Here is a 72,089-nt window from a genome sequence, read left to right as displayed (position 1 = left end):
GGAGAGGCAGGCCCCCTGTGGGGAGCCCCATGCTGGACTCAATCCCAGGACCCAGGATCACACCCTCAGCCAAAGGCAGACGTTCAACTGCTCAACCTCCGAGCCACTCAGGCGCTCCAAGGTTTTTTTTTTTAAACAGACATAACCTCAGGCCTGGCCCCAGGGGGACTGAACCAGAATCTGCATTTGAATATCTGAAGGAATGGATTTGAGAGTATAGTAATAAAATAATTTAATTTAATTTAATTTTAAAAACCACCATCCATTCACCTGTATCAGTTCGTTTAATCCTCAGAACACCCTGATATTTTACCTCTTTTTTACAGGTAAAGAAATTGTGGCTCAGAGCAGTTAAAGTTTTGCCCAAGACCACACAGTTCTCTTGGTCTTTTGACATTTGGGCCCCCATTGGTTAGATTTCAACATTATTGCCTTTTCCCACTCCATACCTAAAGTCCAGTTCAGAGAGTAGAAAAGGAAAATCTAGTAGCAGGCCACATTGGGAGACATGGGAAGTAAGTGTTCAAGCCATTATCCAAACCTCTGGCAGCAGTAACGATGCCCAGTAGGCCCGGAACCACAGGCAGGAACCCATTTCTCAAGGCCACGGTGGGGATTGGCATGAACAAGCCCACACCCCTGTTCTGAGGGTCTAGAGCATTGAGCAGGGTCCCCAGGGTCGGTCTCATCCCACCCCGCAAGAGGACAAAGGCAGAAGCCAAGTAACTAGTACCGCACCCAACTCAGCAGGCAGCTGGCAAACCAAGGTCTGGGGACTACATGCCAGAGCATCAAACCTAAATCCTTAGGGCCTTCTTGCTTAAGCAAGAAGGCCCTAAGGAAGGAAGGCCCAGAAGGAAGGAAGAGGTGAGTAATAGCAGCGGTGGGGAGAAGCTCCCGGGGTGGAGCTGGCAGGTCGGGGAGACCCGAGAAGATGCTGGTCAAAGTCACTGCCTTGCAGAGAAGGGGGGGTGAGAAGTTCAAAAAGTCAAAGACAGCTACGGGGCCTCGGCTGCACTGTGGAGAATGGCCCCAGTGTCTGCCCTCACAGGCCACGGAAGCTCGGGCAGGCTCTGCAAAAGGTGAACCCAAAGTCCAGTGGGAGCATCTCCTCCACCCCCACACCAAAATTCTCCACAGAGCCCCACACCTTCCCAACACCTCCAGAGGCCCAGTCTCAGGAAGCGAGGCCCCCCACGCATGTCTGTTTGTTATTGAGAGAGGCTAGAGAAAAACTTTTCTTCATTTCTGCTAACCATCCAGAAAGCAAAAGAGAAATGGTACAAAGCCACACGACAGCCATTTGGCAAAGCTTGTCAGAACTGCCTTTCTATTTTCTCAGTTTTGCAAGCTCCGGGGGTCCACTGAGACTTCCACAATCAAGCAAGGATCCCTTTTCTTCAAGTTTTGCAAGGCTTCCTTACAAATGCCAGGAAACATGACTCGGCAGGGCCAACAAGGCTGTTTTTCAAGGTCTGGACTGCAACAGCCCGCAGGCTCGCCTTCCCATCCTGTGTGTCCTTCACTTTGTTACCAAATCCAGCTTCTGAAACCAGCACTTTTGCCCCGTTGACCCCTTGCTTGCCGAAGGACTTGTACCACTGGTGGGAAGCCAAGCCTGGATTCACACCCGTCTGGAGCAAGCCCACTTCACCCAGGAACACTTGGCACTTATCCAGAGTAGAATTCAGTCCGCCCCGGCTTCTTGGTGACATCAAGCTCTTCTACTGCAACTGCACACCAACAACGCTCTCTTGGACAAGCCAGATCGACAGAAGGGGGGAAACCAAGCCAAGGCCAAAGTCACTGCAGCAGATCCATGAACTGGGTGGCCTCTGCTCAGATGTGGGTGTCACATGGGGCTCTGAGCTTAGGGGGAGTGCCATGCTGGTAAATGTTCAACATCTGGCTCTCCAAGGGAGAAAATGTCTGCATATATATACCTACCTAGTTTATTTTATTTTATTTTATTTTATTTATTCATGAGAGACACAGAGAGGGGGCAGAGACATAGGCAGAGGGAGAAGCAGGCTCCCTGGGGGGAACCTGATGTGGGACTCAATCCCAGGATCCCAGAATCATGACCTGAGCCAAAGGCAGACACTCAACCACTGAGCCACCCAGGTGTCCCCCTACCTAGGTTTATTATAAACTTTCCTGCTATACAAATACGTTCCACAGAACCAATTGATTCTCTCAGAGGCTTCCACTGATTTGCGACGTTCATATCCAAAATAAGCCTATGGTGGGAACTGACAAATAAGTGTAGTTCTGACATGAATGTGGGCTGATATTTTTATTTACATAAACAAGTAAGAGGAAAACAAAATGCCAAATATAAGTCAGAACTTCACCCGGTGATCTGTGATAAGAGGAACTTCTCTGCAGAATCAGATCATAGATTTCAAATACTAGGATATTTTCTCAATATTTTGGTGCCATCACAACGTAATAGTTACACACAGGTGCACTTTAATCTGTATTTTTAACATTATCTCCATCTTTTTTTCTTTTTTTAAGTGATCTCTACACCCAATGTGGAGCTCGAACTCACAATCTCAAGATCATCAGTAGCATGCTCCTCCGACTGAGCCAGCCAGGCGCCCCTCCATCACTTTCTTCAATCTGGGCCAAGGATCAACAAACTTTTGCTCTAACAGGCCAGATAATAAACATCGTCAGCTCTGCCCTGGCGGTGTGAAAGCAACCATGGACAACCTGTAAACAGATGGGCACAGCTGTGTTCCAGTGACACTTGTACAAAAACAGGCGGAGGCCCAGATCTGGGCCACAGGTGGCCGCTTGCCAACCCCTTGTCTGCACCATCCGTGAAACAATGAATCAAGCCCTAATTTGTGGTCTTTCTTTGAATATCAGCCCACCGTGGCTGACTTCAAGCTCTCCATGTGAAGTCAAAGAACAAGCACGAAGGACAGGATGTGCAGTAGAATACCCTCACACACCCCTTCACTGGGGCTGCCGTCGCAAAATATGGCTAATTGGTGCATAAACAATGAACATTTCTTTCTCACAGCACTGGAGGCTGAAGTCCCAGATCAAGGTGTGGGCAGGGTTCCTTCCTTCCCAGTGCTGTGAGGGAGACTGCCTTCCATGCCTCTGTCCTAACTTCCAGGAGTCTGCTGGCAGTCGTGGCATTCCCAGGCTTCCGAAGCACTGCCTCATCTCTGTCTTCATGTTCGTGTGGTGTTCTCCCTGCATGTATACCTGTGTCCAAATTCTCCCTTTTTTAAGGACACCAGGTGTATTGGATGAGGGGCCCACCTTAATGCCTTCATCTTCACTAACTACATCTCCAACAACCCCATTTCCATATAAAGTCACATTCTGAGCCTGGAGATTCGAACTTCCAACATAGGAGTTTGGGGTGGGAGGAGGACACAATTCCACCCATGAGACTGCCACACAGCTGCAATAATTGTAAATAACCTCCAGAGCATAAATAATAGGAAAATGTAGCAAATGCCAGGGAAGTGATGAGTTTTGAATATTGATTATTGTTGTTTTAATATAATTTGCTTAATTGTAAATTCATGTAAGACTTATTTAATTTAAATACTAATATATGTATTTAACACCTGGCTGGCAAAATTCCTCCAAATCTGTCAGTTGACTATCTTAAGCCAATACAAATTGGCTTTGGCACACCATCATTGTGGTGGGTGTATGCAATGAACAGGACCTCCAGAGAAGTTATGTCTCCCTCAGGGCCTAGAATAAGAAAAATCAGCCCATAGGCTCTTGGCCCCCATTCTGATTTCCTTCCCCCAGAAGGGCCCCATGTGACACAGTGTCGATCTCACTTTCCACACCCTACCCACCCTCTCTGGTTACCCCAACCTCATTACTGGGCCAAACCTAACCGCTCTGCTCCCCAGAGAAGGTAATGAGTTCTTTCTGTGCTAAGGGCATATGTGACTTCACATCAAGACCCATGCTTATTTATTATATTCTGGTGTTCCCTCCAAAGCCAAATAGCATCCTTATATCTACCAGTAGCTTCTCCAACCAAGCCCAGTCCACAAGGATCTTTCCCGTTGCTGAATTCCTATAGAATCTGCTTGCGTATGACATCACATTATACAGTTGGTTGATTTCTATATGGATCTTTTGTTTCTCTATTTAATTTATAAAACGTTTTGGAAAGAGAAACTGTATTCTTTGCTGTCTCTCTCAGTCTTGGCCCAAGGCTAGCTAGATAACAAGGAATTAATAAATGCTTGTCACTTACATAGAGAACAGCAAACAGTCATCAAAAAGCAATTTTGTCTTAGGCCCAGGTTGGAAAGAACCAGGCCCTGGTTCAGGGAAAGACAGAAATGAAACTCAAGTTATCAATCATTTCTACTCATGAGCTTTAACAGACTTTGTAAAGGAAAGAACTGCCTAGACCAAGGGAAGGCCTCAGTGAGTGTACCTTCTTGTTGTCTCTTGACTCTTCCTCATGGGGCAAGGCCCAAAGGGGAGGCAATGGCCAATAGCCCATAACGGATAACAGATCTCCTGAGTATTAGTTCAGCTAATCCTGTCCATCGTACCTATATACCACGAATTCTCAGAGGCTTACTGAAATACAGTTATTTATTTTTTTCTTACACAAACCCTAATGGTGGGAAACAGAGGAGTCAGAACACAGTGAACATTGTGAACACAGAGGAGGGAGGCTCTGCCATCTTGGACCTGTGGTCCCCATGCTCTGGCCCTGGGAGTTGACATAAGCTGGCATCCCCAGGGAAAGAATGCACATATAAGATCACTCAGGAAAGTGTGGGAATAAGTTCTGGAAGTAGATTCATCACTCCTGCCCACATTCTATTGACCAGAACTCAGTTGGTTGGTCTGATGGGCTGGGAAAGTAGCAATTCTACTATGGAATGGGAACACAAACCACTGAAGAACCGGTGCAAAATTTCCCATAAAAATGAGTCTGCCCAGGGCCTCCCACAACCCCTAAAAAAGAGAGACCAAAATGGAGGCTTAATCAACTCTGATGGATAGAATTTGGCTTAGATGTCCCAGAAGGGGGGGGTTAAATCCTACCAAAGTTGGAAACCATCCATGGAAATAGCTCTGAGCCAGGAAAAGTCTAATTTAGCTGAAAAGTATCATTTAATAAATAAAAATAGACTTGATATCTCAAATTCCTTTCAGCCCTGGGAAAGACCATACCCCACTTCCATGCAGCGGAGCCCCAGTCATTAGCTTTGCTCAAGTGAAGTGGCAAGGGCCCTAAAAGATCTCAGCATCATGTGATCTTTTACCCTTCAAATGGTTCTCAACTACATCGAGCCAGGAGCCAACAACCACCCTGTGGTTGACAGCAGTATATAGGTTGTCCTAGGCTGTTCTAAAAATTCATACTGCAGACCCAGAAACACCAAAGCCTATAGGTATTTTAACAGCATCTCAAGCTTCAGCATCCCCAAAAGGGAACTTGATACCCAGGTTTGACTTTCTAGGCTGGGATAGAAATTTGACTCACTGTTTACAAATAGTCTGGAAATATACTGGAAGGAGCCATCATCTGACTTCTAAACATTTACCACTGAGAGTCACCAGGAATGCCACACTTTCAAATTATTTCTTCTTCATGAGCCATGAAACCAGAATTAGAAAAACAGCTAAAATGGGATAGACACCTCAATAGAATAAGTTCCTCCAAAATTGCCAAGCAAGAAGATCATGGAGCAGAACTCAGATATTTAAAATAAAGGGAGAGGGGGCACCTGGCTGGCTCCATCAGTAGAGCATGCGACTCTTGATCTCAAGGTTGTGAGTCTGGGCCCCAGGTTGGGTGTAGAGAGTACTTAAAAATAAAATCTTTTTAAAAAGAGAGAGGAGAGAGATAATAAAATACTAAAAACAGCATCCACATGTAGAAAGAAGCAGAGCTGAATTAAGAAAACTGTGCCATGTTCCTTGGAGGAAACAGAAATAAAAATAAATACCCTCACACCCCCTCAAAAAAACGTATACAATGTTAAGAATATTGATCTTGAAATATTTTAACCCTGAGGTTTAGAAACTTGAATATATTTGAGCTCATTTCACATTAGAAGGGGAGAAGGAAAGAAATAGAATGAGGTCCATAAGCTTTAAAGATATACTTATTTATCTGAGAGACAGCATGAAAGTCAGTGAAGTGTGGGGAAGGCGCAGAGAGAGAATCTAAAGCAGAGTCCCCATTGAGCTCAGAGTCCAACTCAGTGGTCGATCTCACAACCCAAGAGATCGTGATCTGAACCGAAATCACAGGTCAGACGCTTAACTGATTGAGCCATCCAGATGCCCCGAGGTCCCTAAGCTTTATAGGAAAAAGATACCAATTTTAAAGCTGTTGTATTTTCCAAAAGAAGAAATGGAATGCCCACAACTGGTCAGAAGCAGACAGATCATCCAGGCCCTTGGGAAAGCAGAGATGAGACATTTATCAGTTGAACAGCACACTGCAGCCTTTTGGGAAACCAGTAGGTAGGTGACAAATGGCCTCCCCCTCTAACATACTCTTTTTTTCTTCCCAGCCAAAATGCCAAAAACAAAACATATGCTTTGGGTGTCTGAAAAAGACAATGAAATATACGGCATCCAACCACAGCTTTAGACATAAGAAGCTCTCCAAATAAAACCTAAGGGGGAAAAACCCAAGTCAAACAACTTAAAGTTCAGCCTATGCTTAAAAAATAAGACCAAATAGAAATAAAACTGCAAATTCTACATGCACGTGTGGGACATTTTACATTGTGAGAGGCAGGCTATAATGGACATTGCAAATGCCATTAGCTGCAGAGCCGTCAGCAGGCTCTGCCGGAGGATATCCGTGTGGCCACACCCCACAGTATTTCTGGGATGTTCCGCTGGTGGGACCTCTGATGGGACATTGCATCTTTGACTGGACTAATGATGAATACGCATTTCCTTCACAGAATAGAGAAGTTTAAAAAAGAGGTTTCTGTTCCTTGCCTTATGACAAAATAGTTTCTATATTTATGGAAGGAGACAAAGTATGCGCCTGTGGTCTTTACACTGGGTGGCCTCCAATAACCTGTGCCTTCGGATATTTACGACCTTGTGTAGATTCCTTCTACATCGGCTCTGGGCTCAGCCATGTGACTTGCCGTGACCAGTGAAAACTGGCAGGGATGACACAAGCAAAGGCTTATCTTTTTGGAAGGGATGCTTGTCCTTGGAAGTCTGGGTCACCATATGAGGAAGTCCATCTATCCTACTGGCGAGCCCAGCTGAAGAGATCAATGCCTTAAAGCACCCAGCTCATCCAGTCATCCCAGCAGAGGCACCAGGCATGTGAATGAAAAAGCCATCTTGGATGATCCAGAGCAAGCAGACAACCCATGGAACAGAGTAACTGCCCAGATAAGCTCAATCCAGATCACAGAATTATGAAAAATCATAATTTGTCATTGTTTGAAGCTACTGTGTTTGGCGTCATATATAATGCGGCAATAGACAACCAGAACAGCTTCATGTGAGAGGAATTGTAGTCAAGTGCTCATAACCTTGAGGATCGGGTAGGCTTAGTCAAATCTTAAAACCACCATCTACTAGGCATGTGATTTGGGGTGATGTCTTCGACCTCTCTTCATTTTTTGGTGAGAAAGTGGGTCCCTGTTGGTTGCTCCCCCACCTGAGCATCCAGGCTTTTCCCTGCCCGGAAGCCAATTCCACCATTGCTCTAGAGGTGGGCCAAATGACTCAGAAAAGCCAATGAGTGTGCTTTATCATCTAAGCACAACAAAATGGGTCAGGGCTAAGGATTGTGACCTAATCTAGTCCAGTCAGAATGAATCTCAGGACTTCAGCTGACAACATGAATAACCTTTCTTGTCCTGGAAGCTAACCTGAGAATGAAACCAACACACACAGCAGGAAATATCCAACAAAAGGAATCCGAGAAAAAAGGAACGTGAACTAGATCAAAATGCTCCTGAAGCTAGGACCTACCTCAAGCACTTAAAGTAATGTGAGCCAACAAATTGTCTTTACTGTTTAAATTAGCTCAGGCTAGGATTTGTTACTTGCAACCAAAGCACCTTGGCTGAAATAGTGGACACCTAGTGCTTTTTCTACCATGCACCTCTTTCTGCTGAAAATACTGCTCCCCTTCCGTGGAGAAACTGTTTCTCTCCCCTCTCCATCCCCCTGCCCCAAAATACATAGTTCTAAAGGAGGCTGCCATAGGGAAGAGTAAGGCCCAATCAGACCAATCAAAGCCTTTCCTTAATTTGGAGGATTGAAGAAGAGAGATGTTCCCCTTCTGGTCATGAAACTGAGCTGCCAGGAGCCACCTGCAGCCTCCTTTAAGCTTTTGATGAGAACCTTCTGAGACCACAAAACCCTACTGAGACATGAGAGGAGAGTCCTGGAACATCCCAGACCCGGACTCCAGATGATCCTGAGACCAACCTTCAACTAACTGACTCTGTGAACCATGAATCCCCCCACCCTTCATCCCTGCATCCTGGAATGAGGTGTGCTTCTTTCACTACTTTGACCAGGACTCCTGGCTCTGTCTTCCTAAGCTGAAACAATCCCTCAGAAGCTCCCAGAGACAAGTCACAAAACTCTCTAGGCCTCTGTGTGCTGAAATAAGGGGCTGCCTTCTGCGCCCAAAGCCCTCCTACTCTGCAAGAAGCTTTTGTGGTCTCTAGTGCCAATGAAAATAGTACCCACATGGCCTCCACATAACTTTTCATGTAACTTTCTCTTTCTCATTACCATATCCCATTTCTTTAGCACATGAATATTGATTTGTAAAGTTAACAATGGCCATTCGGTGTGCTCATAACAATATCCACAGCTTCCACTTACTGGGTGCCTACTTGGTACCAGGTCAGGGGTTTCATTGCTTCCAGTCCTCAGAAGCCACACCTAACAGACTTCTCCAGATGGTGACTATAAAGGAAGGTGCATTTACAGTCAATGCCTCACATTTTAGTACTCCAGGACCTTTTTGTACTGAGAATCCTCTGTTGTGAGTCCTAAGGCAATTATCATAAGAATTTCTGTCTAGTTCCACCAGTAAATTATTCTCAACCCTCCCCTTTCCTGTGTCTTTCTAGGAGTCCTCAAAAGAGGGAGAGGCCGCAACCTGGAAACTATGCCCAATGCCCATCAAAAAGAGAATGGGGCAGCCCCGGTGGCGCAGCGGTTTAGCGCCGCCTGCAGCCCAAGGTATGATCCTGGAGACCCAGGATCGAGTCCCACATCCGGCTCCTTGCATGGAAACTGCTTCTTCCTCTGCCTGTGTCTCTGTCTCTCTCTCTCTCTCTCTGTGTCTCTCATGAATAAATAAATAAAATCTTAAAAAAAAAACACACAAGAGAATGGATGGAAATGTTGTGGTATATTTTCTCAATGGAATAGTAAGCTATAACAAGGGGGAATGAACCTACATTGTATCCCTGTCACTATGAAGAGCATAGACATAAAGTCGTGCAGAAGAATAAAGCCGTGAAAGAAAATGCAAGGATGATTCCACTTATATAAAGATCAAAATCAATATGATCCAGGAATCCCATTCTGAGTATAAATGGAATCACTATATTAAAGAGATATCTGCACTCCCATGTTTCTTGCAGCATTATTCACAACATCAAGACATGGGAACAAACCAACTATCCATTGATAGATGGGTGGATGTAGAAAAACATGAGAGATACAGACCATGGAATAGTATTCAGCCATAAAAGAGAAAGAAATCGAAAGAAAAAGAAAGAAAAGAAAGAAGAAAGAAAGAAAGAAAGAGAGAAAGAAAGAAAGAAAGAAAGAAAGAAAGAAAGAAAGAAAGGAAAAGAAAGAAAAAAAAGGAAGGAAGGAAGGAAGGAAGGAAGGAAGGAAGGAAGATGGAAGGAAGGAAGGAAGAAAAAGAAAAGAAAGAAAGAAAGAAAGAAAGAAAGAAAGAAAGAAAGAAAGAAAGAAAGAAAAGAAAGAAAGAAAGAAAAGAAAGAAAAAGAAAGGAAGGAAGGAAGGATGGATGGATGGAAGGAAGCAAGAAAAAGAAAAGAAAGAAAGGAAGAAAGAAAGAAAGAAAGAAAGAAAGAAAGAAAGAAAGAAAGAAAAAAGAAAGGAAGGAAGGATGGAAGGAAGGAAGAAAAAGAAGAAAGAAAGAAGGAAAGAAAGAAAGAAAGAAAGAAAGAAAGAAAGAAAGAAAGAAAAAAGAAAGAAAGAAAGAAAGAAAGAAAGAAAGAAAGAAAGAAAGAAAGAAAGAAAGAAAAAGAAATCCTGCTGTGTGCAACAACACAGATGAACCTTCGAGGTGTGGTACTAAGTGTGATGAGTCAGGCAGAGAAAGACAAATACTGCATGATCTCACTTGTGTGTGGAACCTAAAAAAGCCAAACTCAAAGAAACAGAGTAGAATGGTGGTTGCCAGGGGCAAGAGCATGGAGGAAATGAGTGGATGTTGATCAAAGGATACGATCTTCCTGTCATGAAAGGAGTAAGTTCTGGGGATCTGCTGTACAGCACGGTGACTATGGTCAATAATACAGTATTGCATACTTGACCTTTGTCATGAGAAGAGATATCAGACGTTCTCACCATAACAACAAAATAGCGCTTATGTGAGGTGAAGGGTGTGTTAACTAACCTTAACCTTACTGTGGTAATCACCTCACAATATATACATGTGTCAAATCATCACTTTGTACACTTTAAATGCACACAATGTTATATGCACTTGTATCTCAATAAAGCTGGAGGGAGGAAAGAGCCCATTAAAGTGAGGAATCAAAAATAAATAAATAAATAAAAATAAAGTGAGGAATCAGTCAGGGTGCCTGAGTGGCTGGTTGATGAGCCAACCCTTGATCTCAGCTCGGATTGTGAGTTCAAGCCTCATGTTGAGCTCCATGCTGGCTATGGAGCCTACTTAAAAAAAAAAAAAAAAAAAAAGGTGAGGAATCATTCAAAATGATACACACATCAACATTTTACATTAAAACTTTAAAATGTACATACATCCACCAATAATTTGTTGTGGGACTATGGCCTTGTTTTATCTTTTTAAATGCAGATCCACTCTTTGATGTTCTACGTTTTTTGCTTTTTTCTTTGCTTCAACCGTAACCATAATGCAATATCTGTGATTTCCAATTTGGGCTTCTTCAAAGCCAAACAAAAGTTTGAAGATATTTGCAAAGCAATCTTAGTGTAGTATCCCTTGAGGTTTTTATTCTTTACCGCAATCTTTTCTGCTTGTCCCACCTACACCTATTTTGACAGCAATTTCTAACCAACTGTCTATATCTAGTCTTTACCCAGAACTCAGCTTAAACTTCATAAGAAACATCTCTGTGTTTTCTCACACTTATCAGTTTATAAAATTTTTAACTCAATAAAGCAATTTAGAATATTGCGGAGAAAAAAGATCGAAATCAAGAAAATGAACTGAAGGCTTTAGAAGTCAGGATGGCAGCGTCCCCAAGGAAGGATGGCAGGCAGGAAGAGGCAAAAGCAGCACTTCTGGATGCTGGTTATGTTTGGATTCTTGATCCCAGTCATAAGCTGAGATCGGCTTATGAATGTTCCTTGAACTCGACACCTGGCTTGAGCACGTTGTGTTCCTTTCATAGACTCCAATATAGAAGTCCTAAGAGGCGGTTAAGAGAAGGTGCTGTCTGGACTGGGGGTCTCACCTGCCAGCATCATGAGTTCGTTTCTCCCATTATCTCAGAGCCTTAGAGAGGAAGCCAACACTGCATTTGGGCCATCCGATCTACCCCAGACCACAGAGGTCCTGATCCCCTGTGCCCTCTGTCGCTTTCTGAAGTCCACATGCTCCCTGTCTGCCAATCTCCAGGACTTAACTAACTCTGGGAGAAAGAAGCCCCTTCGTCCTTGCATATCCAGCGCTACAGGGGCAGGAGGCCTCTCATGGTTTTACCACCCAATTCTCTGAGAAAGCTTTCCCCCAGGAGAGTTTATTATGTTTCCAGTAATAAAGAGCTCTATTTTTACCACTGCTTCTGCTGCCCTGAATACACTGGCACCGTGGAGGGGAGTTAGTTCAATTAGAGCCATATGGTACAATGGTTAAGCGCATGGCTATAGACTGCCTGGCACTCAGTCCCAGCTCTGCCACTTACCAGCTGGGTAGCCTTGGCCAAGTGGCTTAAATTCTCTGTGCCTTGGGTTTGGAAATCCAAAAGTGGCCTCCTCTATAGAAATTGGGAAGATTAAAGGAGTCTGTACATATTAATTGCTTATAATAGAATCTGGCATATAGTTAGATGCTTTTACGCAATCTTAGCCATAGGAATCCCTACCTGCAACCTGACTTTTACTGCTTGTCCTGCAGTCCATCCGCTGAACCCTGGTCGTGGGTGGAGTTTCCTAAGAAACTCCTAGAATCCAAGCAAATCAGAGGATGGGGACAAATCTCATCCTAAGTGTCCCTTCAAATTCCAAGACAGTTAGAGAAGGTTTATCTGTTCAAAGAATGCTAATGTCCTTTATGAGTGGGCCACTTAAATGTTGGCATCAAAGGGACAGGTGCCTGGGGCGGGGACTCCATCAGTTAAGCATCTAATTCTTGATTTCATCTCCAGCCATCCTCTCAGGGTCATGGGATTAAGCCCCAGGTCGGGCCCCATGCTCAGCACAGAGTCTGCTTGCCCCTCTCCCTCTGCCCCCACCCCCATTCTTTCTCTCCCTCTCTCTTTCATGAGTAAATAAAATATTTAAATAAAAATTTTTTAAAAGTCAAGCATCACATGTCTTAGGTCTGAGCCAGCAAGGATGCTATCAAACTCCCAGTAACACTGCGGAATAGGAAATACGAGTCTCGTTGTGCACATGTGCAAGCAGGACCCCAGCATGACTTGTCTAAGCTGATGCAGCAGGTAAAGAGCCAAGCTGCACCCTAGCCAGCTGTTTCCAACTCTAAAACCCACGCGCCTCCAGTGGGGGCCGTGCTGTCTTTGCAGGCCCCAGGCTCTGTGTGGATGGCAAGAAAATGAGAGGTACTATTTAGCTCACATGAATTATAATCTAGTGAGGAGGTGGGACATGGATGCACACTAGAAGGTCAACATCAGTACAGGCCATCGCTTATGAGACCTGAATTGACAGGGCTCTTCAGGAGAGCTGTCTTCAGATAGCCATCTGAGGTCGGATACTCTGCTCTCTGGAACAACGTTTCCAGAGAACCATCCTTAGTCAAACAGAAAAAAAGAGCAAAACAACAACAGCAAAAACCAGCAGGGAATGGATCCAAAGAGTCAAAACAGGTCTGGAGAGGATGGATAAACCAAGGAATCGAAGTGAGATAAAGATGAAAGCAAATTTACTCTATGCCAGGCTCTGAGCCAAGTGTGTTTTATTCATAATCCCTGTTTTGGAGGGAAAGGTCCCTACAATCACCCTAAATTTCAATAATTTGCAGGAAGAACTCCTGGAACTCAGGAAAGCTGCTGTACTCATCATTACCATTTACTGCAGCAAAAGGATACAGATTAAAATCAGCAAAGGTGGAAGGCACACAGAGCAGAGGCCAGGAAAGTCCAGGTGTGAGCCTCCAGGTGTTCCCTCCTACCAAGGATGTACAGACAATGCTTTATTATCCCAGCAACGATGTATGACAACAGGTATAAGTACTGTCAACCAAGAAAGTCTCATGAGCCTTGGTGTCCAGGTTTTCACTGATGAGCAGTCACCTTGGCACAGCATCCCTGGAGGGCTGACCTTGGTTCTGTCTTCTTCGTTCCCTCCAGAACTCAGGCTGATGTGACCCAAGGTCTCCATCACACATCACATGGTTAGCATCCACTCTCTGGCATGGCCTAAGGTCCCAAGTAAACAGACACCTTTTGCAAGCAGAATATTCCAAGGGCTTAAAGGTCACCTCCCAGGAGCTCATCAAACCCCAGTTCCCTTGGCATGCGCAATGCGTGAGCATTCCCAATGTGCTGAGTCAACCCCATACAGCCCGTTCCATTTCATCGACACCAGAAATCCTCTACAGATGGTCCCCAACTTACTCTGGTTCAATTTATGATATATATTTTTTAACTTTATGATGGTGTAAAAGCAAGACACATTCAACAGAAACTGTGTTTCAAATTGTGAATTTTAGTCTTTTCCCGGGCTGGTCATACACAATGTGACAGTCTCCTGTGATGTAGGGCAGTGAGCCACGGCTGCCAGTCGCCCTATAGTCACAAGGGTGAACAACTGACACACTGACAAGCACTCTGCACCCACACAGCCGTCCTGTTTTGCACTTTCAGTACAGTGCAATACCCCATCAATTATGTGAGGTATTCAATGCTGTATCAGAAAATAGGCATTGTGTTAGCTGATTTTGCCCAACTGTAGGGTAATGGAAGCATTTTGCACTCATTTAAGGTAAACTATACTGAACTAGGATATTTGGTAGGTTAGGTGTATTGAATGGGGTTCCAACATACAATATTGTCTGCTGAAGATGGGTTTATCAGGACTACCCCCCTCATCAGTCAAGGAAGACCTGTATATCAATACAGTTATCCCCATTTGACAGTTGAGAAAACTGAGGCTTTTGTGAGTTGAGGCAAATCACAAGGTGATACTGCAGGAAATGGAGGGTCAGGATTCCACTCCAAGTCCATCTGGCCCTGAAGCCAGTTGGATGCTTTGCTGTTGCTGCCCTATTCATGTGCTGTTGGTCTCAAGAAGGACTAAAAGAAGCCTGTGGATGATTCTATGCTCTCCTTTCCAGTGAAAATAGAACTTAAAGCCACATTGAGCTACATCAGCTTGGACTGTATACCCAGTGCAAACCTGACATAGCACTGAGCACATGGCACTTCTTGTCTTTCCCCACCAGACTACGGAGGCTCCAGAGGAAGGCAGAGGCATGAGTCACTTGTCCCAGCATCCCTATACCTGGTGCATGTAGAATGGACACATTATTTTCTAGATGAATTGAATGTCCTGCTGGTGGTCAGTTGGAAAAACTAGCATCACACGTGGAAGACAGAATATTTCTTTTTTAAAAAAAGACTTTATTTATTTATTCATGAGAGACACAGAGAGAGAAGCAGAGACCCAGGCAAAGAGAGAAGCAGGCTCCATACAGGGAGCCCGGTGTGGGACTCAATCCCAGGACCCCGGGATCATGCCCTGAGCCAAAGGCAGACACTCAACCACTGAGCCACCCAGGCGTCCCCAGAATATTTCATTCATATGATTGACAACTGCAATTAGAAAAGAACAAAATTCAGGGCTAAATGTCATCTATACACAAAAACAATACGCTTAACTTTGGATCACTAAAGACAACAGATAATTCTCAAAAAGTGAAAAACATGAAACTTGTACACACGTAAAGCATGTATCAAACTGTGTGATACATTAATGAGGGACCAGCAGGGTGACAGAGCTAGTACAGAGGAGAATTTAAGGAACAAAGGTTTATATGGTCAATCAAGCAAAGTGTGCCAAAACAAGTTTTCTGAGTAAGAGACCACACTGGTTAATGACATAAAGGACAATAAAACTGTAAGCATCAGGGGTTGTCTTCTCCACTGGTCAGAAAACTATTTGTTCTCTACTGAACAAATGTCTCTAAGTTAATGTGTAACTTCACAGCGTCTGAGCCCTAATCGAGAGTAAACAGTAATTAAAGCAAAAGTACATTCTCAAGTGAATTAAATAATCCTTGGATGGGCTTGTTGGACAATGTCCCAGGTTGACACCAGAAGTTTTAGATAATTTTTCTTAATAGTAGATAAGATTTTTTTTAATATCAAGATGGCTTAGAGTCTTATATTAATACATCATGATTAGATTGATATCTTCAGATTCTCTATCTTAGGTCTAAAGCAATTTAAAAAAAAAAAACAAAAAAAACCTATTTTGTCAATTCCTAAGCATCAGAAATAGAACTTCACACTTTGTACTCTATGTATAAAGTGAAAACCCAATATATTAAAAGACTATTTCCAAAGCAAATACAGGCATCCACTGCCAGGGAAATATAGGGATTATCAAAAGAATATCAGCTAAAGCTCCATCAAAAATAGAGCCCTCCAAAAATACTAATCCTCTAGTATTACAGTTAACTATTTGTTTAAACACATTTAATCCATCAAAGATACTGTTTTGATTGTCACTTATCCTTATGAATAAATGGTAATGGGCTTGAATTTCCACCACACTTTTTAGACTCTTTAATTTAGAGTCCAATAATTGGTATTTTTTGAAAACCCAGCAAAAGCTGTTCTGAAGTTTGTTTTTCACTATGCATGAAAAAATAGTTTGATAAGGAGCTCATAGTGGCAATCAAGTTTCAGAGAGGGCTTAGGAAAGAATATTTTAACTACTTATTAACTTTTAAAATATTGTGAACCCTTTAGAAGTATCTATTTACATAAAATCAATGCTGTAATTAGAGATTATTCTTATCTCTTCATTAAGATAAGTCCCTGAGAAACTCTATTCATCACAGTGCTAGTCCCTCATCTGGCTTCATCTGAAACACCTGGAAAATGCTTTAAAAATAGAAACACATATAACTCAACCCATCTTTGAGATTCTGATGCAGCGGATAGAGCCCAGAAATACACATGAGAAAACTGCACCAGTTATTCTGATGACACCCAAGTAACAAGGACCACTAACCAGAATGGATACTTTCTTCTGGTGGCCTATTGGCATATGAAAGCATCCTTAGATGGCTCTTGGAGACTAAAAATAACTTAGAAAACATGTAGCCTGATACACTTATAGAAATTCTATAATTCTGACTTTTAGGCCCCAGATAATTCTAGTTAATCAGCTTTCACTCTATATTTTAATCTTGCATTTCACAGCTGGAACTCAGGGTCAGTCAACCCTATCGAGTTCTAGACACCGAAACCTAAGCCGAGGGTCGGAAAACAATGGCCAATTCATCCCTCCACCTGTTTTTGTAAATGAAGGTTTATTGGAACTTACGTTCATTTGTTTACATATTGTCTGTGGATGCTCTCACAGACAATATGAGTACAGAGTTGAGCAGTTGGAATAAAGATCATCTGGCCTGCTGAGCCCAAAATATTTATGTCTGGCCCTTCACAGAAAAAGTTTACTGATTCCTAGCTTAAGTCTTCACTAAAATTGACAAATATATTCTTTTTCTTCACAATATAAAGAACCTGAGTCCAGAATACAACTCTTACAACTCAGTAGTAAAAAAAAGACCAGCTTTTTTTTAATAGACAAAAGATCTGAACCCACACTTCATCAAAGATATATGAATGGTAAATAAAGAACATGAAAAGATGCTCAACATCATGAGTCATCAGGAAAATGCAAATTGAAACTATAATGAGATACCACTGCACACTTATTAAAATGGCTGAGTGGTGCCCGGGTGGCTCAGTCAGTTGGGTGTCCTACTCTTGATTTCAGCTCAGGTCATGTTCTCAGGGTCATGGGACAGAGCCCCAGGTCACACTCTACACTCATCGGGGGAGTCAGCTCAAGATTCTCTCTCTTCCTCTCTCTTTGCCCCTCCCCACCAGGCTTTGTCTCTCCCTCTCTCTCAAATAAATAATCTTTAAAATAAAATAAAATGAATGAAAGTAAAAAGATGTGACCAGCCCAAGTTTTGGCAAGAATGAAGAACAACTAGAACTTTCATATATGGATAATGGTAATCCAAAATGTTACAACCACTTTACAAAAACAATTTGGCCATTTTTTTTCCTTTTTCTTTATTTTTTTTAATTGAAGTTCGATTTGCCAACATATAGTATAACACCCAGTGCTCATCCCATCAAGTACCCTCCTCCATGCTTAAGTGAAACATATACCTACCATATGATCCATCCATTCTTCCCTGAATTATTTACCCGCAAGAAATAAAAGCATATGTCCATGTGAAGATTTGTACACAAATGTAATAGCAGCTTTATTTTTAATAGCCAAACACTGGGAACAATCCAGATGTTCATCAACAGATGAATAGATAAACAAACAGTGGTATATTCATACCGTGGAATACTACTCATCAATAGACATGAATGGACTATTTCTCTTTTTTGTTTCAAGTTTTTATTTACATTCTAGTCAATTAACATATAGTGTAATATTGGTTGAATGAACTATTGCTACATGCAACTACACAAATGAACCTCAAAATGATTATGCTAAGTGAAAGAAGCCAAACAAAAAATATATCCGGAAAAGGCAAAATATTGAGACAAAAATCAGAGCAGTGGTATTCAGAGCAGGAACTGGGTGTGGGGAAAGGATTGATACAGAGAGTCAAGAGAGGGGATCCCTGGGTGGCTCAGTGGTTTGGTGCTTGCCTTTGGCCCAGGGTGTGATCCTAGAGACCAGGGATCAAGCCCCGTATCAGGCTCCCTGCATGGAGCCTGCTTCTTCTCTCTCTCTCTCTCTTGCGTGTGTCTCTGTGTCTCATGAATAAATAAATAAAATCTTTAAAAAAAAAAAAAGAGTCAAGAGAAAGCTTTCTGGGGTAGCAGAAATGCTCTGTCTGCTTGTGGTGGAGCTTACACAGCTACACACATTTCCCAAAACTTACCCAATATATTCTTTCAAAGAGCGGAGGTTTTCTGTATGTAAATTATATGACAGTAAACATGACTTATAAAAAGACACAGGAGGCGGTTGGAAGGGACTCCCATCAACCAAATCTGGGACCATGTGAACATCAAAATAAATAATAGTAGTACTGAATAGTAACCCATTAAAAAGTAAATCTCTAGGGTGCCTGGGTAGCTCAGTTGGGTAGGCATCTGCCTTTAGCTCAGGCCACAATCCTAGAGGCCTGGGATGGAGGCCCCACATCAGGCTTTCAGCAAGGAGCCTGCTTCTCGTTCTCCCTCTGCCTCACGCTCCCTACTTTTACGCTCTCTCTCACTCTCTATCTCCGTGTCATATAAGTAAATACTTTTTTTTAATAGTAAAATACTTTTTTAAAAAGTGAATCTCTGGGGCGCCTGGGTGGCTCAGTCGGTTAAGCATCTGCCATCAGCTCAGGTCATGATCCCAGAGTCCTGGGATGGAGCCCTGCATCAGGCTCCCTGCTCAGTGGAGAGTTTAATTCTCTCTCTGCCCTTTCCTCACTCATGCCCGCATGCTTGTTGGCTCTCTCTCTCTCTCTCTCAAATAAAAAAAAATTTTTTAAAGTGAGTCTCTGAGTCCATACTATGATAAATAAATAAACAAATAAAGAATTAGGGGCAGAGGGGAAAGATCATACTTCCAAGAGAAAGCCAGTTAACAAAAATAAGCATTTTATTATGACTACAGTCATAATTAACACTCCAGAATCATCAGTGAGTACAAAAACTAATGAATGAAAGTTTGTTGAAAAACTGAATACTTGTATAGTCTCAAGTTATCTCCCTGAAAGATTCTTATCAGTTACAAAGGGGGAACTAATGACTTTACAGTAGAGAAGCCTGGTATGCAACTCTCTCAATCAAGAGAGTAGATGTGTCACGTATGACAAGATGAACTGGCATCATATACCTAAGGGTTTAACACGAAGAGTACAACAGCACATCTGGTCTTATCCAAGTATTTCAGTATTCAAAATGAATCAAAGCATGAGAAAGCATCAGACAGATCAAAATTAAAGGAACATTCTACAAAGTGACTACCGCGTCCTATTCAAAAATGTCAGAGTCATGAAAGACTTTTTTTTTTTTTTTTTAATGAAAAACTAGTCTGGATTAAAGGATATAAGGAAACATAAGAACTTAAAGCAGTGAGTGATTCTGGATTACATCGTGGAAGAGAAAAGACATTACTGGGCAAAACTTGAATAAGACCAGTAAAATGACATGATAGCATTGTATTCAGGTTGATTCGCTCATTTTGATGACTGATTGCAGTTGTGCAAGAGGATATCCTTATTTCTTTAGGAAATACATTCTGAAGTATGTAGAGGGAAAGGGGCAACATACTTGCAACGCATTCTCAGGAAAAAAAAAAATCATATATTTTTTGTATCCTGGTGTCCTGGTGTTTAATAACCAGCTCTCTAATAATGTGTGCATCTATATGTACACATATAAATTTACTGATATACATTTACTGATATAAAGAATGCATAGTACACAGTTTGAAAAGAGATTAATACACAGTGTGGGTTTTTTAAGATTTTATTTATGTGACAGAGAATGAGAGAGGGCAAGAGGGGGGAGGGGCAGAGGGAGACGGAGAAGCAGACTCACTGCTGAGCAAAGAGCCCTGTGCAGGGGATCATGGGATCATGATCTGAGCCGAAGGCAGATGCTCAACTAACTGAGCTAGCAAGGTGCCCCAGAAGTGTGCTTTGTTGTAAATTTTATATATCTGATTCTTACAGAACACATTTGGTGATTTTTGCCAAGCTCTTACACCTACACCCACTCTGAGGTTGCTATTCACAATGTAGCACCTGCAGACACAACACACTTTAATCTGTATTATTAGCACACTCTCATCACTTTCTTAACTCTAGATAAACAACCAAAAAAATAATTCAAGCCCTGATTTGTTTCTATGAGAGCTCACTGAATGAGGAGCTGCAAAGACATGCACAGGAGTACTCCTTGATACAGCATTTCTGCCACCAATCTCGTAAAAGAAAATCACCCCCAGGGCATAGATGAGAGTAAAATAATTAAGAAGAGGTGACTTTTGAGTATTGGTTTATTGTGTATTTATTTGAGTGTGGAATTGGGAGGAGGCATTGGTAACTGTGGCATCTGCCTCTTTACTTCTCATATTGAAGCATAAGTTAAAATAATGTAATGTTTATTTTTTTTTAAGATTTTATTTATTTATTCGTGATAGACATAGAGAGAGAGAGAGGCAGAGACACAGGCAGAGGGAGAAGCAGGATCCATGTCGGGAGCCCGACGCAGGACTCGATCCCAGGACTCCAGGATCGCGCCCCAGGCCAAAGGCAGGCGCTAAACCGCTGAGCCACCCAGGGATCCCCAAATAATGTAATGTGTAGCAATGGCCATGTTAAACAACTGGCTCACAAGTTTCCAGAAATTTTAGCCATAGTCTCTCCTAAGCCAGAACAAACTAGCCCCAGCACACCCCTGAGAAAGAGAGAATGATAAAACAAATGTGATGACATTTTTATATTCAGGAAATCTGGGTATAGAGTGTGTATAGGAACTCGCTCTACTATTCCTGTAACTCTTTTTGTCAATCTAAAGTCATTTCAACATTTAAAAGTCTAAAAAATAAATCAATGGAACCCTGATTCATGGATACATATTGGTTCTTTCTTTGTACAGACATGGTACAAATTAGGTATATGTTCATGGCACTACCAAAAAATAGCAGGGAAAAACATGCACTTTGGGGAAAAATGAGCCCTGACATGGCAGGGTCTGTCCCCAGGTCCCTCAGCTGCTTTATCAATGGCCCATTATTCCACAGTGAAGTCAATGACAACATGGCTTTAGGTTATCCCACGATGCAAGCAAAGTGTGATACCACGGGTATATATGAAGTATAGTGGGAGCACAGTGGAGATTTCTGACCTTTACTCCCCTACCCCTCCACATATCCTGTAGCTCCTCATCCCTCCCTTCTCTCTATAAGAAAAGCAAAATGATAAGAGAGGCTGCATGATCCATGACAGTGAGCATGCAGCGAGCAGGTGTCATCACCCTATGGAAGTTGCCCCTACGCCGCTGGGGCATGCCAAATTTCACCCCTCCCTCCGTCCCCAGCTGGAATTCGGCCATGCCTTGATACAAAGCAGCTGTCACATGGCGCAACAAGGCAGAGCAGTTTGGGACAGGAAGTGAAAGATACCACATCCTCTTGAAACTGCAAGGAAAATTTATTAGGCCTATTATCATGGCTTCACAGTTGTTAGGAAGCGGCAGTTGGGCTCTCCTATTATGATGAACTTTAGAGAAGGCATTGGTTACTGCGGCGTCTGCCTCTTGACTTTAATCTGGAGAGGAGTGTCCTTGCCCGCCCCAGTGCTTGATGGGAAAACTTCTAAGACAATCACTCAGAACAACTCTAGAAGGTGGTCACTGAAAGTGCAGACTGAAGGTGCTTGGGTGCACATAGAGATGAAGTTCCCAAGGTTCTGTCAAACAATTTATGTAGAATCGGAGAATTCTAGAACTATGGAGAAATAGACTTGGAGCTCATTTCACCCAGGCTGACAGTCTGGTTGGAGACAAAAGATGCACCCTGGCAAAAGGTCCCTTGTAGCATAAGGCTATAAATTCAAGGCGTTTGATGCGTGCTAGTGATAGTAAGCGCAGGAGGGCACAGGGAAGGGGTGATTATGAAAATCTTGAGGACTCTCTGCTCTACCCAAAGAAAGACAGCTGAGGAACCCTGCCTTGGAAACCTGAATTTTCAGAACAAGTCCTATACCTGATGAAACAGGAATTAACAGGCAACAAAGATAAAAGGGGGAATGGGCTCAAGATCTTAGGGCCAGGGAAGGAGAGGAACAGGTGGCAAGTTAAGAGGGAAGATTTTAATAACATGAGATTTCGTTGGTTCAACAAAGAAGGTCCTAATCTTATAGCTGAATCTCTCCACATACGGGTTTATCATCAGAGGCCCCAAAACAATAATCAATCTTCAGTCTCCACCAACACAAATTAGGTACATGGGAGGAAGGAAGTAGGAAGGAAGTGTTTGCCTTTGTTTTTGGTCTTTGTGGGTGTTTTTCTCTTTTGGTCTACCTAAATTTGTTTGTGTGCTTAGCCCACTGCCCGTTGCCTGAGGTCCCACTGGCACCATTCTACTCCTCTACTTCCTCCACTACAATCCTCTTCATTTTGCACCCAGAGCTCTGGACGTGGGGTTCAGTAGATGGCTGGCCACCAATACCACTTACATTAGGAGTAGAGCCTGTTTGGCAAGCACCCAAGCTTGGCTCTCTTGAAGGTTCTGGAAAGGGAGATAAAATGTGCCTTTTGCAGTGAAATGTTTGTGGACTTTCTATCAAATTCACATTGCCGACAGCTTTGTGGAGCAACCGGACACAAAGCAGAATCCCAAACCCTGCTGGCTGCCAAGCCCCTCCTCCCACTGCGAAGCCAAGGAAATGAGGAGCCCTGGCCTTCAGTGGTCTCCAGAGAAGCAGGGAGTTGTCAGGAGATCTGGAGGTGGGGGCCTGTTACCCACCCACAGTGGTCACACAAGTGACTTCTGACAAAGGCCCGTGGGTATGACCTCTACCCTAGCTCATACTCTGCTGTTCGGCCAGTCCAAGTAGTTTGGGGCCCTCTACTATTTAGTCTGCACTGCCTTGTAAATATGTCTTCCTTATTGCTAAAGTTTAATGAACATACTCCTATGAAAGCATCCTAAGGTCCTGCAACCACGTGGTCCAAGGGTAAACCCCCACTAACATCAAACCTGCAGGAAACTCTAAAGTTAGAAACGGATCATTGAGAGACCAACATCAATTACAGCTCCAGGCTCCCTGAGATCTTGTGACAACCCACTCAAAGCAGGGCTGAGGTCAACCTCCAGGGCACCTCTTACTACAGGCCAGCATGTCTGTTGCCCACAAGTCATCTGTCCCAGTCTTCTCTGTCCACTGGTGTTTGTTTGTTTTGTTGGGTTTTTTTCTTTAAGATTTTATTATTTATTCATGAGAGACACAGAGAGAGAGAGGCAGAGACATAGGCAGAGGACGAAGAGGCTCCCTGAAGGGAGCCTGATGTGGGACTCCATCCCTGACCCTGGGGATCACGCCCTGAGCCAAAGGCAGACGCTCAACCGCTGAGCCACCCAGGTCATCAGTTTCCCTCCCCATCTTTAGGTACCAGAATTAGACTGATCCATGTCCCTTTGCTCAGACAAAGATATTGTCACCTTGTAAAACTGCAGACTTTATCTGTTCTTGCTTTGCAAGAGTTAATTTTTCAGGACGAGCTTGCTTTTGCCCAGCAAAGACCTGAGGGAATCACAGTAGGATAGGTACATTTTGTTAAGGAGGCACAGGAAAGGGAACATGGGGGCGGGGGGGTGGGGAGGAGTGAGGCAGGGAGATAACAGGATAACAGGGAAACGGGATAATAGAAAAGAAAGATCAAAGCAGCATTAGCGTGAGAAAACGGCACAGCTAAGGACATACCATTTACCTCTTGCGATTTTTGCTGGGGTCAAATTTTAAAAATTGAATAGCCTCCCAGCAGCTGCTACATGTCTCTTTCCTTTGTTCTAAGGAGTATTTGGAAGAAAGTTATTCGAACTTGTGCTCTGGATAAAGCGTCTTCGATAATGTGTCTGTGAGGCTCAGACCTTGAACAACCTCATGTCTACTCTAAATCAGCCCTGACTTACTCCTTCTGTAGATTTGGAGCTGCAGCCACTTCCCAGGGCAAAGGTGACCCTCTGGGTGGCCTGAACTCTCATCCTAATTAGTATCAGCCGGCCTCTGCAAAAGAGAGAGAGGAATGGAGGCATAAGAACCATCACAGAAGGCCAAACTGTCTGTTTTGATTAAGAAAACAATTCTATTTACAATAGTGTCAAAATGAATGAAATACTTAGGGGGAAAAAAGTAATGGAGGAGGTAAAAGACTTGTATAAAATGTTGCAGAAAGAAATTAGACACAAATCTATGGAAAAACATCCTGTGTTCCATGAATTGTAAGACTTACTACTTACTGTTAAGGTACCAGTCTCACCCAGAGCAGTCTATAGATTCAATGTGATCCCTATCAAATCACAATTTTTTTTAGCAAAACTAAAATTCATTCTAAAATTCACATAGAGTCTCAAGGGATCCTGATTAGTCAAAATAATCTTGAATAAAAAAGAAGAGAGTTGGACATCTCACAATTCCTGATTTCAAAACATATTACAAAGCTACAAAATCAAAACAATGTGGTACTGGCATAAAAAAAATATATAGATATGCCAGTAGAATAGAATAGAGAACCCAGGAATAAACCTTTCTATATATGATTACATTATTTTCAGCAAGGGTGCCAAGATGACTCAAGAGGATAAAGACAATAATTGGTGCTGGTGCTAGGAAAACTGGATATTCATATGCAAAGAATAAAGTTGGACTCTTACTCAAAATTAACTCAAAATGGATCAAACACCTAAATGTAAAACCTAAAACTATCAAACTCTTAGAAGAAAAAGAAATAGGAAAAACATTTTCATGATACTAGATTTGGCAATGATTTCTTGAATGTGACACTTAGGACACAGGTAACAAAAGAAAAAAATAGAAAAATTGAACACATTTTTGCATTTTGCGAAGGGCACTATCAATAGCATAAAAAGGCAAATCTCAAAATGGGGGTACATGTTTTGCAAATCATTTATCTGGTGCGGGTCTAGTTTTCAGAAGATATAAAGAACTCTGAGAACTCAACAACAACAACAACAACAAAAAACCTGATTCAAAACTGGGCAAAGGACTTGAATACACATTTCTCAAAGAAAATATACAAATAGCCAATATGCATAAACAAAGGAGTTCAATATTACTAGTCATTGGGGAAATGTAAATCTAAACCACAATGAGACAGGAACTTACACCCAGTAGGATGGCTATTATAAAACAGAATTTAAAAAAAAAAACAAAACAGAAAATAATAAATGTTTGCAAGGATGTGGAGAAATTGAAACCCTCTCTACTGTTGGTGGGAATATAAAATGGTATAGCCACTATGGAAAACAGTATAGTGATTCCTCAAAACATTGAAAACAGAATTACCATATGATCCAGCAATTCTACTTATGGGTATATATCCAAAAGAACTGAAGGAAGGTCTCAAAGAGATATTTGTACTCCCATGTAATAGTAGTAATATTCACCATAGCCAAGAAGTGGAATCAACCCAAGTGTCCATCAACAGATGAATAGATAAACAAGATGTGGTATATACGTACAGAGGACTATTATTCAGCCTTACAAAAGAAAGAAATTATGACTCATGCTACAGAGTGAATGCATTGGAAGACATTATGCAAAGTAAAATAAGCCAGTCACAAAAAGACAAATAAAATATGATTCTACTCATACAAAGTACCTAGAGTAGTAAAAATTTATAGAAACAGAAAGTAGAATGGAGCCCCTTGTCTCCCCCAGGAAAAAAGCAGGGCAAGGCCAGTTGGTAAAGGGCTTCGTGTTTAGACGTCCACAATCCATCATCATGCCAAAGGGAAAGCAAGGATGGTGGTTGCCAGGGTCTAGTGGAGGGGGAATGAGAGGATGCTGTTTAATGACTATAGAGTTTCAGTTCAGGAAGACACGGAGAGTTCTGGAGACAGATGATGGTAATGGTTGCACAATGTGAATATAGTTAATGTTACTGAAATATGCACAAAAAATCATCAAGAAGGAAAATTTTATGTTTGGTGTATTTTATCACAATTATAAAAACTTTTAACTGTCTGCCTTGCTACATTTGATTCAGAGCATTGAGGTTTGCTTCATCCTGAGAAACTAACTCTGAGCATGCCACTCCTCTAAACCCACAATAGTTCCATCATACAACTTGGCTTACTCCAAGTCCCAACTCCTTTAACTTCATCTCATCTCCTACTGGTCCTCACTCAAGCCATATCCTTGGTCCAACCAAGATATGGCTCCCTGGGTCTTTCCTCCAGCTGTCCCATCTACCTAAAACATGTTCATTCTAATTCATTCAGCCTCTTTCCATCCTCCTTCCAGACCTGGATTGTGCCCTCACCTCTGTCACAGACTGCACCAACTCTTGCCAACCCACAACTTCTCCTTTCTCTGAGGTCGGATTGAGTTATTGTCTGAAAGACACAATTTAACACTTTATTCATTGGACAAACAAGTAACCGAGCTCCTTTCACATGCATGGCACCAGACTAGAGACTAGATTAAGGTCCACCTGATCTTGCCCTCCAGTTGATTCATTCATAAATCTTGCTTGTACTACTAGATGGTAAGTTCCTTAAGGCTGAGTGAGACTATGCATGTCTTTCTACACCTCTGCCTAAAATATAGCACCGGGGCCAATGTAAGGGATTCATTGGTTTTGGTTTTCACCACAAATTTAATAGTGAAGTGGATAATAATATTAAAAGAACTCTAAACTCCTAGAGTTTGGAGTGGCTGGGTGGCTGGGTGGCTCAGTTGGTTAATCATCTGCCTTCCGCACCAGTCATGATCTCAGGGTCCTGACATCAAGCTTCGCATTGGGCTTCTTACTCCTTGGGGAGTCTGCTTCTCCCTCTCCTTCTGCCCCTCCCCCTGCTCATGCTCTCCTTCTATCTTTCTCAAATATATAAATAAAAATCTCAAAAAAATAATAAAAATAAAGTCCTAGAGTTTGCACAAAAGTTCAAGAGTTTGAGAGTCTAAACATAAGCAAAACTCCTCCTGGCAGCCCTTTACCACCTGCCCCATTACAAAACAAAACAAAGCAAAAAGCCCTAAAACTGGGTAATTAAAGGGGAGAGGCATGGAATCAAGATAGGCTTTTTTGTAGGGGGGAAAGTGCTAGAAGATTGTCATATTTCTTGAACTCAGTCTGGAAGCAGAATGTTGACAGTTTGGGCAAAGGAAGAACCTCCAAGGGCAGAAAAGATGAGCTGAGCATGCTTCCTTACAGTTAGGGTCACCATCCTTTGGCTTCAGCACTTGCAAAAGGAAGTAGACATGCTGTGTTTAATCCAACCACCTACCACCGACCGGCTCAAAAAAGGCAGCCTCACAATTTGAAAACCACACCCCACACCCAGTGGGTTTCTTCTCCTGACATACACCATTTGGAGCATCGGACTAAATTTGGGATTTCCTAGCAGAGTCACCCCCTCCTGGCTCCAGCGACTTCATCCATTAAGTAGAGTCTGAGTAAATATAATTACGTGTGATTTAAGATTCCCTTCTTCAAAAGGAACCAACTCATGAAAATTTCATAGAAAGGAAAGATTAAATCAAGGGCCGGATGTTAAAATGTGAAGAATCATAGAAGCAAATGTGTTAAGTGGGAACTTCCTAAAGGGTTTTCACTGTCTCTGGTTATATATTCTACTTATCGCCAAAATCGAGACTCCCAAGCTTCTGTTTTCCTTAGCAGATCTCCCAAACGCTAGAACCAAAGGAAGCAGTGTTCAGTTTGTCCCTTCTGGAAGCTGCTCCGGGCACATTGACCCTTCTCCAGCCCACCTCAAAGCACAGCTAATACTGGGTCAATTCCGAAGGGTCTGGCAGCAACAAAAGGTGTTGACTCGTCCAATGAAAGGCCTACTTAGCCCAGGAACGATGTACAAAGAGATGCTTTTGCCTCTGCTCCTGTTTGCCCAGGGTCCATGCCAGGTCAGACCCTTCACACAAGCCCCTTGTCTCCCCAGGAAAAAAGCAGGGCAAGGCCAGGTGGCAAAGGGCTCATGTTTAGATGTCCACAATCCATCATAATTCCAAAGGGAAAGCAAGAAAAATATGTCACCGATGACTACACCAGGGCAACTGGGCTGCTAGGCAAACAGCCAAGGTGTGCCAAGGGATCGGAGGGGTTTTCTACACTCCAGTAGCTGTGGGAAGATTAACTTTCCTTTTCTGCCTTTCGTCCTTGAGAGTCCTACCCCAGCAACCCTGGCTCACAGAGATCTCCTGAAAGTCGTTTTGCTGATAAGAGTGGATCCTCACCGAGCTCAGGGCTTGTGTACTCTGTTGAAAGGCAAATGATCTAAACATGAAAGACAGATTAGGCAGTTTTTACAGCACAGCCGGCTTCCATGGTTTCTATTTTATCTCCCAGGATTAAAAAAAAAAAAAAAAAAAAAAAACAGAATGCACATTCATATTTTATTTCCTAGAACATGAGTGAACTTTTCAACCATGAGAATCCTTTTTAGGTCAAATAATGTCCTCATGATTGTAATTGTATTTTAATTTTCTTTGATGGAAAAAACACAAAGACAAAGGCTTTTATAAATTATGCAACCCTTTCATAATATATATGGATAATAGTGCAACGGTTTCTACAGATATTTGAAAACTTCTGTAGAAGGCATTATTCATTCACCACCATACCCAGTCTCATGGTTCCCACCCCACCAAAGCCACCCCTCTGTTACCTGTCTCTTCTGTTTTCTTTTGTTTTTAAGACTTCATATATTTATTTGAGGGGGAGGTGGGAGAGAAACAGACCCTCTGCAGAGCAAGGAGCCTGATGCAAGGCTCCATCCTGGGACCCTGAGAGCATGACCTGAACTGAAGGCAGATGCTTAACTGACTGAGCCACGGAGGTGGCCCTCCCTGTCCCCTCTTTTAGGATTAACCTCACAAATTGTCCTAGTGCCAGAGCTCACAAATCCCAGAACTAGGTCTCAGAACAGAGAGAGGTTTAAAGATTATTTCACCCATAATTCATATCTACCAGTCACCTCTTCCCCTCTCCTTAACAGCAGAGACCAGAAGTACAGCAGACAAGAGAAGTACAAGGGAGTGTCTGTCCCAAATGCACATGGCTCCCTAGCACTACTGATGGAGTGATGGCTAAAAGACCTAAGAAACAAAAGGTTTGGGTTTTCAATGTTGGTTTCTCAAGAGAGGAGTGACCAACCAAAATGAGATTCTCCATGTATAACACTAGAAATAGATGCCAATGCCTATTTAAAAAGCCAAACCGTTGAGCCGGATTCTAGCCACCCCTTGAAAGGTGAAATAAGACCAAAAAAATAAAAAATAATTTTTAAAAAACCTTCTTTTCTCCAGAACTCAGCAATCTTTTTGACATCCATCAACACCACATGTTAGCTATTTAAAGAGGTTGACGACGAAGCCTTTTGTCCAGTCTTAAGCAGGCCATCAATTAATACTGAATGAGTGAGTGAAAGAGAAAAAAAAGTAGTCACGGCCACCGGGCAGATGACAACATGGGGATGCCTGAGCCTCTTCACACGGGTTCCAGAGGCCCTGTGTCCCCCTCCCTGTGGCGGGGGACACAGGGCCTCTGGACAAATTAGGTTTGGAGTTTGGGTGAGTGAGGGGCCACGCCTACGCTCACTTCCCATCTTTCACCCAGGCAGGTCCCAAAACACTTGTCAGGCCAAACTGATGGATGGGCCTGGAATGGCCTTGTTTGCCGCCAGGGTGAGGCGCAGCAGCTGTTTCACAGGCCTGCCAGTGACCCTGGTCAGTACTTGCAAGGCAGGAAGCACAGAAGAATAGAGTGTCCACTTAGCGCTACCACAAAGGCAGTGGGAGGAGGAGCTCTCTCCCCTTGCCATCAGGCCAGGGGCTGGCACTCTAATTACACACACCAAGGAGGGAGCAGGGGTAGCACAAGGAAGGGCGGGGAATGGGATCAGGATTGCTCCCTAGCAATCCTGGGTCTTCCCAGTCCTACCCTGGAAGCTGAAGCCCCTGTGCACTGAAGACAGAGATGAGACAACCTCAGTCTTCCTCCCCCCGCCCCACCTCTCCCACCCCACCTTGTGTAACCACATCCCGGTCTCCCCAAGCCTCCTTCCATTGTCCTCTTCTGGGGAGTTCGTGTGCATTGTGTGCTTCCAGGAGAGCCTTGGCACAGCCTGGAACCTCGTCCTGAGCCCCATTCTTCCTGGATGCCCCAGTCACCTGCTTCTTCCACATGGCCCCAGATGCCACCACTGAAAGAAGGAAGAAAGGAGGCAAAATTAAGAGGGGCTCCCACTGCGTCATCCACGGAGCAGACATTTGTTTCACGGGAGTGGCAGAGGGGAGGTCCCATACAGAACTGCTCCTTTTTGGTGGACATTTCCTACTCCCTCTTTATCCACCCATCTGAGCCATATGGCACTCCAGAGCTTTGTGTCTTTCCCAGCCGGGCTGAAGGAAAATGTGGGAGATCGTGGGGTACCAGGAGCTGTGATTTTTTATTGCAGAAGCCAGTAGAAGTGGCCTCCACGTTTTCAAGACCTGAAGCTGTACAATTTTTACAATGCAAAGCATATCCAAGATCATAACTACAAATGAGGTTCTGGATCTTGAAAGAGGCCATGCAAGGGAAGGGCCCCGAATCTTTGGTCTCCTTCACTTCCTGGTCAATCTGCATCTGGAGAGATATAGGTACATGAACCTCTTCTTGAATTTCAGCTTCCTGAAAAGGGGCCAAGTCAATCTGACCCAAAAACAAAGTGGGTGCTAGGGAACCACTCACAGGAGTGAGGAGGAACCACCCTGCAAATCTTTCTTTATTTTGCTTCCTCCCTCCCACTTAAAAGTTACATGAATGGGTGAAGAGATTTGTTGAGTCTGAGCCGGGGACTGCCATCCTGTCATGAGTCCCTGTTGCCTGGTTGGCTCCCGGACCCAGCCCACATGATGAGCTCCCAGCTGGGTGAGGCCGCTGCGAGTGGAGTCACTGGGCCATGCAGGCACTGGGCAAGCACACATCCAGCCCCCACTGCGTGCACTGCTCTGAACTAGGAGCTATTAAAGGGAAACAAAAGCAGAAGTAGAAGTTGTAGTCAGCTCTTTCGTCCATGTGGGAGCAAAACCTCCTGGCCCGGAGACCGTGGAACTTTGCAACATGCAACTTTCCCTCCACATTATGCTGAGCTAATTCAGAGGAAAGAACATAGTTAGGCCCAAAGTGATGTTAGTGCCCAGCATTGGAGCAAACTGTGAGGTGTGGGCCATGTGGAAGGTCATTCTGGGCCCCGATTGCTTCATCTGCGAAATGGAGCTGCAGAAATGAGAGTGTCTGAGGTCCCGTCTCATCCTATGACTCCACAGGATTTCCATCTGGAGATTTGCTGGATTTATCTGAGTCATCACATTCCTCAGTCACCAAGATGGCCCATAGCTCCCTTGTCCAAGCCTCCCAGGTTCCCGCTGCCCTCTGACCCCTCCAGCCTCAGGCAAGACTTCTATCAAACCAAATTACAAGCAAACAATTTTGTAATGAAATGGAAAAACAGCTTCTGGTGTCTCAATTTTCAAAAGGGCATATGGAGACATGATAGAGAGGCAGGGAGGAGGGAATGGGCAAGAAAAAATGCTCAGGAGCCCATGTCTTTCGAGCCCACTTGCCCTGGTGGCACCATAATAGCCTTGTACCAAAAAATATGAAAGCAAAGGAGCCAACGCCGAAAGAGGCCAGTGCCAGGGGAGGGAGGAGGTGTCCGAGCCCTTCTCAGGGAGTGATAACTTTGACCAAACCGCAGAAGCAGCCTCCAGGACAGAGGTGGCCTCAGCTGGCCTCTTTGCTCCAAAATGCAGTCAACTCAGGCGGCTCCCAAGTCCCTAAGGCAAGTCCCCAATTGCTTCTAGAGCGGTGCCTGTACTTCACCCCTGCCCGTAAATCACAGAGCGGGAAGGAGGGCTCCAGCTGATGCTTGCTCACAACTGTACAGTCAGCCTCTCCCAGCAAGACCCCTGTATCTCATGAGCCCCTACCCCCTCCTGCCCTCAGCTTCAGAATGATCCTTCCATTAAAGGGCCCCAGTGGGAATCTTCCTCTCCCACGGCCAGGACGGGTAAAACTATCCCAGCCCTCTTTCTCGGATGTCTCTGGCTCCATCCTCTGCCTCTCTTTCCCCTGCCTCCCACCTATCTGCCTCAAAAAACCCAACTCCTTGCAGAGGGCCCTTCTCGCTTCGGTGCTTAATAAACAAAGAGGTCATGACCCTAGGCTCCTCATGACTAAGTTTTATGCAAATCTGATTTCAGGGGCCAGGATTATGTTGAACCCTATGAAATGGCTGTTATTCAACCATCCAGAAAGAATGACAGTTTCACGAGCTTCTAGCTAATAAAGGATCCTGGTCTTCAAATATTAAAAACGTGTTATCTGTCTTCCTACCCGCTCTTTTCCTAAACAGGACGTATCAATTTGGAGATTGAGGTTGGGGAGGGGGAGTAGCGTTTACCGCTCTCCATAAAGGGCAGTGCTCCGCCTGGAGACGTCTTGGTTGTCCACCATGGGGAACACTGGCATCTAGGGAAGAGAGACCAGCGATGCTGCTCAACGCCCTGCAATGCACAGCACAGGCCCCACGCCCCGGAATGATCCAGCCCCAACGTCAGTAGCAATGCCCAGGTTGAGACCCTGTGGCACCAAGGGTCACTGGGAACCCAGAGCCTCAGCTGTGGGGCTAAGCACAGGACCCTAAAAAATGCAGGTCCCTAGGTAGAGAAGAGGGAGGCAGGTCAGAGCAGCAGCTCCCCCACACCTACCCCACCCCCCCATCCCTCCACCCCCACCCCACCCCCTAGCCCCTGAGTTGGAAATCATTCCCCAGCTCAGCAGTCTCCCTGAGAGCGACTGGCCAGCGGGCCCAGCAGAGTGCAAAGCCCAGCCCAGCAGCGTGCAAAGCCCGGCCCTGCAGCGTGCAAAGCCCAGCCCAGCAGCGTGCAAAGCCCAGCCCTGCAGCGTGCAAAGCCCGGCCCAGCAGCATGCAAAGCTCGCCGCAAGGCTGCTGCAGCCGGGCTGCTCCAACCGCAGGGCAGCCGTCCCGACCAGAAGAGAAAGCTCCCTGGCCAGCTGCGGGGGGGCTCGCTCACCCGGGTTCCTGGAAGAGGTCGCCTGTCACTCTCGGTGATGGGGAAGGGCACTTCTGAGGCCTCCCGCGGCCGATCGCTTACCTCCCCCAGCCGCTGCCCTCTGCCCGGCAAGGGGCTGGGGTGGAGAGAGGCTGGGTAAACACAGCCTGGCCTGCCTGATCCTGAGCTCTGTTCGCCCTTGACCTGCACCCACCTCGGCTGTCCCCGAGCTGCGGGCAGAAAGTCCCCCCGAGGCCGAGGCGCGCTCCCATGTATTTATGAACTTGAACCCAAGGTATAGCCGCAAAAAGTCACCCGCTCAAAGAAATGGAAGGAATGTCGAGAGTCATCTAAACAAGAGCTAAGTCGGAATTTCCAAAAATAACACAGTCGGAATAGTCTGCTCCAGAGAGTCCTAATAAAAGAGATTCTGCAGTCTCCTTGGGAAACCTGCCCCGGGGATCACAGGAACCCCAGAGGTAGGGTCATCTTCCTGCTGCATACCACCCCCCACCTCACCCCCGCTCGGCCTCTCTCATTCCAGCTGCAACTCAACACTCAGCAATAAAATGGGGGATATTCCTGAAAATGAAAACAGGGGACATCTGATCCTCTTCCAATACTTCGCTAGCCCGTTCTCTGCCGTTCGGACCTTAAAACCTGCCTGCCGTTCAACAAATGACACAGAGTGCTGGCAGATGGAGCCGAGAGAGAGGGCTAAATGTATTTTAATGGGACCATGAGGATCATGTCAAAAGGTGAGAAGAAGGCATTCGCCGGCCAAGAAAATAAGCGTGGACTTAAAGGAAAAACAGCATATTCCATCTCTCTGCCCTCTCGCCCCTTTTCTGCTTTCTCTGAGAATCTGATTGTGCAGGAGAGGAGAGTCCCTACATGCACGACAGGCAAGTGCATGCTTTCTTAAGCCAAGCATTGCAGGCAGAAACACATGAAGGCGGAAAGAGGATAGCCCGCTGATATGAGTTAAGCCAAACCGAGATCAGTGCAAATTTCAGACTAAGGCGGATTAAAAAGTTATGACCTTACTTTTAACAAACCGACCAACCATCCATACCTTCAATGCTGGTGTTAATAAATCTTTGTTTTATGCTTCATGATACCAGCTACTAAGCCTTGGGACTACACATAACGGCTCGGAGCAGAACAGAGATCTTCATTTGAACCAAAAACGTTCTGATTACTTTCTCAGACCTTGCTCAACACCACCGAGGGAAAGGGGGGACTTACATGGGCTCCCTGAATCTAATAGGTACAGGTGATTTAGTTATACAGTCCAGGAAAGAGACCGTTCCCAACATTCTCTGCCTCTATCCGGATTTGTGGTCACAAGAGCAAAAGCAGCTGCCCTTCGTAGGGCTTTTTACAGCTTACAAGGCAATTTCACACATGTTTTTTGCAGGAGTTCCTCAAGGGGAAAAGAAAACCCATAATTTAAGTGAGATTATTATTCCCATTTTACAGATAAGGAAAGAATCCAAGAAGAGCCTGTTCCTGATTCACTGGGCTGCCACAGTCATCAGAGCAATACTGTGCAGCCACCAATGCCACCACGAAAGCACAACTTCTACTCCTTCCAGGGTCCAGAGAGGTAGAGCTGTATTTAGAACCCAGACATCCGCCTCTGCTGACAACATCTTTCAATTCCAAAAATATCACATCACCTGCATGCTGATTTACTCCAAAATACTTCATATTAACCATGTGATGTGTGTGTGTGTGTGTGTGTTTGGTGTCATCTAGGAGTGACGGTTAGTTACCATCTGACCATCCCCAACCAAGAGTCCACCAGAGGTACTATAGGAGTACCTGGAAAAACCTGGTGAAAATCCACACAAGAGCATTTGCTATTAGCACGAAAGGTTAAATTTTGTCTTTCTTTTGGTGATGTGTTCAGTGTACAGTATACTGGTTGAGAGAAAAACTGCTCAGGTACTACCACCTGGTATGAATAAGGCATAAAAATCTGGTGAGCCCTACACATGATATGATGAGCACTGGGTGTTATACTCTATGTTAGCAAATTAGATTTAAATAAATTTTATCCAAATGAAAAAAAAAAAAGGTCACAAAGTTCTAACAAAAAAAAAAAAATCTGGCATGGCCTAATCTTAATATTCTAGAAGCAGTGCAGTGGCTCAGCTCTACTTTGGCCTATGTCTCTCTAATCATGGTGGGAGTGGCACTCACCTGACCCTAAAACAGGCAACTGTGTCACTTCAGAGTGAACCTAGGATGTGAGATGTTTGTCTCTGTGCCTGAGCACTGAAACCACCACCTGAGCCACTTTGGGGAACTTGCTAATAAATGTTTGGTCTAAGACCTGGCTTTCACCCTGATGATGAAGCTGACGGGGACAAGCTGTCAAAACTCCACCTGTCGCTAATTGCCAGAGGCTGCGGGCATTGACCAAATAAATCTACCAGTTCCTGAAATGCCACATGGAGCGGTGTGCCTCCACTATTAGGGACCTCCCATGTGCCGATGACAGCCCAGGCTCTGCACGGGATGCAGGGATGAGTAAAACAGGCCCAAACCTGTAAGGCCTGGCTGACCAGGATAAAGATAAGACAGGAGACCAGCAAACTATGCACAGAGCAGAAAGCGAGCAATACCCAAAGAGGAGGGTTAAAAATGTTCACCGAAGAATATAAAAAATAGTGAAAGGGTATAAAGGGGAAAGGAGAAAAAATGAGTGGGAAATATCAGAAAGGGAGACAGAACATGAGAGACTCCTAACTCTGGGAAATGAACAAGGGGTGGTAAAAAGGGAGGTGGGCGGGGGGTGGGGTGACTGAGTGACGGGCACTGAGGGAGGCACTTGATAGGATGAGCACTGGGTGTTATGCTATGTGTTGGCAAATTGAACACCAATAAAAAAATAAATTAATTAATTTTTTCAAAAAATGTTCACCCAAGAGACAGCATGCTTGTCCTTACCAACATTCCTGTCCCCATTGCCCAGCCTGGCACTCCACAGCAAACCACAGGAAGAATGGGCACTGGCTACAAAAGGAAGAAAAAAGAAATTTTTTCGTAAGAAAGGAAATCTTCACTGGGTGTTATTCTGTATGTTGGCAAATTGAACACCAATAAAAAATAAATTTATTATTAAAAATGAAAGAAAGGAAATCTTCTAGCAGCAGAAACTGAGCTCGGAGACAAGAGGGATGCAATTGGAAAAGAACAGGAACAATCTAAGCCACCGTTTGCCTCTCATATTTTATCTTAAATATGATGTCAAATAAAAATTTTGACATGAACAGTGCATTGAAAACCAATGTCATGTGCAGTAAACAGAAGGGAGCCAAGAAAATAAATATTGTGATTGCAATGTGAGGGATTCCAGCAGGATCCCGAAGGCCGAAGGCCGGGAGCCTGGGACTTGCTCCCTCTTTGTTTACCAAGACAGATGAGAATTAGAATGAAGAAGAGAAAGAGGAAGAACACAGAGAGAAAGTAAGAATTGTGGCAGAGAAGTAGTCAAGAACATCTCAGAACCACACAGAGACTCTTTGTCTTAATCAATGTGCATAAAACGGAACAGAAAGGCGATGTTTTCTTGCTCTGCAACCTGATAAATTATTGAAAGCCACGTGTGAGTACTGCCTGCAACCATCTCCTCCTCCTCAGGAAACACCTAGCCTCCCCAGGGCTGTTCCAGGCAGAAAGACCCTAAAATGTCCTCGGAGGAAAGACCAGTCCGCACCCAACACTCAGAGAAGGAGGGTACACCATCACCCACAATAACCACGATAAAGTTTCGCTTTCTTACGAAATGTAACGACTACTTACTTACAAGTGATGACATTTATCCTTTAAAATAAGTATTAAGTCCACTTTAACCCCAGAAATCTCCCTTTAAGATGATCTCAAACCCTCATAGCTGCAAACTGTTTGATAATATGCCAACTGACTCTACGTCAATGGGGGCAGGATACGGGAAGCCCCCATTAAAATCCCATTTTTCAAAATATTAAAATATTTTTCAAAAGCAAGCAATCATCAAGGAGTGGGCACTAGCAGGCGGTTACACAGAACAAATCCATTAGGAAAAGTTGGCAGAATGAGGACAAAAGCTTACCTTCTGGGCATGGCCTGTGGCAGAACCAATAGCAGATCAAGACTTACCCCCCAGAGGTACCTGTCCACAGAAACTTAGCACTCGTGAAGGCTTAATAAGGGAAACTTCCGGTCACCCTCTGGTCACCACATAGAGTGCTGAGCCAAGGAACTTCAGGTCGGCGGAAACATCCAGAAAGTCAGGTTTGCCTCAGATAAACTCCTAACATACTAAACAGGCATACAACCTGCCCCATGCCCCATCTTACACTCACAACTCAAGACCCGTACTTGGAGACTCAACCCTTCCCTCCAAAATGCCCCTCACCCTCTTCAAAACCCCGTCACCCCCTTGACAGAGCTCAGCTGAAGCCCTGGCATCACTGGCACACATATTGGTCAGGACCACTTGTATTTAAATGCTACTACGAAGTAACAGATCAGTGTCTATTCACCACAACTTCTTGGCAGGGCCACTAGGAGCCAGGGGCGTGTTCGGGGCTGGATGGTGTCCTCAAGGCCTACCAAGCTGTAGGCCTCAATAAAGACACACAGGTAAAGGGACATAGAATAAGCCAGTGTCATAAACATTATTTTGGGCTCAAGCCATTTGCATTCCTGAAATCTCTTATCCTCCTAAAAGCACGGCCTCCCAAAAAAACCTCAGTTGTCGTAAATCCCCTCCCTTGGAGCAACTGGAATCTTCTCTTCTTGCAGATGAGAAGTCGGCACTCAGACAGATGTTGTCATGAACTCTCATATCTCCCATCTATTGCCCTCGGGGTTCATTTATCTTTCCAGAAAGTCACTTGTTTTTCCATAGGTGACCTTCCTCCCCTTCCCCTTCCAAGAAGTCACTTCTCCTCCCAGAAGCCCCTCTCTGTCCCTGCCTGTCCTCTGCCCAGATGACATGTAAGCCCAAATTCTGACCACTCCTTGAGCCACATCTCTTCATGAATTCCCATGCTTACCTATGTCATTAAATCTGAGTTCTTTCCTCTTGCGGATGTGTCTTTTGTCAGGTTCGCTTGCAAACCTCCAAATGCTAAACCTAACAGGGGCAGAAAGAAAGTTTTTCTCCCTCACCAGAGGCAGTAACAGCGCAGGACGGTTGATACCAGGAAGGCCAGGACACCCCCACCCCCACCCCCGGGAGGATGTCTGGGAGGATGCAGCCGGTCACAGCACCTTCTAGTAACTTCAGGCCCCCACAGAGGCTTCTGGGACCCACAACCTTAGCTCAATACAGGCAGCGGAGAATGGAGATAACAGAGGGAAATGGCTCCCCTAGAACACAACAGACAAAATGTTGGGACGCCCTCTTTACCCTGAGAGGTGGTGCCATCCATTCATCTCAGAGGCACATACCACCAGGCAGCCCAGCGGGCTACTTGTCCAGAGCTTCCCAGAGAATTTCCACTCTCAGCCTGGCAGGCCAACACCTTTGCCAGCATGGGTTTCATAGACCTTAACAAAGAAAAAATAAATAAAACAGAAGAGGCCACATGCATGCCCTCCCACCCAGGGTAGGAAGAGTGGAAGCTCTTTCTTCTCTCTATGCCAAAATTTGTTTTGCAGGGAGAAGCTTCTTTTCACCAAGCCTCCAGGCTCTTTACCAGCCAGGGTCAAACAAAGAAGCTTAGAGAACCACAGAACAAATAAACCAAAACAGCCCACGGAGAGCAAGGACAGAAAAGTCCCCTGGTGGCAAATGGAGCCAACTTTCACCCAGCCTGTGTGCTCCAGGCCAGCCCAGCACAGCCCTGGGGAAGCCCACTCTCGAGGACAGCTCTGTCTCCTCTTCATCAGCCCCCACATCAGTGGCACCGTCGTGTATCAGGCTAAAGAATCCATCCAGAGAACTTGGGGTTTTTTCCCCCCACTCCTTCTTAAAATTATTAACATCCACTTAAATGGAAGGGGAGGGAGTGGGGTGTAGCGCTTGCCCTCTTTTCAAATGGCTTGTGAGGGGAGTATTGCTTATCACAACAGGTGCACCGACCACTCACAAAAAACAGAGGCAGTGTGGAGCTGAAAGGCTAGGAAATTGCTTGTTCTCTTTGTCAGCTGCTCCTAGAGGCCTTGCAAAGCCTGCTTAGGAGAGAGATATTGTGTCTCTTTTTCAAAAAAATAAAAATAAAAATAAAAAACGTGGGGGGAGGCGGGCAGGAGAAAGGTCTAATGTTGCCAAGGGCTAAGAGAAGGAGAGAACAGTGTTGGGGTTTGGAATGGGCAAGGTGGGGGAGGGCTTGGTGTTTTGAGGCAATTTTGGAAAGGCAATGGGTCCTGGTGGCTCGATTTAAAAAAAAGCTCTGTCCCAAACTTTCTGGAATGCTCTGGCAGCGTTTCCTCACCCCTACAGCAGGATGGAGGGAGAAACAAAAAATGACACCCAGCCTGGCTAAAACACACACCAGGTGGACCAGAGAAGGGCCATATGTGTAGACGATGTATACTATATCATCATATATTATGTATATTAAATAAAATGAAAGAAAACGTGTTGCTCAGAAGCTGCCTTGTACAGCAGGCAAGACAGAGCTGATTTAGTCACTCCTCAGGAGAGAAAATGTCTTCAAAGCTATACTCTTCAGCCACACAGTTGTCTGTGTGGTATTGGCCGAATGATCTCCAGCTTCCGAGTTTCAGACTCTTCTAGCATCCTTATCCTGTGCTCCCCAAAACCCGATACATTGAGGGGACTGGGCTGCTCTCCCCCAAGCCAAGGCCACACTGATCTAAGATCTGTAAGATATGGATAAATTGAACTGTCTTCCCCATGGGAAAGCTGTCATTATCATCTGAAAGAAGATTACTTGTTTTGCTTAAAAATAAAGATAAGACACCCGAGATAATGGCCTAAGAATCTGTCCCCATTGCCCCAAGTAAGTGAGCAGAAGACAGAGCCACAAGGCACGAAGCCATTGGGTTTTTTAAAGACCTGCAATGAGTCTGCAATGAAAAGAAATGATGTTGATCTGAATGTAGGACTTTGGAAAGACAACCGTGGTCGATCAGATCATGGAGCTAAAGGGGAAAGTAGCAGAACGGTGAGGCTGGATCCCATTTTTGTTACAATAGATGGACCTTTTTAACTTTAAAACCATGCCAGAAATCTGAGAATCAAAACCATCTACCCCTACACATAACTTTGGAAACTGAGGTTTAAGGCTACACATACACCCCCAGCAGCCCGCATCTAGCAGTCTCCATTCACAGGCCTCTACTCTTCTATTGTCTCCATTAGTTTGACTTCATGATTCCAGAACATTCTAGTCAGAAACTTCCTCAAAAGCCCATTAACTTTTCAATGAAAAACAGATTATGTAACCCCTAAAATTTCACTTCAAAACCTTCACCTGGTGTTTTCCACCAACCCTGGACTGTGGGGTCGTGATCCTTACCCAATATTTAATCAGGTACTGTGCTGAAAGACATCCCTTCAATGAGATTTCCAATTCTACACCTGCCATTCCGTCTGGAGACACTGCCAAAGCTCTAAATGGTGTTTCCCCTACTACGGGAAACACAAGTTGTGTTGGTGGCACTTGGGAAGCCTGTGTGCAACAGAAGGAATCCAGAATATAGCACTGGCAAGAGTTTCTTTCTTTCTTTCTTTCTTTTCTTTCTTTCTTTCTTTCTTTCTTTCTTTCTTTCTTTCTTTCTTTCTTTCTTTCTTTCTTCTTTTTTTCCCACCCCACCCCTTATTTTTCCCCTAAATCCCCCTTATCTTCCTAAAAGCAGAACCTCCCAAAAGAATTCAACTACCATAAATCTCTTCCTCCGGAGTTTTGCAAGCAGCAAAAATTGACTCCTATCACTGGAGACAAGAAGCCTGGCACTGGGATAAGGAATTGCCTAAACAGACATCACAAAGCTATCCTATCTCCCATCTATTCTCTTAAGGATCCTTTTATCTTTCCTAAAAGTCATTTGTTTTCACATTAGTACCTTTCTCCTATTAAGACAGTACATAAGCCCCAAATTATAACTGCCATCCTGAATCACATTCTTCAGTGAAGGTCCACTTAGGTATGTGAATAAAAATCTGTGTTTTCACTCATTATTCTGTCTTTTGCCAATTTAATTTGTAGGCTCCCAAATAAAAAAACTAAGAGGCTAAAGGACAAGTTTTTTTTTTTTCCCCATGACATGACAAATCAAAGAAAGGACTTAGGCAGAAAAAGCCACTATCCATGATGAAAGTTAGTAGGATGCTAATATATATTGACTCACAAAAGTCAAAGTTAAGGAACTTTTACTGAAAACAGTAAACCCTTGATATTCAAATGGGATATAGACCCAGATCTGAATCCCCAGTTATAATCCCCAGTTATAATTCTCTATGAAACTCCCACTATCTGCTTAAGAACTATATTCCTTTCACCTCCTCACTACTCAGTGGCATTAGCAGGTATATTTCTTTCTAGAGGCTTTTTAAAAAGTTAATAGACTTTATTTTTCAGAACAGTTTTAGATTTATAGAAAAACTGAACAAATGGTACAAAGGATTCCATAAAAGCTCCACCCTCACCCCCTACATAGTTTCCCTTATTATTAACATCCTGCATTAGTGTGGTCCATTTGTTACAATTAATGAACCAAGGGACTCCCGGGTGGCTCAGCGGTTGAGCATCTGCCTTTGGCTCAGGTCGCAATCCCAGGGTCCTGGGATCAAGTCCCACATCGGGCTCCCCACAGGGAGCCTGCTTCTCCCCCTGCCTATGTCTGTCTGTCTATCTCTCTCTCATGAATAAATAAATTTTTTAAATCTTAAAAAAAAAAAAAAACATAAACCAAGACTGAGACATTCTTGTTAACTAAAGTCTATACTTTTTCCAGATTTCCTTAGTTTTCACCAAATGCCCTTTCTCTGTTGCAGGATCCCATCCAGGGAACCACATTACATCTACTTGTCATGTCTCCTTAGGCTCCTCTGGGCTGTGACAATTTCCCAGACTTACCTTGTTTTTGATGACCTTGATAGTTTTGAAGAGGACTGGTCGGATACTTTGTAAGACATCCTTTCATTGGAATCTGTCTGTTTTTCTCAAGATTAGACTAGAATTATGAGTTCTGAAGAGGAAGATCACAGAGGTGAAGTGCCATTTTCATCATACCGTATCATGGTATGTACTCTCAACGAGACTTATCACTATATGTGTTAACCTTGATCGTCTGACTACAGTGGTGTTTGCCAGGTTTCTCCACTTTATCATTTTTTTAAAGGCTTTTTAATCTATTAATTTGAGAGAGAGAAAGAGAGAGAGAGAGAGCATGAGCAGGGGCAGAGGGAGAGGGAGAAGTAGATTCTCCACTGAGCAGGGAGCCCAATGCTGGGGTCCATCCCAGGACCCTGGGGTCATGACCTGAGCTGAAGGCAGATGCTCAACTGACTGAGCCACCCAGGCGCCCCCGATTTCTCCACTTTAAAGTTCTTCTTTGTTCTCCCTTCTCTGTACTCTGTTCTTTGGATGGAAGTCACTATGTACAGCCACGTAAGGAAGTAAGGATTAAATAAAACAACTCTTCCTCAAGGGCAGAATATTTATAAGAATTATTTGGGATTTTCTGCATAGAAGATTAGTCCCTTTTCCCTTGTTCATTGATTTATTTAATCATCTATTTATATGCATATGGACTCATGGATATTTACTGTATACTTTGGATTATAATCCAATACTACTTTATTTATCTTGTGACTCAAACTATTGTAGCTTTAGCCATGAAGCCTCTTTCAGCTGGCTCCTATGTCCCTTTGACACCCGTCCCCCCAATGTTTGGGGGGATTAGGGCTTGGTTTGGTTTTGCACTTCCTTACTGGCACTACAAGATGCTCCTGGTTCACCTGGCATATTTTCTGCCCCAGCCCTAGGATCAGCCATTTCTCCAAGGAGCTGAGAGGCCATCTTTCACAAAGAAATTGAGTTTCTATCACAAGACATTCGAGTGTTAGGCAAGACTAGCAGAAAGCAGAGCCAAATGGAGAGGCAGACGAAAGCAGAGGGGGTCACCCTCCTTAGGACTACTTCTTGCTGCCCATAACCCCCACCCCCGGCCAGATGACAAACATGAGTCAAGTTCATGCCTCAATTTTTATCTTAAAATATTTCATCATTTTTCTGATAAATGCCCTTCACAGAATTATTTTTAAGTTTTGTGCCCCAGTAAAATTACAACATAGGTGACATGTCGTGCACGGTCCTTCTAGAATTATTATCATGCAACCCCAGCTGTTCCAACCTGCTTCTGTGTTCTATATCCTGCTGTGAGTCAACGTTTTCAGTCTTGAGGGCAGCACCGTGCCGCACCTATAACCAGTTGTTCTGGATATTCCCCTTTACTCATTTATCCCATCTCCAAGTTCAAAGCTACTTTCCCAATTGGTGGGTTTTTAACTTTTATAGTAAGGAGTCCTTTTCTCATATAAAATTACCATACAGAGAACTATAACACATGGAAGTGATCAAAAGTGCTATTTTATTAATAGACATGTCTTACAAACTCAATGATATTTACCTGAAATAAAACCAGTAAGAACAACAGTGCTTGGATGCACATAACATTTTTAAATGGGGAGCTATGGAAAACAGTGGTAATTCTGTATTGACCTTATCATCCAGTTTATTTCTGTATTTTGTCTTAGTGCGAAACCTCAAGAAAATTTTGTTTAACAAAAGTTTGCTTAAAACAGACAGCATTTGCACTATTTTGCAGTCCATCTTAGAGTCTCGAGATAATCTCCAATTAAGTAGAAGATGCAAAAGAAGCTGCATTATAAAGTCAATGCAAAAATGCATTAATTTCATAGCAAATGGTAACATCTTGGTAATGTCCAAATATTTAATATTTGGTATTGTGTATATAGATTTATAGCAGGTATTTTTAATAGTTTAAACTATTTTTAAACAAAATGTTACCAACATTTATGGAACCCTTTACATGCCATCCCAGCGTATAAAGTTTGTGTGTGTGTTGGGGAGGGGGGTGCGCCTGGCTGGTTCAGTCAGTGGAACATGAGACTCTTGAGATTATTTTTTTAAAAAAATGTTTGTGAAACCTTGCTAGCACCTGGACAGTGCTATTTTCTATAAGTCCCTCCCCTTGCAGATAAGTAACTTATTTAACTATGCTATTATTAATTTTCTTGACTTGCGATTATATAGCCCATTTCCTCTGGGAAATTAGGGGACAGAATTTTTGCTGAAGAGTTAACGGCTGATGTCCAACACTTGGCTTCCTAATTACGTATTTTAATAAAGGCCCTTGAATTTTTAAAGAAAGCCTAATGGAAGAATTTTAGACAGGAGGGCATATAGTGGGAGACATTTTTCAGAAGACAAGCTTTCCCCTATTTTGAGAGTATACAAAGCCAGTCATATTATAACAGATAATTCAGAAATACAGTACTTACTGTAACACGGGCACTACTCCAGATTGTTGGCATTCGCCTCTACAAACTCAATCAAATCATCATAACAAACCTATGAGGTAGGTATCACTGTATCTCCATTTCACAGATTAGAAACTGAGACCCAGAGAGGTTAAAAAACTTTTCCCAGGGTTCACAGCTTATAACTGACAACACTAGGATTTAAACCCAGCCACTTTGGCTCCAGAATCCATGATCTTAAACAACACACTGCCCCAGGATACCGTATCTTCTGGAATCGGTGGACCTGTATGGTACTTCTTATTCTACAAACATTCCTGTTTAGAGTGCCTGTTTGCAGCCACGTTCTGCAGAGAAGTTCATGTTACAAACGTGCTCAAAGCCTCTACAATGCCTCCTTTGCAACCTAAAACCTCCCTTCCGTAGCTCACACACATCAGCCACAGGAGTCTGGGGGCCGCTACACACCACACTCCTCACTTGGCTCTCCTGCCTCTATGTGTTTGCAGAAGCTGCTACTAACAAGCCTTTCCTCTCCTAAGACCCTGGTCAAATTTTTCTAGAAGGCTCAGCCCCAATCCTATCTTCTCCATAGAGCCTCCAGAGCCTCTGAATGAAATTTCTCTCTCATTCCCCTGTATTTATGCATCCTCTCTCTGTGCTTCTCTTACTGCAGCTCTCACAGATGGTAAGCCTCTGAAGAAAACCTACAATAGGTCTTTTCATCTTCTCTGTCTCCAGTACTCACACTTAATACAGCATATATAAAATATATTATTATATGCATCTATGTATGTATTCTATTCACACATATGTAAAAATATAACACTTTAATATAATGAGTTCTCTAAAAATGTCGGTTGAAAGGCATAAGCAACAAATAGTGGGTGCCCACTGGGAGCCTAACTGTATCATTGAGGAAATGCAGTTCCTGTTTTCTGGGAGCTTATGGTCTAATTGTAGAGACACCAGACAAAAGAACAACCGCAAATTATGCTGATAGGCAGATAGTGAAATGGGGTGGAAACACAGCAACTAGACATCCGAAGAGCCAAAATTTAGTCCTGGCCTCAACACCACCTATGTGAACTTGGACGAATAGTTGCACTTTTCTGAGCCTCGATGCCATCCTCATAGAAAAAGAAGGATCGATGGTGTTAACATTCCTTCAGTGAATCCTTGAGCAGATTGGTGATCGCCAAGAATGTTTTCTGAAGGAGTGCATCCTGCAAAGGAGATGCGGCAAATTGGAACTCATGGAATGAGGGGACCCCTCTCTATACCAAGAGAGAAGAAGCAATCAACCACAATCACTAGCAAAATCAATAAAATTCAGAAGAGGAGTCAGGAAAGTCTCAAAGTGACACAGAGGGTTGTCATGCCAGATCGAGTCAAGAGGGGAAGCTCTGAAGGGAGCCCAGAAGGGGAGCTAGGAAGGAAGAGATGGTTAGAGCTTACCCATCCATGAATCTGGCCACAGCCACACCATCATTACAATGACACGCTCCAGCACAGCAGCAAGAGAGCCAGGCCTGCCCCTCACTTAGACCGAAATCTCCCAGAACCATCCAACAATTTTCTCTGTGATTCTCTGAATACTGAGCAACATTCTAATGACTAGGTTTGCTCTCCAGCTTCTGGTGTAATGAGACAGAGAAAATTTTCCTCCTTTAGCAGCTGGAATGAGACTTCCTCTGGGGGAGAGTCCTAGATTTACCAGGAAGAAATCCATTGATTAACCACATGGGTTGAGGAATAAAATCCCAAGCAATAAATAATAATGCTGATCTGCCTTCTAAGGAAGCTGGGTCCTCACACCGTAGTGGCCTTCATTTTGTGAGCATTTCAATGAGTTTAGGTCTATAAACTTGACTAGGACTTTGGTCACAATTGAATTGCTCTATATGATGAAAATGGGAAGAATTTGAGAATTACAGGAAAATCAGGGTAGGAGGCTGGGGAAAGCAGCCAGAGATGCTGAGCCCTGGGTGGATTAAAGAGACTTTGGGGAGGAGTGCCTGGATGTTCAGTCGGTAGAGCATTCAACTTTTAATTTTTTTTTTTTTTTTAGCATGCAATTCTTGATCTCAGGGTTGTGAGTTTGAGCCACACATTGAGTATAGAGATTACTTTTTTAAAAATTAAAAGTTTAAATAAAAGTCTTCGGAGAAAATATTTAATGGGAATTTTAAGTTGTTTGACGTGGAGTACGTGATTTGTCTCATCTCCCAATCAAGAATGTTGTTGCTGCTATTTTAAAGAATCCCAAGGAGGTTCTAAACTCTGCACACAGCTTGGTGCAGAGATGCCATATGGAGTCATACAATTCAGAGCAGAGGGGCCAGTGGGCCAGGAGGGGCCAATTTCACCAGGAGGCAGAGGCAGGAAGCCCTGAGTGATCTTCGCAAGTACAAGCTCATCACAAAATAGCACCTCAGCTTTCTGTGACGTAAGCCACCTTGCTGGGAGTTAGATTAGGTTGCATCAGCACCTCAGAGAATGATCACCCCCGGTGCAATCCTGAAACAAGGTTTCTCAACTCACCCAGCTGGGGAACAGAGAAAGTCAATGTGTTTACCACCTGTGGTGCAGTGCAGCCTTAGTAGGTATCACCTGAAAGACGCCAGGGACCCACAGGCTTGTCAACGGATGTCACACTCAGACCTCCTCAGTCCTGATCTCTGTAAATCCAACCATAGGCTGATGGGAGACTGTAACTGACCTCCACGACACCCAATTCAAAGCTTTCGTGTTCCAGGGAGCCTGGTGGCTCAGCCGGTTAAGCGTCTGAGTCTTGATTTCGGCTCAGGTCATTTTCTCAGGGTGATGGGATCAAGCCCCATGTCAAACTCCGCAGTGGATGTGGAGCCTGCTTGGGATTCTCTCTCTCCCTCTCCCTCTGACCCTCCCTTCCTGCTCGCTCTCCCACACTCTCTCTCAAAAAAAAAAAGAAAAGAAAAGAAGAAAAGAAAAAAAGAAAAGAAAAGAAAAGAAAAGAAAAAAGAAAAGAAAAGAAAAGAAAAGAAAAGAAAAGAAAAGAAAAGAAAAGAAAAGAAAAGAAAAGAAAAGAAAAGAAAAAAGAAAAAGAAAACCCTGTTCCATCTTATTCAGAGCAAGCAACTGCCTGCAGCTTTCTAACTGGTACTAGATGGATTAATTCAACAACGCCCCACTGGCACAATCAGCAGAAAAGGAGAATGAACATTCAAAAAAATGGGCAGCATATCCCCAGAAGTCACCTCAGAATCCAGAGGTGGATTCTGCTCTCTTGTTCTGCACGTAGGTGAGAACATCACAGAAAGGAAGGCAGAGGAAGAGAGGAGAGCTGAAGGGACACCTGGGTGGCTCAGTGGTTGAGCATCGGGTCATCAGTCTGGGGTCCTGGGATCGAGTCCTGCACTGGGCTCCCAACAGGGAGCCTGCTTCTCCCTCTGTGTATGTCTCTACCTCTCTCTGTCTCTCATGAATAAATAAAATCTTTAAAAAGAGAGAGAGCTGGAAAACCCCCACCAGCACACACCCACATCCTGTCCTGCCTCAATCACTAATTACTTTGATTCAGCAACATGGCACACAGTGGGGAGAAAAGGCCAAGGGATGACTAGAGACCCTGGACACCACAGAAGATTTCCACATCTGGCTTTGGGCATCCCTTTGGTGAGAGGGATGACGGCACCTGCTCAGGCTGGTGACAGTGGCCACTGTGAAGAGAAGAGCCAACTTCAAGGAAATGCAACAGGAAAGAGAGAGGGAACCCATCAGTCAAACCATCCCCAGCGAGGATCAGCAGATACTGCTTTCCTGAGCAGACACCATCCCCTGCCCAAAAGCCAGCAGCCCGTCTTAAATGCAAGTCATGATAATGTGGACCAGGTGTTTCAACTTCCTACCATGATGGCTGGCAAGACCATCAATGGAGACTCATAATGGCAACAACATCTGAAGTGCATCTGTGTTTAAACACAGAACAGGCAAGCTTTTCTTTCTTCTCCAAGTAGGTGTCTGTTCTGCATTTACGTGGCGATAGCATCTCAGAGACTAGGGACGACAAGCCCTTCTGGAGCAGCTCCTCCAGCCTTGAGAGTAACACTGGTGTTTTCTTTTTGTGATTGTTGTTTGTTTTGAGGAAAAGAACACCCTGATGAGGGGAGATGTTGCTTCAGCAAGGCAACTGGCATCTTCAGTGTAGGAGCTGTGGATGCCCAGAGGTGATCCCCAGACAAACATAAAAGCTACGAACTTAGAAGTGCCAAAAATCATCTGCCCTTCATCCATCCTCTCTGGCTGCCAGGCTGCCCTTGTCCATGAAAAGGGCCCCTTGCAAACGTCCTCAGGGACACAGGCAACATTTTTCAAAAAGCAAGACGCTGGAATCCAATAAAAATCCATTCCCTTTCCGAGAAACATGTCCAGTCATCCGAGTGGAGGTTCCAAACAGATTCTTCAAAGTTGGCTTCTCAGGAAGGAGGTGAGGTTGTCCTAAGAATTCAGCAGCGATTCACAGCTGCTCACATAACTCAGCTAAGGTACCGCTGAGCCTCCCAGGGATGCGAACTGGGAACTGGAAAGTAGAGCCACACGTTCTCAGCTGCTCTTGGGCTCTTTCTAGTTCTCTGTCTTTCCTTTTCTGCTCTCCTGTTTTGTTTTGTTGTGAATTTATGTATTTATGAAAGTAATCTCTACCACCAACGTGGGGCTTGAACTCACAACCAGGAGACTAAGAGTCACATGCTCTTCTGACTGAGCCAGCCAGGTGACCCCTACTCTTCTGTTTTCTCTCTAAACAAGTCTCCTCCACCCATTCATCATGGTCCTAATCCAGAATGCCGAGCCCAGCCTGCATCTCCACAACCTCCCAGGCCTTGGGCCCACTGCCTACTATAATAGCTCAGCATCAAGTTCCAGGAGATGACCTGACTCTGGTACCAAGTTCATTGTTTGGACCAAGCCATACAAGTCATAGGTGGCAGGGATGCATCAGCCAAGTCCTCCTCCACCCCCAAGGTCCCAGACAGGGAGGGCCTTTGCACCCCCAAGGTCCCAAGTAGGGAAGGCCTCCTATACCTTATGGTTCCAGGTGGGGAAGGCCTCCTAGGAAGAGGAAAGCATCACGGTGAGCAAGCCCCTCATTTTTATTTCCCCACTCCCCTATGTATAAAATCAGGATGATGATATCTTGTCACTAGTTACCAGCCCCACTGGCAGGACCACAGGACATAAGGTTGGGTTGGGTTTTTGAAGGAGACCCTTTGTGATGTCAAGACCTAGGACACAAACCTGAGACCAGAGCCCAAACTTTGCCTGGCAAAGAGCAGGAACCCTTCCAGCAAGAGGAGGTAACCCGTCTCCTGAGTGTGCCCACAAAGCCGAGAACACTTCTGGGTAGAAGGCCAAACTGCTATGGGCAACTGAAAAGCCTCGAGGTCCCATATGCTCAGGCATAGAGAAGCATTTCTCAATAGGGGCGCTACTGGCACCACGGTCGGGGAGGAGAGCAGACCAACTCTTTGGGGGATGGGACTGTGTCGGGAGGTGTTCACAGCCCCAGCCTCAGCATCGGGCATTCCCAAGGTGCCCAGACGCCGTGACTGTGACAATAGTCACAGGCACAAATCAGAACCATCCCCCCCGCATACAGCTGAATGCTCTCTCAGGGGAGACCCACCTCTGGAAGAAACCTGGAACCAGATGCCACCAGGGTAAGCTTCTCATCTGGGGATAGGTGTGCTCTGGGAGAAAGAAAAGAGAGAGCTGTAAGTATGTCAGAAAGAATTTAGTCCTGACCTGAGCAGAAGCTTTTGGGAGTCCGTTGTATAAACAGTTTAGCAAATTGCCAAAGAATGGCTACAGACTTCTTGAATCTTCCTAAAAGAATTTAAGTACATCCACACAGACGTAAGAGAAGAGTTGAACTGACTGCTTGGACTTTAGGATGGTACCTGGAAAATCAGTAGTGAGAAGTCTAAGAGACTAGAATTAATGTCCCATATTCTGTGAAAAGACACGTAATAATATCATTACTGACAGACACAATTACACACTCTAATGAGGCACTGTCACATGTTAATAGTAGTTATGGTCATTTTCAAATAATTAACTGTAATACTAGTACATCACGACAGCGTGCAAATACATCGCTACCCGGTACGCAGGCGTGAAGGTTGCCAATGTCTTGCCGATATAGATCTCACGTGCAGAGCCAGCTTCACCCACAACAATCTTCAGCTTCCTATTGATTTCCTTCCACATAGGCCAAGCCACAATTCCCCTTCCATAAGAATAACTGGTTGCCTTCTAAATTTCCCCGGAAACCTGGTCAGTCGGATTTTCCACAGCCACGAGGAAGAATTAATACAGGAACCAAACAGGTCTTGTTCTGCTGGCTCACCCACTCCATCCTGACCCAACACTAATCAACCCATCGTGTTCGAAATTCAATTTGATTACATTAGGAAAGAGAAGCTACCCAGGGCTCTTTGGCCGCTCAGAACAGAAACTCAGGGGCATGCTTCATTTTTCAGGAGTCTGGTTCTTGCGTGTATTTTTTTTCTACTTCTTCCCAGTCCCCAAAAATGTGGCTGGTAGCAATAAGTGCCTTGGCATTAACCAGGGGGGTGGCTGGCCAGCTTATGGGTTGGGACAAACACATCACTTTCCCAAGGCTTCCAAGATGCAGTAAAATGGCCATAATAAAACCTTCCTCGCCTACTTTGTGAGGGTGTGAGGAGTTGGTCACTGGACCTCATATGGGAAAGAAAAGTGTTGCTCGAGAACATGACACAAGATAATGATTGTGGGGAAGTAGCAGCCCTGAGCCCCGGTGCCCCTGGAATAGCTCAGCATCAAGTCCCTAAAAGTGAGGCTGCTTCCCTAGGTTTGAGGAAGTTTGGGATCTCTGGGGCAATGTGGTGATTCTAACCTAAATCCTCCCATAGTTATTCAGACCTGATTGCATGTGCTCCATCAGGGCTGGGGAAACAGCTATGATGGCATATGCCTGAGGGGCTACCAGAATATGCCACCCCACAACATGCCAAAACATCTATCTCTTTGGCATATGGATTACTTTTCCTGAAGATTTTTATTTATTTGAGAGAGAAAGAACACAAGTGGGGAGAGGGGGTTGAGGGAGAAGCAGACTCCCTGCTGAGCAAGGAGCCTAACATGGAGCTCTGATCCCAGGACCCTGAGATCAGGACCTGAGCCAAAGGCAGATGCTTAACCATCAGAGCCACCCAGGTGCCCTGGATTACTTTGAGTTAAAGGTTTTTGAGAACTAACAGCTCAGGAAAAGCTCTGAAACCAGCACATGGGTTTCCCTTTGTAGAGGATATTTACATTTATAAAGAAAAGGAAGGGTTTGAAAACTCTTAATCAGAGGTGAAGGAAGGCAAGGAGTTAAATCTTCCCAACCCGGCTAAGTTGGTGGAGCATGTGACTCTTGATCTCAGGGTTCTGAGCTCCACTTTGGGCAGAGAGCTTACTTTAAAAAATAAATAAGGTAAAATAAATAAATCCTCACAACAGACCTTACTAGACAACCTTTGTTTACCATATGTTTTCCGGGGCACCTTCCCATAATTTGACTCTCTCACCAAGAAGCCCAAAACCACCGTCTTTATTTTATCCCAAGATGGTACAGAAAGCCACGTTCTAATCACCCCTTTGGGTTATGCATCTCCAGCTGCTCCCGTGTGTACATGCAACATGCACACATTAATAAACTTCTGTTTTTCTCTCATCTGAATTTGGCCGGTCTCAATTACAGGGTCCCAGCTGGAGAATTTCTAGAAACTTCTAACCTGAAGCACTTCACCTGATGCGGTTTGGGGTGTTTAGTCTGATCATTCAAGGAATCCCAGAAAAATCTTAACACTTGTCACCATGGGGATATTAGTTGTTTTGAGTCATTCATCTGGATGCACACTGTCGGGACTAGAAAAAGAATCCAGATTTCTCATTTTGGAGATAATAAAACTGAAGCCCAGATCAGTGAAGAATCTCACTCCTCTACTAAGGCTTTCTACTAAAAATTACCTCCTTTATAAATCCTCAAATGAATACGTGATATTTGAATGCTGAATGATACCACAAGACAGATGAGCATTGATTTAAATGCTGCTATCTGACAGATCCGGCCATCAATCATAACCTGATGTCTCAGGAGAGCCATCCTTTAGAAATGGACTAGGAGATAGCATGAGCAGAATTTACAGCTGAACCAACTCTGCCTTGGAGCTGTCCTTCCTCAGCAGCGAGGATGTTGGGGCTCTAATTGAAATCCACAGCACCATCACCAGTATCACCAGGGGCTTTGCTGCACCCACCCCAGTGTTTTAACTGAGTGGGTGTGAGTGGGGAAGTGAGAATTTGCTCTTCTAACAAGAGCACATGCTGATGCTAATGTTAATGCTAAAGCTGCAGGTTTAGGGAAGCGGGTGCCATACTTTGAGAAGTCTGTGCTAAGACAAAGATGGCTCCTGCATATTTAATTTACATAAGTTTTAAGAAAACTGGTAATCACTTTCATAAGTCTGTTACGAAATTCAATGTTAAGTTAAAATGAGTCCTTTAGTATGACTGGTGTCCTTATAAGAGGAGATTAGGACACAGAATCCGAAGAAAGACCACAATGAAGACACGGGGAGAAGACATCCATCTACAAGCCAAGGAGACCCTGCAGAAGAAACCAACCTGCCAGCACCTTGCTCTGAGACTCCTAATTTCCAGGATTGGGAGAAATAATTTTGCGTTCTTGAAGCCAACCAGGCTGTGTATTTTGTTATGCCAAATACCAATCAGGTATTTTGTTACAGCAGCCCTAGCAAACTAATGCATGTGGAGAGGTAGGATGACATGATGGATTATACTGGAACTAAAAGGTATGCATTCTAGCATCAGTCCTGCCTGTGGGCAGATGAGATTCTTCTTCTAGAGTCAACGGATTATACTGGAACCAAGAGTATACATTCTAGCATCAGCCCTGCCTGTAGGCAGACGAGATTCTTCCGCTAGAGTCACCAGACTTCCCACCTCAACTAGTCAACACTCTTCCATCAAGTGGGAGTAGCAACCCATGCTCTTTCTGCCACATGGGGTTTTTTTGTGAAGATCAAAAATGAGAACTTACGAGAAAGTGTTTTTTGAATTCCAAAGTTCTCAGCTCTGGCTCTGAACAATTAGAAATCCAAATCATCATTATCATATCCTCATCATTATCACCACCACCCGTTTGAAGACACTGGAAAGCTGTGGAACTCTCCAAAAGTGCTAGGCTCCAGAGCAAAAGGAAACTCAATAAGGTGAGCCAACACTTCATTTGCTGTTTTTCTTAGCAATGTTTAAAAAAGGAGGTTGATGGGGCGCTCGGGTGGCTCAGTGGTTGAGCACCTGCCTTTGGCTCAGGTCATGATCCCAGGGTCCTGGGATCAAGTCCCACATTGGGCTCCCCATGAGGAGCCTGCTTCTCCTTCTTCCTATGTCTCTGCCTCTCTCTGTGTGTCTTTCACGAATAAATAAATAAAATCTCTAAAAAAAAAAAAAAAAAAAAGGAGAGGCTGAGAATCCATGAAGAGGTTATGATTGTAGAGAGGACTAGGAAACAGGAGAATAAATCAGTAGAAAACACCTAGACTCAAGTTGAGAGACAAAATGGATGAAAAACACAGAAGAAAGAAAGCATAGGAGAGGACACAGGGAATATACGTCCCATAAAAAGATTAAACCATCCAAAAGCTAAGAGAGACGCAATTGGAGTCCCAGAAAGGAGAAGAATGAGAACAGAGGCAGTAGTTGGAGAATTCTCCAAAAGTACCAATAGACAACAAGCCATAGAATCCAAAAAGTAAAAAATAGAATCCAAAAATTTTTTTAAAAAGGGGGGGGGCAAGGGAACACCACCTGACAGGCTCAGTCGGTGGAGCATGCAACTCTTGATCTTGGGATTGTGAGTTTGAGCCCCACTGTTGGGTGTAGAGATGACTTAAAAATAAAATCTTTTTTAAAATATATAAATAAAAAATAGAAATGTTACAACTCCCAACCAGAACAAATACAAAGAAAATAGTGAAAAGCTGTTCAAGAATTAAGAAATGTTATTTCCTAATGATACATATAGACTGGTGAAAAAGCAAGTATTGAGATTGTTTGCTGAATCCAAAGGGCCAAAAAAGAGCAAAGAAAGAGCAACAGCCCCCTTGAAAAAGGTACCCACAACCACTTGAGAAACATGCTAATACTGAGTTAATCTGTAAATATTCATTCAGTTTTACTGATAAATAGTTGTAAATACCATTTAGTATTCCTAACATGTTTGGAACAGTACCTAGCACATAGTAAGAGGAATAGAAGTCTTCTTTTAAAAACACATAGAATAGGGGTGCCTGGGTAGCTCAGTGGTTGAGCATTGCCTTCGGCTCAGGGCATGATCCCGGGGTCCTGGTTTCAAGTCCCACTTTGGGCTCCCTGCAGGGAGCCTGCTTCTCCCTTTGCCTATGTCTCTGCCTCTCTCTGTGTCTCTCATGAATAAATAAATAAAAATACATAGAATAAATAAATATTGAACACAGAGGCACTTTTAGACAATAGGCTTGAGCAATAGAAACTTGATCAAGGCAAAAGCACCCATAGGGACGATGGAGCTGAATGCAAACAGGCTAGGCTTATCGATTACCCACATCTAAACAGCCACGAGCCCTAACTAACCAATGGACTACTTTACAACCAGGCCCAGATACCAAAAAAGGGAAAAGTCCATATGTCCATACCTCCTCACTCTGCCCTATAACTCTAGCCCCTCACCACTGTGTCTTGGCAGACAGCCTGTCCTTTGCTATCCTGCTCACTGCTCCCCTGCAGTGGATTCAATAAATTTAAATTTTTATCTCTTTTGTTCTGCCCTTGCTGAATTCTTTCTTTTTTTTTTTTTTTTTTTTAAGATTTTATTTATTTATTCATGAGAGACACAGAGAGAGGGGCAGAGACACAGGCAGAGGGAGAAACAGGCTCCCTATGGGGAGCCCGATGCGGAATTCGATCGTAGAACCCCAGGATCATGCCCTGGGCCGAAGGCAGACCCTTAACCCCTGAACCATCCAGGCATCCCATGGATGAATGCTTTCACCACCCACACCATCAACCTTCACCCAGCTGAAGCACCCCATATCTGGCGGTCCCCCCTCCATCAGATCAGAGCATCCCACACTGGATACGATGTATGTTAGCATTTATCCTCTATTCTGAATGTAAGCAATAGACTATAGGAGAATGAGCAGTAACTATGACTTTGCTACCAATGAAAATCATATATCACATGCCATTGTTTTGGATATCACAAAATACCATCTATACACATTACTATTTTGAAAATATGGTATTAGATCTGCCACTAGGTTTTTTTTTTTAAGTTTTTTATTATAATTCCAGTTAGGTAACATACAGTGTTAGTATTAGCTTCAGATGTATGACATAGTGATTCAACACTTCCATAGATCACCTGGCACTCATCACAACAAGTGCACACCTTAACTCTATCACCTGGGGTACCTGGTTGGCTCAGTCAGAAGAGCATGCGACTCTTGATCTGGTCATGAGTTCAAGCCCCACGTTGGATGTAGAGATTACTAAAAAAGGTGGTGTGGATTAATAAACTTAATAAATTTAACTAATAAACTTAATCCACCAATTTCACCCCTCCCCCTACCACCTCCCCACTACTAGATCTTGATGTTTGATGCACTCATAGAGAAGCACATATATTACTATATGGTAAATTTGGTCTTTCAAAATATTTTTATAAATGTACTTTAATATAATTGGCTTCCTCTGCAATTCAGTGTATTTTATTTTGTGCACTTGAAGACATTACTGTGAGAAGGGGTACAAATCTTTCATCCACTTGAAAAGGGTCCATAATATGTAATTTTTTTATGTTAAGAACCCCTGATCTGAAAGAGCATTGATCAGTTTCTCAAAACCTTAAAATCAATTTCTCAAAGAAATTTTACCTTATTGAATGTGAGTAAGGAGAAGATGTTAAAAACAAATACCATGAAAGTCAGGGGATCACAAGCTCAAAAATAATTGGGAGTAAGTGTACTGATCAACCCCATAAGATAAATGTAAAATACCCTTTTGTTTTTAAGCTCCTGATTTGATTTTTTAAAATATTTATTTATTTATTTATTTATTTATTTATTTATTTATTTATTTATTTATTTCTGAGAGACACACAGAGAGAGGCAGGGACATAGGCAGAGGGAGAAGCAGGCTCCCTGTGGGGAGCCGATGCAAGACTCTATCCAGGATCACGCCCTGAGCCAAAGGCAGACGCTCAACTGCTGAGCCACCCAGGCGTCCCTAGGCTCTTAATTTCTGAATAATTTGTTAAACAGGGCTCTTTGATTTAGATTTTTAATGCTGTTTCCCTCTCTTATTTCCCCTTTCCTGTTCCTCAGTGTGCCTCTTAGGAAAAGCACCTCCTTCAACCAGCCACCAAAACAAGCTTCTGCAAACAAAATCAGTTCTCAACTATGAAAGTACAGCACAGGGATGTAGTCAGTAATGTTTTAATAAGTTTGTACAGTGACAGAGGGTAACTGTGAGCATTTTGTGGTGAGCATTTCATTATATTATATATAATATATAAGTATAATATGTCAAATCACTATGTTGTACACCTAAAATATTATATAAAAATATATATCAACTATATATAATATATAACAATATAAATATATATGTATACATATATATCAACTATACTTCAATTAAAAATAAAAACAGATAGGGACACCTGTGTGGCTCAGGGGTTGAGTGTCTGCCTTCCGCCGTGAATCCCGGCGTGATCCCAGGGTCCTGGGATCGAGTCCTGCGTTGGGCTCCTTGCAGGGAGCCTGCTTCTCCCTCTGCCTGTGTCTCTGCCTCTCTCTCTGTGTGTCTCTCATGAATAAATAAATAAAATCTTTTAAAAAGTTAAAATTAAATGTAAACAGATAAACAGTTCTCAACCTACCTTGTCTAGGGACTGTCATGTCGAAGAATATTATCTAACCAGTAAGACCCACTGATGGGTGTACACTGGGCTTTTCCAACATCTTAACAGTTCAGGATAATCTCTTAACCAATTCAAAACAAAGACCTCATTCTCTTTTCATTGAAGTTTCTCTGCTTTGCCTACCTGGAATTGGCTTTAGTCTGAGCTCTACAATACATACGTATGTATAATTTCTGGTCAGAAAAAATTCAACTGATCCAAAAAATGTATAAGAAATAGAAAGAAAGTAATACTTTTCCACCACTGTCCCTTTATGTCAGCTTCCATATAAGAATGTTGTATTAAAATTACATTTTTCCAGGGCACGTGGGTGGCTCAGTTGGTTAAACATCTGCCTTCGGCTCAGGTCATGATCTCAGGTTCCTGCGATTGAGTCCCACCTCCTTCTCTCCCCCCCACCCCCCTTCCCCCTTTTGTGCTCTCTCTCTCTCTGTCAAATACATAAATAAAATCTTTTTTAAAAAGTAAGACAATAATTCCCAATTCTCAAGTGCATAGAAATTGGCAGAAGAGATTAAACTGTGACATAAATAATAAAATATAATGGAAAAGTAATATCTGTTTGAGTTGAAGATTCTATTGTAGGTGTTATTATTTGAGGAAGGAGGAGGAACTGACCTTTATGGACACTGAACCAAAGGCCAAAGAAGACAGCCCAAAGCACACTGAATTATGGGAAAGGCCAGCCAAAAATAATTCTCCAAGATACTTCCACCCATCTTCTCTGGTAGTGGTTCTCAAAATTGTTCCCTCCCGTTCCCTCACCATCCCCTTGGTATGACCCCATCACCTCACACCTGAACCTCAGCACAGGCTCCTACAAAACCTTGCTGCTACATCCCTCCCCATAGCCATGCTACCCTAGAAAAAGTAGAATTGTATGCACCCAGGATGGCAGGGCTTCTCAGACATGGGAAGAAGCCTGGGCTACTTCCATTTTGTTTAAGGTTTCCAATATATTATTTAAAAGAGGAAGAAGGGAATGTCTGGGTGGTTCAGTCAGTTAAGCATTAGACTCTTGATTTCAGCTCAGGTCATCATCTCAGGATGGAGTCCCACATTGGGCTCTGCACTCAGCATGGAGTCTGCTTGAGAATCTCTCTCCTTCTCCTCTCCTCCTCCCCCCACTCTCTCTCCCACTGTCTCTCTCTTAAATAAATAAATAAATTATTTAAAAAATTAAAAGGGGAAGAACAAAAAGGAGACAAGGAAGAAAAGGAGAACAAGGGTGTGCAGAAAAGAGTTAGCAAAGCAAACTTGACTGCTATCTTTAGAAAAGCCCACTTGCAAGGTCAACCCTTGGTGAGAATTTGGGAACTTGAATTTCTGGAGATTTCCCACCGTCCCCTGATACAAATCACTCATTATGCCTGAATAATGTGGCTTCTGGTTTCCTTCTGCAAGTCTGGAATTTTGAAACATACCATTCAAAAAGGGCCTGTGACCAGCTCCCAATAAAAACCCTGGACACTGAGTCTCTATGAGCTTCCATGGTAGACACCATTTCACAGGTCTTGTCACAACTCTTGCTGGAGGACCTAAGCATATTCTATGTGACTCCACCAGGGGAGAACCCTTGGAAGCTTGTGGCTGGTTTCCAAGCACCTTTACTTTTAGCTGAGCTTATTTTCCATCATTTTTACTGTAAGAAATCATAGCCACAGGCACCTGGTGGCTCAGTTGGCTAAGTGTCTGCCTTTGGCTCAGGTCACGATTCTGAGGTCCTGGGGTCAGTCCCACATCAGGCTCCTCTCCCTCCCTGCCCCCCAAATCATGCTCTCACTCTTAATCTCTCTCTCTCTCAAATAAATAAAAATATCTGAAAAAAAGAAGAAAGAAAGAAAGAAAGAAAGAAAGAAAGAAAGAAAGAAAAGAAGAGAAGAGAGAAAGAAAGAAGAGAAGAGAAGAGAAGAGAAGAGAAGAGAAGAGAAGAGAAGAGAAAAGAAAAGAAAAGAAAAGAAAAGAAAAGAAAAGAAAAGAAAAGAAAAGAAAAATCATAGTCATGAGTATGGCCATATGTTGAGTCCTGAGTCCTCCTAGAAAACTGTCAATACTGGGGTGGTCTTGAGTCCACCCCCCCACAACACAGAGAAGAAGAAAAATGAATACCGGAAAGGGAAAGCCAAACTGTGGTTCATTTTTAAATATTTGCTTAAGGTTTTTAAATATCATCTTACAAATTAATTCATAGAGTGATAGCGAATCAATTCATAGAGAGAGAACGAATACAAAGTAAACTGTCCTACACATAATAATTACAACACTTATAAAACATACAGATTAATCAATCCATGGGACCCTGGAAGCAGGGAAGTCCAGTTAGGAGCCTACAGGGCATCTGGTGTCAGGTTTCCAAACCTTTCCTAGCTGTGGAACCCCTTGTGAAAATGAAATCGCTCGTGAAAGTCAGCAGAGAGAAGTTCCTCTGCCTCAAGGCTCACTCAGCTTCTTCATCCTGTGAGAACCCCCCCGGGAACCATCCAGAATCCCAGAACATAGAGGAGGACGCGTTGAAACCAGCTGATTTAACACTTTTCACTTAGAGTTGAGAAAGCCAGGGCTCAGACCAAAATGAAGATTTGCAGATGAATTCAACCTTTACCAAAGCATTTTTAATGCCAACAGATGAGTGAAAGTGCTCTCTATAACCTTTCACTGCTTTTTTTTTTTTTTTTTTCCTAGCCTTGCCTGTGCCTGTGTGCTCCCTCCCGGTGCTCTCTCTCACAAGACCTCAAAGAATGTGCTACCACACACCCTGAAAGGTTCATGGGTCAGCTCCAAGGCCAACTAAGTGTCTGCCACCCCCACCCTTGGGGACGATGTTTGGTGAACCACTAGAGTGTTCAAGCCACAAAAACTAGAACTAGCAGAGGGGAAGAGCACGTGTGAAGAGTACCACGGAGTACGCAACCCTAAGGGTTGACTGCGTAAGGGACACAGAACCCACTTGTCTCAGAACTGAGCAGCCTGTAATGACAAACCAAGGCCCTACTACCATTGCAGATGAGCCTCACAGCGCTTGACTGCAGGAAAGCGAGCCTTCTACCAAGTTCCCCTCCCCACAGGTCTTTGGGAATCCCCAGGGACTGCCCACATGTTCCACAAATCTGTCCTGCTTATCACTTGCCACCTCAACTGCCATCTGGCCTGAGCAGTGCCGTAGGCCACTACTCCACCCTTCTTGCTGCCCTGAAACCCGACTCTGCAGGCAGCTGCTGTTGCCTGAGCCTCATGCTCACCTCGAGCATAGACACAAACCCTTCCCTTAATTCCTCCCTGTGTCTGTTCATAATGGGCTAGAACATGGGAGATTTTATGGAGGACCAGGGCCTAATCTAACGTAATACAACTCTGAGAACCCAGAGGTGCATCCTCCACGGTGCTCCTAAAGTCCACAGGCCCGGTGCCCAGCGCTTCCATCTGACTTGCCTCTCTGCAGGGAGTCTGCTTCTCCCTCTCCTTCTACCCCTTCCCTCACTCTTTTTCTCTCTCTTAAATAAATAAAATCTTTTTTTAAAAATAAACTATTAATAAAAAAAAAGAAAAAAAACAAAACACTGACATCAAAACTGATCATGTGAATTTTTGAAGATGGCTTCTTTCCTCCTTTGAAGCACTGGTGTTTCACAAAAACATCTTGGCCAATAAGCACATGAAAACATGCTCGACGTCACTAATAATAAGGGAAATACAAAATCAAAACCACAATGAGATACCACCTCACCACTCACACCCACCAGGATGACTAGAATCAAAACAGAAAGTAACAAGTGTTGGTGAGGAGGTGGAGAAATTGGAACCCTTGCGCATTGTAGGTAGGGAATGTACAATGGTGCAGCTGTTGTGGAAGTTGGTATGGAAGTTCCTCAAAAAATTAAACATAGAGTTACCATATGATCTAGCAATGCCACTTCTGGGTATATACTCAAAGAAATTGAAAGCAGGGTCTTAAAAAATATCTGTACTCCCACATTCATTGCAGCATTATTCACAATAGCCAACATGTGGAACCAACTCAAGTATCCATCAGTGGACAAATGGATGAACAAAATACTGTCTATCCATACAATGGAACATCATTCTGCCTTAAAAAGGAAGGAATTCTGACATAAACTACAGATGGATGAACCTTGAAAACACGATGCTAGGTGAATAAGTCACCAAAGGACAAATATTGTATGATGCCACTTATAGGAGACACCTAGAACAAATGTATAGAGACAGAAAGTAGAATGGTGGGTTCCAGGGGCTGGGGAGAGGGAGGATGGGGAATTAGTGTTTAATGGGTAGAGTTACAGCTTGGAAAGATGAAAAAAGTTCTGGGGACAGATGGAGGTGATGGTCACCCAACAACGTGAATTTAATGTCACTGAATTGTACACTTAGAAATTATTGAGATAAAAAAAAGAAAGAAAGAAATCATGGAGATGGTAAATTTTATGTTCTTTGCATCTTACCAGAATTTAAAATGTTTTAAAACAAACACCCGAGGAGGTGAATGGGGGAGGACCAGTCTCAGACTGAATAACTTATAAGAGAGACATCTATCCTCTTCATAGATCATGAAGCTCGAGGGGACCTTTAAGTCACTGTACTAGGAAAAGAGGCAAGGTCAGGTTATGGTTATCTCAGTTAAGGATCCATGGAGAAAAGAAACTCGTGGCAAACCACAGATCAGTGCTGTCCAATAGAAGTTTCTGCAATGATGGAAATGTTCTCTGTATTCTGCAATACGGGGCCACGTGCCACCTGTGGCCACTGTGCACTTAACTTGGCAAGTGTGAGCAAGGAGCTGAATTTTTCATTTCATTTAATGACCTCATTTCATCTAATTATTTTAAGTTTAAGTACCCAAACGTGCCTGGTGGTTATCGTACAAGACAACTCATATGGTCTAGATGGCTAAAGACACCAGGCCCTGTGAGGAAAACACAGCAGCTCTGGTGGCTCCATGGAATCACAATGACTGCCCAGCTCTCTATCTCAGCGCCTGTGCTCCTGCCTCTATAAACTCAGTGTGATCTACCTTTCTCTTGCTCGGGGCTCTATCTCCTTTTGCTCATGGCTGTCCATGGAGGACCCTCTCTAGATCTTGGACAAATGGCTAAAAACTAAAGGACAAAAGCAAAGTTTCCTATCCTTCTGTCATTCTCTACGCTGAGAAGTGACATGACTGGTGGGTTCAAGCCAGACCTCTTGCAGATGTATTTGGGGTTAGTCCACACAGTTCCCAACATTTAAAAATTGGGATAGTATACATAAAAATTCAGATTCAAAAATATACATATTGAATCCTTTGAGAAACAGGAAGTCCTGGCAACAATGAGCCCGCATTCCTGCTCCCCGCCCCCACCAACCCATGAACAACAGAGCATAGGCTTTCCATGTACTGTGAGTCCCAAGAGGCATGTTCACTTACTCACAAGACAAGCCTGGATCCCGTAAGAATTTGCACTGGACACCTCCATTGGACAGAAAGAATTAAGGAATCACGTCTCCCTTCTACCTCCAGAAAGTCCTATTCCTCTTTTATATTCCTAACCCCTAGTGTGAAGCCTCAGACATAATAGGTACTCAATCTGTATTCATTACAGTGAACTGAGATTTAAAAATAAAGAGAATCCTGAATCTCACAATGTCCTTAAGTGGAGAGGATCAATGATTTGCCCAAATGTCATGATTGAGACAAAAATCATATTCCCAGGACACTGCTTTCCTCTACACTCTAGGTTTATCTGTGGTCTCAAAGGACATTGTTGTGACAGAGTCATACATCCAGGGTGGTGCTGCAGCCTGGGCCCCCCAAAGTCAACATGCTAGCAAGGTTCCAACGCTGTGTCCTTCCCTGCAGGGTGCCCTGCCTTCTCCAGAGCACACAGCCAATGCCCGTGCAAGGGAAGCCATAAAAGGTTGTGAAAGCTATTTTTAAACTTCCAAAGACCATACCGTACGTTGATAATGGGAGCATCTAAGTGCCCGGTGTTATGGCCCTAGTCAGCACGCCACCTAAATGCTGAAGATAATAATCTTGCCTTTCATAGTAGCCCCTTGAAAAGGAGCCCTGTTCAATTCAGTGTTGCATTAAATGGAACTGCTTTTAAATAGGCGAGGGCTCTATTTCTTTATGAAGAAAATCTGTGTGAATCACCATCTCCCTGCAGTGACACATTCGTGTATTCAACTGGATGCTTCACTGGTTTTTTGTGTGTGTAAGCTGAAGCTGAAAATATTTTACTAAATATAAATATCTCTAGCCGGCCGTAGGTTATTCTCTGCCAATTTTCTCCACCTTATCCATTTCCTTTCTCTTGTCCTACCATTTAGTAGCTATCTGTTCTTCTTTTAATATACACCTTATCTGGTTTTCAGTGTTTATTGGAGACCTTAAGTCACCACTGGGTCCTACGATTGGGGATCCTGGTCATAAATCTCAAATAATAACCACCATTGACTGAGCATCTACAGGGTGCCAGGCACTAGATTAGGGACATGCTCTTATATGCATGAAAATATTCCACTTTTAATCAGGATGTGTCAATAGAGTAGAAGCTGGGACTGAATTATCAGACAGTTATCAGTCAAATAACAAAGCAAAGCCAAGAAATACACAGAAAGAAGGCAGGCATTGTTTGAATACTTATATGAGTTGCATGGCCCTAAGAGAAACATTTTGTGGAAAAGAACACTAGTTTACTCTCAGTTCAAAGGTCCTCTGGAATTAGATAGAAAAGACTGTCCTATTACCTTAAGAGCCAAAGAAATACAAAATACAATCGATTGCTCACCATGGCAGTGTCCCCATCATGGACTGGAAATAGGCCTCCATGTGTTCCATCAGGTCAGAACAAGAATGTATTCAGTGTTCCAGCACTGAGAGCAGTTTCCCAATATTGCTTGAAGTGCACAACTGTTTCCCTTGGTGGGTCAACCCTGTGCAATCCCAGGAAGATTTAGAATTTAGCATAGAAGCTACTAATATTTTTGGGTAAGGGATACACTATAAATATTTGGTGTTTGTCTTATTTTGTGTGGGCTGCTATAACAGAATGCCACAGACTATTTCTTACAGTTCTGGAAGCTGAGAAGTCCAAGATCAAGGCATTGATAGACATCTGGTGAACCTGCTTCCTAGTTCATCGATGGCTGACCTCTGGCTGAGTCATCACACGGTGGAAGAAGGGGTGAGGGAGTTTTCTGGGGCCTCTTTTATATGAACACTAATCCCATTCATGAGGGTTCCACCTCCATGATCTAACAACCTCCCAAAGACTCCATTTCTACATATCATCACACTGGGGTCTAGGGGTCAATATATGAATTTGTGGGGAGTGGACACAGACATTCAATGTATAGCAGTACTCTAAAATTTTGCAAAGTTTAAAATAATATGGCCAATTAGAATAAAAGTTCAGCTTCCTAACTGCAATTTAGAATGCACACCTGAGTAATTGATTTAGGTTTATGATTTTAAGTTGAAATCTTACTGTTCCTACAATATTGGAACATGTAAGGCCCACCATATTTACACATTTAGTAGATTTATAAGAATTACTTAAATAGGGACACCTGGGTGGCTCAGCAGTTTGGTGCCTGCCTTTGGCCCATGGTGTGATCCTGGAGTCCTGGGATCAAGTCCTACATCAGGCTCCCTACATGGAGCCTGCTTCTCTCTCTGCCTCTCTCTCTGTGTCTCTGATGAACAAATAAAATCTTAAAAAAAAAAAAAAAAGAGTTACTTAAACGTTTCAAGCATTTTGTCAATTAAATAATTTAAGTACTTAGGGGATCCCTGGGTGGCTCAACGGTTTAGTGCCTGCCTTTGGCCCAGGGCACGATCCTGGAGTCCCGGGATGGAGTCCCACGTCAGGCTCCCGGCATGGAGCCTGCTTCTCCCTCTGCCTGTGTCTCTGCCTCTCTCTCTCTCTCTCTCTCTATCTCTCTGTGTCTATCATGAATAAATAAATAAAATCTTTAAAAAAATAATTTAAGTACTTAAATGTAATATGTTAAGTTAATAAATGTAGTTTAAAATACACAACGCGGTTCAACTCACTGAGCTTCTGATATATGGAAGAAGCATAACTCAAAGTCCATTTTTAAATGATTGTCAAAACATGCTAGAATGATAACTAGAATAGTAAGATTCTTTTTGTTGGGATTTTTTTTTTTTAAGTGGGCTCCATGCCCAGCATGAAGCCCAGTATGGGGCCTGAACTCATGACCCCTGAGATTGAGACAGGAGCCGAGATCAAGAGTCAGACGCTTAACCAACAGAGCCACCCAGGCACCCCAATAAGATTCTTAAATTAAGCTTAAAAACTTAAGAAGGATCTAGATTTCTAAATTTGTAATTGTAGCAAATAAAATGTTAATTCATAAAACTGACATAAACTACAGAACTGTCTTTTATATACAAGATAACAGCCCTTGAGGATATCCAAAAATATAAAAGTTAAAGACCAATATTTGGGGGTGGCTGGGTGGCTCAGTCAGTTAAGTATCTGCCTCCCACACAGGTCATGGTCTCTGGGGCCTGGGATCAAGCTCTGAGTTGGGTTTCCTGCTCAGCGGGGAGTCTGCTACTCCCTCTCCCTCTGCCCCTCCCCACTGCTCATTCTCTCTCTCTCCCTCTCTCTCTGCTGAATAAATATCTTTAAAAAAAAAAAAGAAGACCGGGGATCCCTGGGTGGCGCAGCGGTTTAGCGCCTGCCTTTGGCCCAGGGTGCGATCCTGGAGACCCGAGATCAAATCCCACGTCAGGCTCCTGGTGCATGGAGCCGGCTTCTCCCTCTGCCTGTGTCTCTGCCTCTCTCTCTCTCTCTCTCTGTGACTATCATAAAAAAAAAAAAAAAAAAAAAAAGACCAATATTTGGGGTCCTACTCCAAAGAGCTACAATGGATCCTACAGCCAACAACGTGAGTTGGTGTTACTGTCCATGCCAAAATCTCCCACTCCTACCCCTTGAGGGCTATTAGAGCCAAGGATCTGAGAGTGAGTTTTCTACCCAAAAGCCTGCCTGAGGCTCGGGCAGCAGCATTGCAAGTTCCCAACACCTCTCTGGAAGCAGGATCTCTTCCCCAATGCCCCTGAACCAAAGGTTTTCTTAAAGGCTGGGGAATCCTTACATGATTAGAGAGACTAAGGACATGACCAGACTTCCTTACTTGCCTGTGTCAGGAAGGAAAAGCTTTTGCTCTATTCTTTTAGGTGCATGTCCAGGAGGCTTGCAAATTAACAAAAGCCAGATTATCAGAAGGAAAGGAATACAAATTGTATTACTATTTTATGTGCACAGGAGTTCAGAGAAAAGAAATGAGACTCAAAGTCAAGTGATGAGACTCGGGCTTTATATACCATTTTAGCAAAGGAAAGGGGGTTTGAGGTCCAAGAGATAAAAAATCATAGGAACGTGACCAGGAAATACACACACAGGAGAACTGACAGAGGATCAGGATTATTTTAGTAAGGTTTTCTTAGGTGGATTTATTTCAATGCCAGCTCCCTCTCTCCAGTGATATTGTCCTCTTCCTGGTGTGCGAGAGGGGAACACCTTCACTAAGGAAAATCAAAGCCAGTCTTAGGCAGAAAGGGGGACGGAGAAGAACTCATCCTGCATCCCCTGATTCTCTGTCGCTTTCGGCTCAAAATACTCCTTATACCAAAGTGGCATATTTAGGGCAGTACACACTGAGCTCCCTTCACCTCGCACGTTGTAAGGGTTTAATAATCAGTGTGTATTTACCGAATGTGTGAAAGAGCTACAAACTCCTTTGCAAATGCCGAACAAATGTTAAATACGATACGGAAATCTGACTCACAGCACGGTTGTTGACACACGGAATACTGGGAAGGCCATGGTGCCTTCGTGTGGATCTTTGTAAGGGTTAATGACCCCTTCTTTGAATCGCAGCGTAGCAGCTGCAGATGACATCAGATTTTCTGCCACAATGACTTACATCAAAACAATGAATCCATCAAGGGGAAGGCCAAGGCACCATTTGGGGCTCACAGGGAAGGACTGGGCAGGGCGCTCCAAACAGATGAGATCGGGAGGGGTTTTGCCTGCCGGAGGAGAATACCTCCGAATGTGACTGTCTCGGGCATTTGCACAAAAGAATAAACTGCCTGTCTCACTGGAGAAGAACTCACAGGGCAGACGTCAAGAGGCACGGGATGAGGAGCTTCAGCCCAACGCTGGGCCTTAACAGAACACTGGGAATTAGCTCCATTCGTTTCAACATCGCAGGCACATGCACTTCCCCAGGTCCCTGTTCCCTCCGACCCTCCCGTCCGGTAAAAGTGCCACGTCACACACTTGCCATCATCACATTCCCAACGAAAACACACATTCTGAGGACGCCTGGGGGACTCAGTGGTTGAGTGTCTGCTTTTGGCTCAGGGCGTGATCCTGGGGTCCTGGGATCAAGTCCCACGTCGGGCTCCCTGCATGGAGCCTGCTTCTCCCCGTGCCTGTGTCTCTGCCTCTCTCGGTGTCTCTTATGAATAAATAAATAGAATCTTTAAAACACATACACACACACACTTTCTGGAATATTCCACAGGCCTCTTCCTAGAGACTCCCAGAGCCTCAGCAAGAAGCGTGGCCCTCAGAGCTGCAGGGAGCATCCCAACACGGTGAGCCCTCGGTTACACGACTGACGAGCGGCCTGCACGCAGTCACCTCTGTACACCTGCCACATCTGCATGCAGCTGGCGTCCAGCATGTGGCCGCACTACCCGGCCCGACGGCCTCGGCAGCCCCCTGCACCCGAGCCCTCGAGAGAGAGCGACAAGCTGGAAAAGCAATCCACGGGGCTCTTTTCCAGAAAGCCTCGGGACAGGTCATTCATTTCTTTGCAGTTCTGGGCTCTTCTGATTCAACGAATTCCCCACAGCCAACGACTCCGCTCTCTGTAATAACTCTGAAGGGATCAAGAAAACGACTGATGCAACTCCGTCTCTTTCTCTCTCAACCACCTGAGAGGCTTTAACCTGCTGCCTTCAGCAGCCATTCCCCAGACTCTAGAAAGTGCCAGCAGCCCCGTGGCTACGCCAGCTCCCAGGGGTGGGAAGGGGAGCGATGGTGGGAGGGATCCAGGGGTGGGTGGAGGGGAATAAAACCTCACACTCCCCTTGCAGAGTGACACAGATGCCCAGGTGGTAAACATGACTTCCAATTACTTGTCTTAAACCAACCCTGAAATTTAGAGTTGCCGTGTTTCCTTAAGGGACATACAAGCAGAAGGTCCAGGCTGTAAATAACAAGCACTTGATACTCTAGAGCTTGTAGGTGAAACTCAGCCTTCTTCCTGACATTTCTTTGTTGTGCAAGGAGCAGGCCTCTATCTTTCTTTTTTTCTTTTTAAAGGGGCGATGGGGAGAGAATCCCAAGCAGAGCCCCAGTGGGGCTTGATCCCCAGGCCCTGAGATCATGACCTGAGCTGAAATCAAGAGTCAGATGATTAATGGACTGCACCCCCCAGGCACCCCAAGCAGGCTCCTACCTTAAAGTCAGGCAGCCTTTCCCATAAAATGCTGTGCCAGGCTGGAACAGAGTAAGGACTAGATTCTCAGTGAAACCTGTTTTCGAATCACCTGAGCACCTTATTAAAAATGCAAATATATATATATAAAATCACTGGATTGCTGTCCATTTTTGACTCCCACGATAAAGGCTTTAAAAATTACAATCACCACTTGCCAACTAACACCATGGGGGCTGCAGGCTCCATTTTCGTCATTTAGAGTTTGTCAAATATCCTTCTTTAAGTGTTCCACACATAGTCTATAGATGACTATAAGAGGGTTTAAAACTTTTGAATTTGAGCCATTTAAATTAATATATATATATATATTTGCAAACTCTTGGATCACACCCCCAACCTACTGAATCCCACTTTCAGGAGGCTCTGCATTTTTAGCTAGTGCCCTTGGATGAATCTTGTACATAACAAAATTTGAAAACTACTGATATAAAAGTATACAACCCTAGGGCAAGGGTCACAGAGTCCTCACAAGGAGGAATGGGGATGTCTGTTGTTTTCACTCTCCGAGGCCCCTGGGGAAGACGGACCAGCGCACTGCTCCTTCAACTGGAGTGTAAATGCAAATTCTGATCCAGGTGATTCTGCTCCGGTAGGCTGAGGTGGGCCAGAGAGTCAGCCTTTCTAATAAGCTCCCAGGTGCCACAGCTACCGCCACAGATGCTGGAGTACAGCTGAAGGATTAGTTTATAATCCCAACAGTCTGGGTTAGATAAAGTGCACCAGGAAGTTCCTCAAACTCAAAAGTCCCTCTTACCCCCAGTCTATTAAGTAGAGTATTTTGAAAAACCAAACCCCCTTTTAAAATGCAAATACTGCCCCAGAAGGCTGAAGCTTCACTTATTTTAATCAGATTGCTTTCTTCTTAGCTGAATTTAGCCCCCACCCCCAGATGGGGGAGGTTTTGACTAAAGGGAAGGAGATAGGAGTAACAGGCCAAGATAGGATCTTCGCTGAGGGGGAGAGAAAGAAGCTGCAAAGGGTTTTCGCTCCCAGAAGAGAAAGGCCAACAGGTGTGAGAGATTGCTAGCGAGAAGGGAGTTAAAGACAGATTTGCCCTGGTTGTGATACAAATTTTAATAGGGAGCCTGCTGTGTGGCAAGCAGTGGGCCAGGGCCTGGGATGCTCAGAGGAACAAGATGTAGTCCTGTCCCTGCAGGATCGGAGGCCTGGCGAGTTGGCCCCAGCACTGAGGGAGGAAACTCCCACTTGGCAATGTCAAGCTCTTGGCATGGTGCCACTGGTTGCTGATACCAGCCTAAGCCATGGTAAGACAAGACCTTAGTCAACACCGGAATGTTTAAGAACTGAGGCATATACGAAAATGTACAACAGCCCGCCTGGATCACTGTCCATTTTTGACTCCCACTGATAAAGGCTTTAAAAATTACAATCACCACCTGCCAACTAACACCATGGGGGCTGCAGGCTGCATTTTCGTCATTTAGAGTTCGTCAAATATCCTTCTTTAAGTGTTCCACACATAGTCTATAGATGACTATAAGAGGGTTTAAAACTTTTGAATTTGAGCCATTTAAATTAAAATCTTAAGGCAAAGTCACATAAGGGAAGAAAAAACTTTTCTGGTATCATCTTAGGTTCAGTGTCTGGGGCCTGCAAATTAAATCGACAAGTGACAGGTTAACAGAAGAAAAGGCACACGATTTTTGTTGACATTACTATTTTTATACACATGGGGGACTTCCCAGAAAAGAAATGGAAACCCCATTTTAACAAAAGATGATAAATTGTGGAGAACTGACTAGGCAAAGGAGAGGGGGTTGGGGCTGTAAGTCATAAATTGTGGGAAGGTGACTAGGATATATGGGGGAAACTAATGGAAGATAAGGGTTATTTTAGTAAGGTCTGTTTATGTAGATTCTCCTCGGCCTTGACACCCCTTCTGTAGTGATAAGAGTCACTCTCCCCTTCCTGGTACAAGGACGACACCTTTCTCAAAGGAAATTTATGTCCTGCTTTTAGTCAGATGGGGGAGGACATAGAGCTCTTCCTGTGTCTGCTCTCAGTTGCCTTCAGCTCAGAATAAGCCTTATGCCGAAGTGGCATATTGGGAGGGAGCATACTCTGATCACCTTCAGCCATTGAAGTCATTGCTGTACCCTCTAAGTCAAGTTCAAAACCCTCATGTCATTATGGAGGTTATGAGGATGACTCAGCCTCCCTCCTTCACTCCCAGATGGAACGGATGTGTCCAGCTGTCCTTCCTCAAGCTCTGGCTTCTTCTCACGATGCTTCTGTGCCTCCCACACCCTCTCCCAGCTCAGCCAGTGCCTTCCCCAGCTGGTGATCTGTTACATTTCCTATCACCACATAAAGGTTTTCCTAACTCTAAGTTTTAAGGTGATGTCTCCACTCCTGACTCCCTCTTTCCCCTCTTGGCCACTGCGACTCCTCTAACCTGTTTTATTATATAACAGCTTCATTCTCCCCGGACGTGCCACAGTACTTGCTACTTTGGGAAAGGTTCTACCTCAGCACTGATCTTATGAGAGTCATTTAAATGTGTTAAATCAGGGGCACCTGGATGGCTCAGCCAGTTACGTGTCAACCTTCAGCTCAGGCCG

At 43.9% G+C, this 72,089-nt stretch overlaps 1 protein-coding gene and 1 long non-coding RNA gene across 4 annotated transcripts; one reads left to right on the top strand and one right to left on the bottom strand.

Annotated features, from left to right (window-relative positions):
* Nucleotides 1–28,723: 28,723 nt before the first annotated feature.
* On the bottom strand, nt 28,724–50,101 carry LOC144306474 (uncharacterized). Of its 2 annotated transcripts, XM_077885880.1 has the most exons (6): nt 49,971–50,101; nt 42,478–42,589; nt 38,485–38,564; nt 36,392–36,457; nt 30,400–30,576; nt 28,724–29,783 (listed from the first exon to the last, which is right to left on the bottom strand). In XM_077885880.1, the coding sequence occupies exons 2-6, from the start codon at nt 42,534–42,536 to the stop codon at nt 29,719–29,721; spliced, it is 447 nt and encodes a 148-aa protein (XP_077742006.1). In that variant the 5' UTR covers nt 42,537–42,589; nt 49,971–50,101; the 3' UTR covers nt 28,724–29,718. The 2 variants fall into 2 exon arrangements, with proteins under 2 accessions (XP_077742006.1, XP_077742007.1); XM_077885881.1 differs by lacking the exons at nt 42,478–42,589; nt 49,971–50,101 and adding an exon at nt 38,841–38,970.
* Nucleotides 50,102–50,222: 121 nt separating this feature from the next.
* LOC144306409 (uncharacterized) lies at nt 50,223–65,835 on the top strand. Of its 2 annotated transcripts, none has more exons than XR_013373520.1 (3): nt 50,223–50,605; nt 52,675–54,208; nt 60,643–65,835. It is a non-coding gene; the product is annotated as an uncharacterized LOC144306409 (long non-coding RNA). The 2 variants fall into 2 exon arrangements; XR_013373519.1 differs by lacking the exon at nt 60,643–65,835 and adding an exon at nt 57,362–57,562.
* Nucleotides 65,836–72,089: the final 6,254 nt, after the last annotated feature.

This window comes from Canis aureus, chromosome 37 (assembly GCF_053574225.1).
Source record: "Canis aureus isolate CA01 chromosome 37, VMU_Caureus_v.1.0, whole genome shotgun sequence".
NCBI classification, from domain to species: domain Eukaryota; kingdom Metazoa; phylum Chordata; class Mammalia; order Carnivora; family Canidae; genus Canis; species Canis aureus.
The sequence above is the reverse complement of the archived record's forward strand: the minus strand, read 5'-3'. Positions and strand labels throughout refer to the sequence as shown.

Bases quoted from the DNA above. Each gene is read 5' to 3' on its own strand.
- LOC144306474 (XM_077885880.1), bottom strand. From the start codon at position 42,536: ATGTCTTACAAAGTATCCGACCAGTCCTCTTCAAAACTATCAAGGTCA. The intron at 38,565-42,477 runs GTAAGTCTGGGA...TGCCCCTGTTAG, and splicing joins TCAAGGTCATCAAAAACAAG to GTTTAGCATTTGGAGGTTTG. The intron at 30,577-36,391 runs GTAAGGACAAGC...TCCTTCTTTCAG, and splicing joins CAATGGGGACAGGAATGTTG to TGGTGGCATCTGGGGCCATG.